The sequence below is a fragment of the Rhinatrema bivittatum genome, chromosome 2, assembly GCF_901001135.1.
Source record: "Rhinatrema bivittatum chromosome 2, aRhiBiv1.1, whole genome shotgun sequence".
Lineage (NCBI taxonomy): Eukaryota > Metazoa > Chordata > Amphibia > Gymnophiona > Rhinatrematidae > Rhinatrema > Rhinatrema bivittatum.
This window is the reverse complement of record NC_042616.1, coordinates 704,948,276-705,020,364: the sequence shown is the minus strand read 5'-3', so window position 1 is coordinate 705,020,364 and position 72,089 is coordinate 704,948,276.

Here is a 72,089-nt window from a genome sequence, read left to right as displayed (position 1 = left end):
TCTTGGATCTTGACCTTTGCTTTGCCTGACCATGCCGTTGACTCTCTCTAAGCCCGGACCTCTGCTTTGCCTGACCACGCCATTGAATCTCTCCAAGTCCGGACCTCTGCTTTGCCTGACCACACCATTGATTCTCCAGAACCAGACCCCTGCATCGCCTGACTACTCTGTTGCCTTTTTCCAGACCTAGACCTCTGCTTCGCCTGACCATTCTGTTGCCCCTCTCCAGACCCAGACCCCTGCATCGCCTGACTACTCCATTGCCTCTCTCCAGACCCAGACCTCTGCTTCACCTGACCATGGCGTTGCCTCTCTCCAGACCCAGACCTCTGCTTTTCCTGACTACGTTTGTCTATCTCTGTGCCCAGACCTCAGCCTTGCTTGTCACCACTTCCAGATTACCACCAGCCCTGTCTCAAGCTTGCTCTATGACGCCTCTTCAGCCTACATCCTGGACTTGGCCTATTCAGGCTTTGGCCTGCTCTTGCTCGGGCGCCCCCTGTCTGACTTTGTTCCTTTGGCTCCTGAGTCTCCGAGACTGTACCTCATCGAGTTCAAGACTGTACCATACTTCTACTGCTGTCTCAGGCTGACCTCGATCCCTCCATCAATGATGACATACGGAGGCCCACCTAAGTCTAGCTGGCCCTGGCACCCAAAGGTTCAACCCGTGGGGAACGAGGGCTGCTATTGGTAAAGCGCCAGCCAGCCTCCGTGCATCAGCCCACTTTGCCTGCCGACGGTGGGGACCCTTCCTATGGGTTGCATCAACCCCACCTCAGCCGAAGGGTCCACCTCCAGTGCAACATCCTGGCCCATGCCCACTGGCTTCTCCTCCTGGGGTTATTTCCCCCCAACCTCCTTTCACTTCTCCAGGATCCTCCACCGGGTATCCTTCTGACCCTGTGGAAGAACAGCCAGAGCCTGTATCTCTACCAGGGGAACTCTCATATTCCAAATTTGTAGAGAAAGTGAGGAAGCATTTAAATATTGAAACTCAGAAGATACCTGACCCAAGAGCAGAAGACCTGGGTATCCTTAAAATCTTTGAGTCATCTTCAGAACCCTTGGCCTTATCCTCCCATGCTGTCTTGGATGCAGTTATGACTAGAGCCTGGGAGTCTCCATTTGCTGGACCACTCACCTCCCGCAAAAAGGATTTAAAATTCCATATGAGGCAATCGCAGTTCTACTCTATGATACAGCTTCCACATGCCTCAGTGGTGGTGGAGTCAGCTATGCAGAAAGCCAAGAAATCATGTCTGCATTCAAACACTCCACCCAGAAAGGATTCCAAATACTTGGATGATTTCGGAAAGCGGGCTTTTCAATATGGGATGCTAAATGCAAAGATTCAGCAGCACCAATTTTATATTACACAATACTGTATGAGTGTCTGCAATCTCTAAAACCCCTACTTCAGGAGGCTTCCCCAGACCACCGACCTCCTGACCAATTCCATGACTTGCAGGAAGGACTGCAGCACCTCTTCCGAACTATTTATGAGGCTTTTGATACCTCAGCCAAGTGCACGCCATCACTGCCTGATGTTTAGCATGGCTTCGAGCGAGGACAATTCGCGAAGATGTGCATGAGAAACTGGTCAACCTCCCCTGTCTCCCAGACAATCTCTTTGGAGACAAATTAAGAGAGACTGTAGAACAGCTCAAGGAACAAAAGGTGGCTGTCATGTTGCTAACCACTCCTTCAGATTCAGCGGCCTCTAGAAGATATTACACATCATATAGGAAGCTACCACCCAGGAAAAAGATCTAGGCATCATAGTGGATAATACTTTAAAATTGTCGACTCAGTGTGCTGCAGCAGTTAAAAAAGCAAACAGAATGTTAGGAATTATTAGGAAGGAAATTGTTAATAAAACATAAATTGTCATAATGCCTCTATATTGCTCCATGGTGAGACCGCCCCTTGAATTCTGTGTACAATTCTGGTTGCCGCATCTCAAAAAAGATATAGTTGCGATGAAGAAGGTACAGAGAAGGGCAACCAAAATGATCATGAGAGGTCTTGAACAAGTAGATGTGAATCGGTTATTTACTCTTTCGAATAATAGAAGAACTAGGGGGCATCCCATGAAGTTAGCAAGTAGCACATTTAAGACTAATCGGAGAAAATTCTTTTTCACTCAACGCACAATAAAGCTCTGGAATTTGTTGCCAGAGGATGTGGTTAGTACAGTTAGTGTAGCTAGGTTCAAAAAAGGTTTGGATAAGTTCTTGGAGGAGAAGTCCATTAACCGCTATTAATCAAGTTTACTTAGGGAATATCAACTGCTATTAATTGCATTAATAGCATGGGAACTTCTTAGTGTTTGAGTAATTGCCAAGTTCTTATTGCCTGGTTTGACATCTGTTGGAAACAGGATGCTGGGCTTGATGGACCCTTGGTCTGACCCAGCATGTCAATTTCTTATGTTCTTATGTTCTTACCAACAACTTTTCCTACAGACCTTACCCATCCTGTCGGCTGCAACCATATACGCTAAATCACCCTTAGCCTCCTCAGCAGCAAGGAGCTCGACAGCGCCAATGCCTACTTTGACAGCCTCGTCCACCTCAAGACAAGAATTCCCCTAAGCCCCCACAGGGTTATTAGGAAATGTGAAGCCATCTCTACCGCTAGCAGTATGGGGCAGGCTCTCCCACTTTTTTCCAGCATGGAAGGTGATCACATCCGTCCATTGGGTCTTACGTATCATCAAGGATGGCTACTGCCTCAATTTTGCATCTATTCCATCTGTTCTGCACCTAGTGTGCCAAAAGACACCTGAATGCAAATTGCGGACACCTACAGCAGGAGATCAACAAATTACTTCACCAGAAGTGCATTCACAAATAACCCTTGGTGCAATTTCACCAAGGAATCTATTCCCAGTACTTCCTCATACCCAAGAAGTCGGGAGGTTTACAACCCATCCTAGATCTACATTCTTTCAACAAATACCTGAAGAGGGAGAAATTCAAAATGACATCACTCAAGTCAATCCTGCCCTTCCTTTGCCCCAATGACTGGATGTGATCACTCGACCTCAAGGATGCCTATTCTCACATCCCAATGCATCCCACGTCCTGGTAGTACTTGTGCTTCATGGCCAATGGCTGCCATTTCCAATACAAGGTGCTCTCTTCCGGCCTGTCCTCAGCCCCCATAGTCTTTACAAAATGCCTAGTGGTAGCGGTGGCTCATCTCCGAAGGCGGGGTATTCAACTATTCCCCAACCTGGACAACTGGTTACTGGTAGCCCTGAATCCATCACTCCTTCACATCCATATACTGTCTGGACAGCCTGAGGCTGCTTGCCAACTATGAGAAATCGAATTTACAACCCACTCAGATCTTACAATTCATCGACACCATCCAGGACAGAGTCTTCCATCCGGAATCCCTGGCCTTCTCCCTCACCTCGCTAGCCGGCTGCCTAAAAGACGCCACCATTGCCCCTGCCCATCAGATCCTGCCCATCCTCGGACACATGGCAGCATCCATATACATTGTTCCCCATACTCGCCTTCACATACGTCATTTACAATGGGGTCTGAAGTCCCAATGGAGCCAGTTCTGCAATCGTCTCTCCACTCCAGTCACCCTCATGTCCAGTATGAAATGGGATTTGGAGTGGTGGCTAACACCATCGGTGCTCACGTCGTGAGCACCACTATGGCCCCCAGCACATCATGCCATCCTCACCACTGATGCTTCCACCAAGGGGTGGGGCACTCACCTAGTCCATCTACAGACTCAAGGCCTGTGGACCACCTGGGAATGGTCACAACAAATCAACTTCCTGGAGCTCCATACCATTCGGAACGTGTTCAGGCTTTTGAACACTCACTTCAGGGGATGACAGTCATGGTCCACATGGACAACCAGGTCGCCATGTTTTACATAAACAAAGAAGGAGGGTCCAGTTCCTGGAACCTATTCAGAGAAGCTGTAAGGTTCCTGGAATGGGCGGAGAGCAAATCCATCACCCTACAGACCACATACCTTCCGGGCATCAACAACTCCAGAGACAATAGACTGAGCAGAATCTTTCACCCCCACCAGTGTGAGCTCCATCAGGATGTGGCGGAAAGACTCTTTCAAACCTGGGGTCTTCCATACGTCGATCTTTTTGCTACAGAACAAAATCAGAAGCTATAAGCCTTCTGCTCGATGTACTCCAGTTCCTGGCAATTAGTGCAGGATGCATTACTCATCGAATGAATGGAGGGTCAACTCTACACTTTCCCTCCTATACTCCTGATATCTCGCATGGTCCAGAAATTCATCGTGGACAATGCAGACCTGATACTCATTGCTCCAGTGTGGCGCAGACAATCATGCTATGTGTATCTCATTTGGCTATTGGTGGATCCACTGATTCCCCTGGGCAACAGTCGGATCTGCTTACCCCAGGAAGGAGGCTCCCTGCTTCACTCGCTTCACTCATCTCTGAATCTCACTGCGTGGAGATTGAAAGGTGGGTACGCCACTACCTGAACCTTTCCCCTCAGCTTCAGGATATTCTAGTTTCCTCCAGGAAACCCTCCAGACAGAATTATCAAAGAAAGTAGGTCCGCTACTCCTGCTGGTGCTCAGAAAACAGGATGGACCCATTCACCTATTCCCCTGAGCAACTGCTGGAATACCTCCATCTGTTCTATTGAAAAGGGCTAGTCACGGTGTCAGTCAGAGTCCATCTCAGTGCCATTGTGTCCTACCATTCCCTGCACAACGAGGCTTCAATTTCCTGCCACTCGCTCATCTCCAAATTCATGAATGGGGTTTTACACCTGAGGCCTCCGGTTCGGACACCTCCGATTCCATGGGATTTGAATGTAGTACTGGAGCAATTATTGCTACCTCCCTTTGAACCTCTGGATACTTGCCACTTGAAATTCCTGTCCTGGAAGGTACTATTCCTAGTCATCCTCACCTCAGCGAGACGTGTCAGTGAGTTGCAAGCACTGGTGCACTACTCATCCTACTTGGAATTCTACCATGATAAAGTAATGCTGCGTCCGCATTCTACCTTACTTCCTAAAGTAGTATCGGTTTTCCATCTCAACCAATCCACTGCCCTTCCGACTTTTTACCCAAAGCCGCACAGCAATGAGGGCAAACATACGCTACAAACATTGGATTGTAAGCGGGCACTTACTTACTATAAACGTCGGACTCACTCTGCACACACAGACTCCCAGCTTTTGTATCATTTAATCCCAATGCACCAGGACTTCCAGTTTCTAAGAGAACCCTTTCATCCTGGATCTCAAATTGCATACAGTTCTGCTATCAGAAATGTTTGGAAGCCTTAGCAGCCTCCCCTAAGGCTCACCAAGACTGTGCTACGGCAGCTTCCATTGCTCACTTTCATGAGGTATCCATTCTAGACATTTACAAAGATGCCACCTGGTCTTTGCTGCACATGTTCACAGCCCACTACTGCCTGAACAAGCAGACCGCAGCAGATGCAGACATAGGCAGAACTATCCTAAAATCGGGCACTTCTTGAGACTGGGAAGCCAATAGATAAGAACTGCTGCTTATCTTCTCTACTGTCTTGAGCGCCCTACCTGACCTCACTATCAGGACATAATCAGAGATTTTTGCCCTCCACATCAGTTGGGGACTCCCAGACAGCATGGCTAATTCATGCTGCTTATCTATGGGAAAATAGCAAGTTTGCTTAGTGTAAACGGTGTTTTCCATAGATAGCAGAATGAATTAGTCATGCTGACTCTCCCACCTCTCCAGACAGTTATTGTTCCACTTCCTCTTGCTTGGCTATGGACTGAGGGAGACTAGAGCCACGTGGGAAGATCTACACAGGTGAACTACACCTAAAGGACTCAGTATTCTAGGATAACTCTGCCACCTAGCTGCCCGGAGAATGTCCCAGACAGCATGGCTAATTCATTCTGCTATCTACGGAAAACACTTTTTACAGTAAGAAAACTTGCTCTTCTGTTTTTGATTTAATTTCTGCCTTTAAAATATTTTAAAGCTTCTCCTCTTACTTGGTCAGCATCCATCATGATGAATTTAAATAAACTGGGTTGGAATTGAGCTGACCCTTATGAGAACCCCATGCGGGCATCCCATTGATACTTGTACAACACGAATATAGCATGCATAATTGAAGAGTGGGTCCAAAAATGGACTTTTTTTTTTTAAACTGTGTAGCTTGCCAAATAAAAGGTAAAATAATGTGAAACTAACTTAGAACTATAAGAAATGCACTATGCTGTGCGATGGCAAATACAAGGAAGGACATCTAAGTATAAGACAAAAAGAGGATGCAATAAAACTAAGAAACAGGACAGTTTGTTATTTTGAGGAATCTAATTTCAGTAACATTGCTTCTTTAAGTCTACCAAATTGTAGTTATGGTCATAACATCTTCAAAATATTCAGTATCTGGTAAATTTTCATTACTTAAGCATAATAAAAAAAATACTTAAACTCACTACTGCAATCTATTTGTGTTCAACTTCCACAGTGCAATTGCCAGCTTTAAACCAAAGCCCTGCTTCATCAAGAATTCCATTATGATACTATTTTATACGGTTCCTGCACTGTAGCCTTCCTCCAACTGTTTTATGGTCTATAAAAATACTAATTATAAAGGCAACTGTTTTTTGCTCAGAATCGTAGATGCCAAAGTTCTGTGGGGAAGTTCAAAGAATGTATTTTTCTCTATAAGAAGCAAAGTGTTACTATTATTGCAAATGTATATAAATTTTATGTGGTGCCAACTGATTCAGAAGGATATCCACCATCTGACCTGTTTGTGTCAATCAAATTTCATAATTAGTTCTTCGATAGAAACTATTTTTGTAGAAGCTGACTCAAGAAAACATTGGCTTATTGTGTTTTTCAATGTAAACGTAACTTTTTGCAGAGTATGTTCTTGATCTACACCAGAAGATGTAAAGTGAGCCCCAGGACTGATACCTGTCAGTCTCAGACCCCTCACTAGGTACAAAATAATGAGGAAGCAATAAAGATTCAGGCAAGGTTTATTGACAAAGCTTTCAGCCTTTTTTGCTCTTATCCCTAGTGTGATCAGCTCTGTATTTCAAAACAAAAGTAGCAGTTGTTCTTAGGTATTATCTCACCCAAATCTTTGCTGCCTTGAGTCTTAGTGGTCAGCCACATCCTCAGCAGGGCGAGTCTCTCTCCAGTCATCACTGCTCACTCTCTCCAATGTCCTCCCCTCTCAGAGTCTCATATTGTCAATTTGTGATTTGCATTTCTCATAGTTCCGGAAACTTTATTTTTATGTCTTCAAGCAGGATAATCCCACTTTAGATTGTAAATGGTGTCAGGCACATGAAATCGGCTAGCACCACTCCGACTAAAGAAGATGCCCTTCTTTCATCATCGAGTCTATTATCACCTGCTTCTGAAAGGTCAAAGTTGTTTACTTACTCCTTGTCTGCTTTGTGCTTTTAGCCATCTGTACAGGTTCTCAGTTCTCACATCTGTGAGCATGTCTCACATTCCTTGTGACCACACAGATACCTTGCAGCTCTCCTCGCTAAACTAGCCATACTCAGTCTAAAAAAGGAAAAAAATGCCCCCCTCCCTCTTTGTCCATAAATTGCTTTGCAGAATGATATACAGTATGTGAAAGGTCAAGAAGCAGTAAGTAAGTTTTCATAGATAAGGATATAGCTTAACAAAAGAAAAGAGGAACTGGAATCTTAAGGTGAACTTGTAATAAAAATATGCTCTCTTATGTTCTGAAATGGATCAATCTTGTTTTTTTAAAAGAAAATGTAAATAAACTTTGTATACTTCCAAAATTGTACAAATTGCTTATTTAAAAATATAGTAGTGCAGATACCATAATGTATATGGATGAGCCACTAAAAGAACATTTTCTTTGTTTGCCTCACATGTTGACAGATGTGCCTTGCTTCTTATTCTCAGCTGTAAATGTTCTACCAAAGCAAATTCTATAACCTGGCAGAAGCCAAAGTTGGCTAAAAGCAAGGAAGGCAAGTTTGGTTGTAGAATCTGGAAGTTCATCTGAAATGATGCTAACTTATGGAAAGTATTATTGCAAGGGGTAGTTTAAAGCTGGCCATACAAATGCAAAGGCTGTGTGTTCTTTTTAGCTCTGCATTTTAAACTAATTTTCAAAGTGAAATTGAAAATTATCCCAGAAAAACTACCCACACACATTTATACTTACTAATTTGTGTGGGTGGTTTTTCTGACTAAAAATGCAAAAGCTGCATGAAAGTGCAAACCCTTCCCACCCTGGCCCCAGGAATACCTCCTTCTACTGTGGTTATAAGAATGCATGTAGAGGTGAATTGTCAAAGCTTGGCACGCTCATTAATTAGGGGCTGAGCGAAGAAGCCGGGTCCATGCATGCCAAGCCGATTTTAAAAGCCAGCGAGATAACGTGTGCTTTTCCCATAGCGCGCACATCTCAAAGGTTTTCAAAAAGGGGGGCTTCGGTGCGATCTGGCTGGCACCAAGGACCTCTGCTGTGTAATTTTACTTCTGCTGCGGATGACGAGTAAGTTGAAAAATAAAGAAAAATAGGAAGATCTGCGGGATTTTAAGGGTTGATTACAACTGTGGGGAGTGAAGGCTATTAAATAGGGGGTTTTGGAGAACCTATCCCTTAATTGGGCGAACTGGGGACAAACTGCTAAAACTGGGAATGGTTCAGCACGTGCCTCTTTTAAAATCCCCTGATTTACATGGTAGAAGTGGCATTTATGCGCTTAAAATTTGGCGCACACAAGCATGTGGCCAGGCGATTTTATAACATGCCCGCAAGTCAGTTTGAAAGTTACTGTCCCTACATATAAACAATCATATTTAGGGCTTATATGCTTGTTCTTTTACCCTCATGAGTAAATGTTCTAAGAGATTCAGTGAGAAAAAATAGCATACACATGCATAAGTAGTGTTAAGAGTAGTATTGCCACTCTAGGAACATTACCTCCATGCATTCCATTAAAGGTAGTAACTGCCGCTCCACGCACGTTACCTCCCATGCCTTCGGTTAAGGATAGTGACTGCTGCTCTGTGCACATTATTCCGTGTCTTCTGTTAAAGGTAGTAACTATCTAAATATAGGCAAGCTATAAATATTCTAAATAAATAATAAATAAATGCATTTAAATAAATAAATAACTGCCATTCCTTTTATAATTAATCTCCGTGCATCCTCTTCTGTCCATAAATGCTGTAGCACAAGTAGATTTGAAAGTTAGACTCCCTGTGAGGAGAGTTGTTTCTAGGAGTGGGGTTGGGGAAGGGATTGTGCTTAAACACATATGTTTGCATTTTCAAAAATATGCACCTATTTATCCTTAAAAAAACCCTAAAAACTATGGGCCGGATTTTCAAAAGGTTACGCATGCTGGGCCTATTTTCAAAAGGCCCAGCGATGCGCGTAAAGCCCCGGGATGCGTGTAAGTCCCGGAGTTTTACTAAAGGGGCGGGAAGGGGGTGTGGAAAGGGCAGGGCGGTGCAGGGGCAGGGCGGGATCAGAGGCTCCAGGCACAGCGGCCATTTGCTGCTGTGCTTGGGATCGCGCGCCGGCAGTCGGTCAGTGCACGCAACTTACTTCAGCCCCAGGGCTGAAGTAAGTTTTGTAATGAAAGACAGAAAAAGGAGAAGGTAGGGAGGAAAGGGTGGGGGAGATAGGGGAAGGGAAGGTGGGGTGGGGGGTAGGGAAGTTCCCTCCGAGGCGGAGTGGCCTGGGAGGGAATGAGGGAAGGAAGCGCAGCTCTGTGCGGGCTCGGCAATCGGGCATAGAAACATAGAAACATAGAAACATAGAAATGACGGCAGAAGAAGACCAAACGGCCCATCCAGTCTGCCCAGCAAGCTTCACACACTTTTTCTCTCATACTTATCTGTTTCTCTTAGCTCTTTGGTTCTATTTCCCTTCCACCCCCACCATTAATGTAGAAAGCAGTGATGGAGCTGCATCCAAGTGAAATATCTAGCTTGATTAGTTAGGGGTAGTAGGGGTAGTAACCGCCGCAATAAGCAAGCTACACCCATGCTTGTTCTACTCAGACTATGTTATACAGCCCTTATTGGTTGTTTTTCTTCTCCCTTGCCGTTGAAGCAGGGAGCTATGCTGGATATGCTTGAAGTATCAGTTTATTCTTCTCCCATGCTGTTGAAGCAGAGAGCCATGCTGGATATGCATCGAAAGTGAAGTATCAGGCACATTTGGTTTGGGGTAGTAACCGCCGTAACAAGCCAGCTACTCCCCGCTTTGTGAGTGTGAACCCTTTTTTCTTCTCCCCTGCCGTTGGAGCAGAGAGCTCTGCTGGATGTGTGTAGTATCAGTTTTTTCTTCTCCCCTGCCGTTGAAGCAGAGAACTATGCTGTATATGCATAGAAATTGAAGTAACAGGCTTATTTGGTTTAGGGTAGTAACCGCCGTAACAAGCCAGCTACTCCCCCCTTTGTGAGTGCAGATCCTTTATTCCACATTTCCTCTTGCTGTTGAAGCTAGAATGATGTTGGAGTCACAGTAAGCATGTGTACATTTATTGAATAAGGGTATTGTCTCCAGGCAGTAGCCATCATTCTGGCGAGTCACCCACTCTTCATTGGCGGCCTCTTGACTTTATGGATCCACAGTGTTTATCCCACGCCCCTTTGAAGTCCTTCACAGTTATGGTCTTCACCACATCCTCCGGAAGGGCATTCCAGGCATCCACCACCCTCTCCGTGAAGAAATACTTCCTAACATTGGTTCTGAATCTTCCTCCCTGGAGCTTCAAATCGTGACCCCTGGTTCTGCTGATTTTTTCCTACGGAAAAGGTTTGTCGTTGTCTTTGGATCATTAAAACCTTTCAAGTATCTGAAAGTCTGTATCATATCGCCTCTGCTCCTCCTTTCCTCCAGGGTGTACATATTTAGATTCTTCAATCTCTCCTCGTACGTCATCCGATGAAGATCCTCCACCTTCCTGGTCGCCCTTCTCTGTACCGCTTCCATCTTGTCTTTGTCTTTTTGTAGATACGGTCTCCAGAACTGAACACAGTACTCCAGGTGAGGCCTCACCAAGGACCTGTACAAGGGAATAATCACTTCCCTTTTCTTACTCGATATTCCTCTCTCTATGCAGCCCAGCATTCTTCTGGCTTTTGCTATCGCCTTGTCGCATTGTTTCGCAGACTTCATATCATTAGACACTATCACCCCAAGGTCCCTCTCCTGCTCCGTGCACATCAGCCTTTCCCCCCCCCATCGAATACAGTGCATTCGGGTTTCCACTCCCCATATGCATGACTTTGCACTTCTTGGCATTGAATCTCAGCTGCCATATCTTCGACCACTCTTCCAGTTTCCTTAGATCCCGTCTCATTCTCTCCACTCCTTCCGGCGTGTCCACTCTGTTGCAGATCTTAGTGTCATCCGCGAAAAGACAAACCTTGCCTTCTATCCCGTCCGCAATGTCGCTCACAAAGATATTGAACAGAACCGGTCCCAACACCGATCCTTGCGGTACACCACTTAAAACCGCTCTCTCTTCAGAGAAGGTTCCATTTACCATCACACATTGTCTTCTGTCCGTCAACCAATTTGCAATCCAGGTCACCACCTCGGCACTCACTCCCAAGCTTCTCGTTTTATTCACCAGTCTCCTGTGCGGAACCGTGTCAAAAGCTTTGCTGAAATCCAAGTATATGATATCGAGCGCTCTTCCTCGATCCAATTCCTTGGTTACCCAGTCAAAAAAGTCAATCAGATTTGTCTGACAGGATCTTCCCCTGGTGAATCCATGTTGCCTCTGGTCCATCAATTCTCCGGACTGTAGATAGTTCACTATTCTCTCTTTCAGCAGTGACTCCATTACTTTTCCCACCACCGAAGTGAGGCTGACCGGTCTGTAGTTGCCAGCCTCCTCCCTGTTCCCACTCTTGTGAAGCGGGACCACCACCGCTCTTCTCCAATCACTCGGCACCACTCCCGTTTCTAGGGATCTATTGAACAGGTCACACAGCGGAGCTGCCAGAACATCTCTGAGCTCCCTCAATATCCTTGGATGAATCCCATCAGGCCCCATGGCTTTGTCCACTTTCAGGTTCTTTAACTCTTCCCACACATTTTCTACTGTAAAAGGATTTTCATCTATTCCACTTCCCACCAGTTTTTTGTTGTGTAGAGATGGTCCTTCTCCAGGGTCTTCTTTAGTGAACACAGAGCTGAAGTATTCGTTTAATATTTCTGCCATTTCTTCGTCTCTCTCCACACATTGATCATTACCACCTTTCAATTTCACTATACCACTTTGGATCTTTCTCTTTTCGCTGATGTATCTGAAAAATGTTTTGTCACCATTTTTTATCTCCTTGGCAATCCTCTCTTCCGCTTGACTTTTTGCCAACTTGATTAATTTCTTTGTCTCCCTCAGTTGATACAAATATTCTTCTTTGTGTTCCTCCCTTTGGGATCTTTTATATGTCTTGAATGCTGTTCTTTTAGCTTTAATTTTGTCAGCCACCTCCTTTGAGAACCAGATAGGTTTCAATTTTCTTTTGCTTTTCTTTACATTTCTAACATATAGAGCAGTTGCCTTGGTGATTGCTCCTTTTAGATTGGTCCACTGCTGATCCACATCTCTCGCGTTCTCCCATCCTTTAAGTTCTTCCTCCAGGTACTTCCCCATTTCCTCAAAGTCTGTGTTTTTGAACTGTAAAACTCGGGTCTTTGTGGTTCTTTTCCCTATTCTTTTAGTGATATTAAACCATACCGTTTGATGATCACTGCTGCTGAGGTGGGCACCCACCTGGACATCTGAGACATTATCTGCATTAGTGAGCACTAAGTTGAGTATAGCTCCTTCTCTGGTGGGTTCCAACACCATTTGTTTGAACAAAGATACTTGCATGGCAACCACTATCGCTCTGCTATTTTTAGTTTCTGCAGATGGGATTTTCCAGTCTACATCTGGCATATTAAAGTCACCCACGATCACCACTTCTCCCTTCTTACCTATCTTATGGATGTCTTCAACATGTGTACACGCAGGGTAGTGGCCGCACATATACGCCGAGCGTGCTCCTTTTAAAATCTACCCCTATATGCATACATTAGCAGGTGTGAATGTTTGCAAGTAGTTTTGGTAGGATAATTTTCAAAAGGAAAATATTTGTGTGCTTTCCCTTTGAAAATTTATGTATCAATATAAAGTCCTTGGGTAAATTATTTGAAATCTATGTGGGCTGTTACAAAATTACCCCCTTAAAGGTGAATTTAAAACACATAGCGCGACAAAACCAGGAAATACGCGCACAAGTTGGGCTCATGTGCACCGAGTGGATTTTAAAAACTGCCTGGAAACGCACTTACTTGCCATTATGCACATACATGAAAAATTCAAAAAAAGGGGCGGAGTGGGGTCATAGTCTGGGCGGGACGTGAGTGTTCCTGAATTCAAACTGGAAATTTATGCGCAAATACTTATGCATACTGGCATGCGCCAGGGTTCCCTGCCGCATAACTTTACTTCTGCTATGGATGGCGTGTAAATTGTAAACAAAAAATTCTAGACAATTTAGTGGAGTTTAAAGATCATGGCTAACAGGGAAGAAGGGAGACTATTAAGTCAAGGAGGTTTGAAGACCAATCTCTTACCTGGGTGAACTGGGAAAGAACTGGGAAAACTGGTAATAGCATTGGCGCGCATGTCTTTTAAAATCCCCCCTCTTACACAGTAGAAGTGGCATTTGCACGCATAGGCACGTGTCCATTTAAAATTGCATGCACATGTGCATACGGTCAGGCTATTTTATAACATTCATGCATATACGTGTGTATGTAAATGCATATAATTGCCCAACCTATTGCCGATATCATAAACATCTCTATCACCTCTGGCTCAGTACCCAACCCCCTTAAACAAGCGATAGTTAAGCCTATATTAAAAAAACCTAAACTTGGCCCCTCTGATCCATCAAATTACCGACCGATCTCCAACTTACCCTTCATATCTAAAATCCTTGAAAAAGCAGTCAACCCCATCAAAAAGTGGCATGATGATACCAAGTTGAGAATACTTTACTATGCTTGTTTTCTACCTTTATGCCTGGCCTTCTCTAATCCATTTCTTCCATGCCCTCCCTTCCCCTGCTTTTTCCCCTGCCTTTCCCCCTCCCTTCTCCCTTCTGCCCTCTCCTCCCCCTTCCCAATTGAATTAAACAACTACAAACATTTCATTCATAACTTACTTAAATATAAGCCTTAGGAGTCATGTTCTACTTGTTGGGGACCCACTCCTTATTGCTCTCTAACTTCACATGAGAAGAGAAAAAAAAGGTCTCTGCATTTAATTTTCTTCTGCAGTGAAATCCTGGAGATATATCAGAGTGCAGATTTTTTCCCAAAATAAAATTTTTAGTTTAAATATCTGTGACAAACATGTAGTCTAAATTTAAGATAGAAACTTTCTCCATGGTATAAACCCGGTAATGGCCAAAGTAGGCTCAATTACCCTCATGCTGTCAGCCTCCATCCGCAACGTGCTTTCAGCCCTGTCCCTTTGCTCCATGCTTTGCCTCTAAAGAATCCAACTGTGTGCTAAAAAATTCTTGAGCTTCGTTGGGAGACTCAAAACAAATGGAAAGTATTCTGGTAAGTCAATTTTAATTTTGCTGGAAACTGGAGGGCAAAACATATTCGATTTTCAATCAATTTAGGACAAATTGGGGCAAAATCCTTGTGGCAGGCAGAAATAGCAGTGGGATAGTCTACAAAGAACAATACTGAAGTACCTTCCAATACTGCAAAACATTTCAGTAGTATCGCATAATTTCATTCTTGTGGGAAAAATTCAAGAACTTGGTGATCACGGACATAGGTTTGTCTTGGCCCACATTTCTCACTCCCAACCAGTGTGCACATTCAACAAACGGAACCCCCATCTCATCAGGCAGATTCAAGGGCTTTGGCAGCCAGGCTTCTACTATTTCTCTGAGATCACGGTCGGCAATACTCTCGGGTAACCCTATAAATCTCAGGTTACTCCTTTGCAAGCGATTCTCCAGATCCTCTACCTTTAATTTCATTTTAACCACTGCTGCCTTCACCACCTCCATCTCTTGATCTAAGGCCTTCACTTGCTCATCTACTCAGTAAAATGAGGCTCAACCTCCATGATTTGCTTTGTGTTATTGGCTAACAATTCATCAAATCGTGCATGGACTTTTTCTAATTTATCATCCATTGCCGTAAGACTTTTGATAGCAACATTACCAAGATCCCTGATACCTTCTTTCAGTGATGGAGGATTACTCATATTTTCAGTCATTTTGGATGGAACCAGTCTGCTTTTAGCTTTACATAACAATTTGGTCGCCATCCAGTCCCTGAATTCCTTATAAACTGGCTCACAAGAATGAGCTCACTTCTCCAACAGCAATTCTTATCTTTTTTCAGTTCATTTTATATTTTTAAAAGTAATTCCATGTGATTTCAGAAGTGGTGCCCTGAAGCAAAGGAAACCAATTCTCATGCTTACATCACATCACGTGACTCCGTGTGTTAATTCTTTATTGAATAATAGGGTTATCCTCATTTTCTAAGGACATCTATTATGCCAGTACTGTATATAAGAGACATCAGTAGGCTTAGATGAGATAGTCTGAGGATAACTATTGTTGTGATTCTGCCCTCATGGGCAGCCTCTTACCTTCTCTCTGCATGCCCCATGGTCTGGAGGCCGCAGTCCCTGGTCTTCCTTGCGGCTGGAGTTACTCCTCAGTCTGCCCTCTACGGCTTAAGAGCTGCTGACAACGCTGGGCCTGTTCCTCAGCCCCGCCCTGCTCTTCAGCGTTAGCAGCAGCATGGCCACTGTCCATGGTTCTGCTTCCTTTTTCCTGCTTGCTTCCTAGGGGGCGAGGCCGCATCCTCTTTGGTGATTTAAAGGGCCAGCATAGGAGTGGCCCACCGATGACCTCTTCTGCCTATATAAAGGTCTTGGATTCATTAATGCCTTGCCTTAGCAATGAGCCAGTCTTCTGAGGAGCTTCTCCTTCCTCTTGGACTCCATGTTCCTGCTCTTGCTTGGTGTTCCAGTATTTCAAGGGATCCCTCTTCGTTTCGTCTCTGCTGTTCTTGATCTCCATCTCTGATGTCCTGATGTTTCAGAGTCCTCCGTCTCTGATGTCCTAATGTTTCTGACGTCCTCCGTCTTTGCCATCCTGATGTTCCTGAAGGCCTGATGTTCTCGATGGCTAGAGGCCCTTACATTCCTGATCTTCCTGATGCCTGTTCCTGTGATGTTCCAGCTCCTCGAGTCCTCCAGATGTCCATCCCGAGGGTATCCATTTCGTCCAGTTCCTGTCTCGGACATTGAAGCCTTGGTCAGTTGGATTCCTTTCCTGAGCCTGCCCCGCTCCCGCATGGTCCGTGACCAGCCTCCAGGTTGTGTAGGGCATTCAGTGATACAGGCTGGTCAGTGACCAGCCCAGTGGGTCTGCCCATGTCGGTGGGCTGTGTAGGGTGCCCTGAGGAACAGTGCCCATCTGTCTTCATCCAAGTCATAAGAACAAAAGAACATAAGAAAATGCCATACTGGGTCAGACCAAGGGTCCATCAAGCCCAGCATCCTGTTTCCAACAGTGGCCAATCCAGGCCATAAGAACCTGGCAAGTACCCAAAAACTAAGTCTATTCCATGTTACCATTGTTAATGGCAGTGGCTATTCTCTAAGTGAACTTAATAGCAGGTAATGGACTTCTCCTCCAAGAACTTATCCAATCCTTTTTTAAACACAGCTAACTGTGTTTAAACTGCACTAACCACATCCTCTGGCAACAAATTCCAGAGTTTGTGCGTTGAGTAAAAAAGAACTTTCTCCGATTAGTTTTAAATGTGCCCCATGCTAACTTCATGGAGTGCCCCCTAGTCTTTCTACTATCCGAAAGAGTAAATAACCGATTCACATCTACCCGTTCTTGACCTCTCATGATTTTAAACATCTCTATCATATCCCCCCTCAGTCGTCTCTTCTCCAAGCTGAAAAGTCCTAACCTCTTTAGTCTTTCCTCATAGGGGAGTTGTTCCATTCCCCTTATCATTTTGGTAGCCCTTCTCTGTACCTTCTCCATCACAATTGTATCTTTTTTGATAAGCGGCGACCAGAATTGTACACAGTATTCAAGGTGTGGTCTCACCATGGAGCGATACAGAGGCATTATGACATTCCTCCTGTCTCGAATGGATTTCCCAAGGTCCGTAAGAGATATCCTTGCCTCAGACATTTCTGATGCCCTGAGCCTCCATCTACTCTAGTTCCAGAGGCCTTCTATGGGTGCGCTTCCATCGCTCGCCTTTCCGGATGTCCTGCTGTCTTTTGTTCCTGTTGTCGATGCCTTGTGTTCTACTCCTGAGTCCTGAAGTCTTCGTCTCAGCCTTCAAGCTTCAGTCCTTGTCCGACCTCGTCTCCTGTCCAGCCTGCCACCTCTGTCGCTACCCAGCAGCAAGTCTGAAAGGGCGTGGAGTAGTCGTAGGACCACTCAGAGACCAACCATGTTTGGTTGGTCTCACTAGGCAGGCAGGTTGGCAGGGGCATAGTCGTCTCCAACCCTAAACGAGGTCCATCTTACCATAAAGGGGCACACATCTTACCCCCTAGCAATCCCAGCCAGCGGAGCGTAACAGTTTGGAAAGGGCATGTGCCCGGTGGGACTGTCCTTGTTCCGGGTGTTTTCTTGGACTTGCATCTGATTTGCAGAAAAAAATAATTTTTGGGACTTCCTTTACGACCTGCTGGAGGTGCAAGTGGTCTGGATCCTACGACCTGCAGAAGGCGCCTGCATCCAGACCTTTTCATTTCCCTGACAATTCCAGGTTGGGGGTTCCACAACCTGCAGGAGGCACCTGCAACCCACCTGATATTTGTTACTTCAGCCTGATCCCACCCTGGATTCCCTCCCTGGTCTTCCTTTTTTGTTCCTTGTTCTCGTGCTTGTTTCCTTGCCTCCGTGTTTTCTTGTTTCCATGCTTGTTCTTTGTGTGCTGTTACACTTGTTCTTTTTGTGCTGTTCCGCTTGTTCAATGTGTGCTGCTCCGCTTGTTTGTCTTGTTTTCTTGTTGTGTTGCTTGTTTGTGCTGTTTTGTTTTCTTGTCGCTTGTTTGTGCTGTTTTGTTCTCTTGTTGCTTTTTGTTGCCTCTGTTGCCTCTGTGCTTTGTTTGCTTGTTGGTTTTTTGTTTTGCTTTTTGGGGCTTTTTTCCTTCTTGTGTTTTGTTCTCTTGTTATTTTGTTTGGCTTGTTGCAATGTTAAGAACATAAGAACATAAGAAATTGCCATGATGGGTCAGACCAAGGATCCATCAAGCCCAGCATCCTGTTTCCAACAGAGGCCAAAACCAGGCCACAAGAACCTGGCAATTACCCAAACACTAAGAAGATCCCATGCTACTGATGCAATTAATAGCAGTGGCTATTCCCTAAGTAAAATTGATTAATAGCCATTAATGGACTTCTCCTCCAAGAACTTATCCAAACCTTTTTTGAACCCAGCTACACTAACTGCACTAACCACATCCTCTGGCAACAAATTCCAGAGCTTTATTGTGCGTTGAGTGAAAAAGAATTTTCTCCGATTAGTCTTAAATGTGCTACTTGCTAACTTCATGGAATGCCCCCTAGTCTTTCTATTATTCGAAAGTGAAAATAACCGAGTCACATCTACTCGTTCAAGACCTCTCATGATCTTAAAGAACTGTATCATATCCCACCTCAGCCGTCTCTTCTCCAAACTGAACAGCCCTAACCTCTTCAGCCTTTCCTCATAGGGAAGCTGTTCCATCCCCTTTATCATTTTGGTTGCCCTTCTCTGTAGCTTCTCCATTGCAACTATATCTTTTTTGAGATGCGGCGACCAGAATTGTACACAATATTCAAGGTGTAGTCTCACCATGGAGCGATATAGACGCATTATAACATTTTCTGCTCTATTAACCATTCCCTTCCTAATAATTTCTAACATTCTATTTGCTTTTTTGACTGCTGCAGCACACTGAGCTGACGATTTTAAAGTATTATCCACTATGATGCCTAGATCTTTTTCCTGGGTGGTAGCTCCTAATATGGAACCTAACATCGTGTAACTACAGCAAGGGTTATTTTTCCCTATATGCAACACCTTGCACTTGTCCACATTAAATTTCATCTTCCAGGTTCACAGTGATTTTGTTCAGTTCGTCTGACTCATCACCCCTGAAAACCATCTCCGGAACTGGTATCTCCCCAACATCCTCATTAGTAAACACGGAGGCAAAGAATCCGTTTAGTCTTTCTGCAATGGCCTTATCTTCCCTAAGATCCCCTTTAACTCCTCTGTCATCTAATGGTCCAACCGACTCCCTCACAGGTTTCTTGCTTTGGATATATTTTTTAAAGTTTTTATTATGAGTTTTTGCCTCTATGGCCAATTTCATTTCAAATTCTCTCTTCGCCTGTCTTATCAATGTTTTACACTTAGCTTGACAATGCTTATGTTTTATCCTATTTTCTTCAGATGGATCCTTCTTCCAATTTTTGAAGGATTTTTTTTTGGCTAAAATAGCCTCTTTCACCCCACCTTTTAACCATGATGATAATCGTTTTGCCTTCCTTCCACCTTTCTTAATGCGCGGAATACATATGGACTGCACCTCTAGGATTGTATTTTTAAACAATGTCCATGCCTGTTGAACACTTTTAACCTTTGCAGCTGCACCTTTCAGTTATTTTCTAACTATTTTCCTCATTTTATCAAAGTTTTCCTTTTTAAAATTTAGTGTTAGAGCTGCAGATTTACTTATTGTCCCCCTTCCAGTGGCCCCACCACCATTACTTCTCTCACCAAATCTTGCATTCCAATAAGAAATACATCTAAAATAACTTCCTCTCTTGTTGGTTCCTGAACCAATTGCTCCATGAAGCAATCATTTATTACATCCAGGAACTTTATGTCTCTAGCAAGTCCTGATGTTACATTTACCCAGTCAATATTGGGGTAATTGAAATCTCCCATTATTATTGCATTGCCAAATTGGTTTGCTTCCCTGATTTCTCTTAGCATTTCATCATCTGTCTGACCATTTTGTCCAGGTGGACGGTAGTATACTCCTATCACTATACTCTTACCCAACACACATGGGATGTCTACCCATATGGATTCTACTGAGCATTTAGTCTCTTGTATGATCTTTATCCTGTTGGACTCTATACACTCCCGGACATAAAGTGCCACACCCCCAACAAGTTGATCCTCCCTATCATTGAGATATAATTTGTACCCTGATATAGCACTGTCCCATTGGTTATCCTCCTTCCACCAAGTCTCTGTGATGCCAATTATGTCAATCTCATCATTTGCTGCTATACACTCTAACTCTCCCATCTTACTTCTTAGACTTCTGGCATTGGCATACAGACATTTCAAAGTGTGGTTTTTGCTTGTTTTAACAACCTGCTTATCAGTTGTTTGGGATAATTCGGAACTCATTAGCTTTGGTGATTTTTTACATATAGGCATATGAACTATGTTTGCATTTAATGGAACCTCTTTGTTGGGATGCCCTAACTCTCCTGTTTCATTAGTATCCTTCAAGGATACATTTCTCTGAACCATGCACTGCTGAGTGACTGTCGGCTTTCCCCCTTGTTCTAGTTTAAAAGCTGCTCTATCTCCTTTTTGAAAGTTAGTGCCAGCAGCTTGGTCCACTCTGGTTAAGGTGGAGCCCATCCTTTCGGAAAAGTCTCCCCTTTCTCCAGTTCCTTACAAAGCTGAATCCCTCTTCCCTGCACCATTGTCTCATCCATGCATTGAAACTCTGGAGCTCTGCCTGCCTCTGGGGACCTGCACGTGGAACAGGAAGCATTTCAGAGAATGCCACCCTGGGGGTTCTGGATTTCAGCTTCCTACCTAGAATCCTAAATTTGGCTTCCAGAACCTCTCTCCCACATTTTCCTATGTCGTTGGTGCCTACATGTACCACGACAACCGGCTCCTCCCCAGCACTGTCTATAATCCTATTTAGGTGACGAGTGAGGTCTGCCACCTTCGCACCAGGCAGGCAAGTTACCAGGCGGTCTTCACGTCCACCAGCCACCCTGCTATCTACATTTCTAATAATCGAATCACCAACTATGATGGCGGGCCTAACCCTTCCCTCCTGGGCAGTAGCCCTGGGAGATTTGTCTTCAGTGAGAGAGGACAATGTATCACCTGGAGAGCAGGTCCTTGCTACAGGATCACTTCCTGCTACACCAGGGTGATGTTCTCCTATTGGGAGACCTTTCTGATCCAAGGCAGCACTGGGGCTGCCAGAATGGATTTGGGACTTGGCTAATATGTCCCTGAAGGTCTCGTCAATGTACCTCTCTGTCTCCCTCAGCTCCTCCAAGTCTGCTACTCTAGCCTCCAGAGATCGGACTTGCTCCTGGAGAGCCAGGAGCTCTTTGCACCAAATGCACACATACAATCTCTCACCGGCGGGTAAAAAATCATACATGTGACACTCAATGCAAAAGACTGGAAAGCCCTCCTCTTGCTGCTGGATTGCTGCTTTCATCTTAGTTTTATTGAGTTCCTAGTTAAGTTTAGGATACTAAGGGAGTTGGAATGAGAGTACTTTAAATTTACAAGTTAATTTAGTAATTAATTAGCTAGTGTCCTACAAGGGGATGATTAAACTTTCAATAAGGGCTGGTACAATATTATGTTTTAGATAATACCCTGATTGATTTTTAATGAGAAAGTGTCTTGTGCCTAAAAATCAAGGGTTGAGTGAGTGGGAACGTGTCTTGTGCCTAAAAATCAAGGGTGGGAAAGTGTCTTGTGCCTAAAAATCAAGGGTTGAGTGGTGGGAAAGACAGACACTAGAATTAACTATCTCTGGCTTGCTTTTTACCTCAGACACACACAAACTCTAAAGAATATATCCCTTAATTTCACTTTTCACCAAACTTTTATAAGCCCAAAAATTTCTGAAAACTATACTTACCAATCCTCTTAAACCACGGTTAAATTAATCTTCACTCAGTTAATGGAAGGATTTGAGATTCGCGCGCCGTTAGGCACACACTTCCGGTCCTCCTCTACTGCAAACCGTGCGGGGTTTCTGGAAGCTGGGCTGTGGAAGTCAATCCCTGGATCGCTTGTGGTGACCTCTGGACTCCTCTCCCGGGGGATGCTGGGAGCAGTATGCAGATGAGCCTTCCAGTATGCAGATGAGCCTTCTGGTCCTCCGTGTGTCTTGCAATGAGCCACTACCTTTGGACTTCCAAGAGGTCCTGTTTTTCTGGGTTCGTATGACCTGCAGGAGGCGCCTGCACCCATGGATGTTCAGCTCCAAAAGCCTTATCTGTTTTTGACTCCCGAAGGTGGGAGGGGACCCCTTGAGAGGGGGGTACTGTTGTGATTCTGCTCTCATGGGCACCCTCTTACCTTCTCTCTGCCTGCCCCACGGTCCGGAGGCCACAGTACCTGGACTTCCTTGTGGCTGGAGTTGCTCCTCAATCTGCCCCCTGCGGCTTGACAGCTGCCAACACTGGGCCTGTTCCTCGCCCTGCCCTGCTCTTCAGCATTAGCAGCAGCATGGCCACTGTCCATGGTTCTGCTTACTCTTTCCTGCTTCCTTCCTAGGGGGCGAGGCCGCATCCTCTTTGGTGATTTAAAGGCCCAGCATAGGAGTGGCCCACTGATGACCTCACTTCCTGGAAGCTCCCTCTTCTGCCTATATAAAGGTCTTGAATTCATTCATGCCTTGCCTTTGCAACGAGCCAGTCTTCTGAGGAGCTTCTCCTTCCTCTTGGACTCCATGTTCCTGCTCTTGCTTAGTGTTCCAGTATTTCAAGGGATCCCTCTTCGTTTGGTCTCTGCTGTTCTTGATCTCCACTCTGAAGTCCTGATGTTTCCGAGTCCTCCGTCTTTGATGTCCTAACGTTTCCGACATCCTCTGTCTCTGCCATCCTGATGTTCCGGAAGGCCTGATGTCCTCGATGTCTAGAGATCCTTATGTTCCTGATCTTCCTGATGTCTGTTCCTGTGATGTTTCAGCTCCTTGAGCCCTCCGGGATGTCCATCCCGAGGGTATCTGTTTCGTTCAGTTCCTGTCTCAGACATTGAAGCCTCGGTCAGTTGGATTCATTTCCTGAGCTTGCCCCGCTCCCGCGTGGTCCGTGACCAGCCTCCAGGTTGTGTAGGGCATGCAGTGGGACAGGGTGGTCCGTGACCAGCCCATTGGGTCTGCCCGTGTCGGTGGGCTGTGTAGGGCACCCTGAGGACAGTGCCCATCTATCTTCGTTAAAGTCATCCCAGTTCCTCCTGTCTCGTCTGGATTTCCCAAGGTCGTTAAGAGATATCCTTGCCTCGGATGTTTCTGATACCCTGAACCTCCATCTACTCTAGTTCCAGAGGCCTTCTGTGGGTGAGCTTCCATCCGCTCACCTTTCCAGATGTCCTGACCTCTTTCATTCCTGTTGTCAATGCCTTGTGTTCTACTCCTGAGTCCTGAAGTCTTTGTCTCAGCCTTCAAGCTTCAGTCCTTGTTCGACCTCGTCTCCTGTCTGGCCTGCCACCTCTTTCGCTACCCAGCAGCAAGTCTGAAAGGGTGTGCAGTAGTTGGAGGACCACTCAGAGACCAACCATGTTTGGTTGGTCTCACTAGGCAGGTAGGTTGGCAGGAGCCTGATCATCTCCAACCCTAGACGAGGGGCACACATCTTACTCCCTAGCACTCCCAGCCAGGGAAGCGTAAAAACTATAGTATCATACTCAAATAATCAGTCTGTATTTCTGTCCCTTAGGCAAATTTGCTTTGAATGATACAGTTTACAGATATCAGGTCATGGTATCCTTGGAAAGGTAAAGTGGACATTGAAGGTTTGTAGCTGAATAAAGAAGACAATTGTCCTTCTTGTTGTGTTATGCTGGTCATAAAGGAGTAAAGGCAAGATAAAGTATGTAATGGAGATAAGACTTTATTTCAGTGTATTTTTTTAAATGTGTGCTTATATATGAGCCATCATAAATAAATGCTGAATATCCTTTCCCAGATAAATAAAAACATTACAGTACTTTTTCCATAAACATTTGAAGGTTTTCATTGTTTTCTGTATGTGGGATTGCATAAATTTATGAAGGCTATCAGCATACAGTGCCTAATTTACTTAGATTACATAAAGGCCATAATGATTGTGAATAACTAAGCAGAAAGAGGTTTTAGCACATTCAAACAGTAATATCTCTCCAGGAATTAAATACAATTCAGAACACAAAGGATGGATCTTAATGATTTGTTTAGCTGATGATTCAGTCATTTAATGTTATTTTGTCAGTATTGCTGTTTTAAGTCCACTCATACAGACTTTGGTAGGTTTTCACAGTTTATAATCAGGGCATAGATATTTTTTTTAGATGTGTCTGGTGGAACTGATTTTAGCTTTTATTCTCAAAGGGCTTGATGTTTGGAATTCTGACCAATAGCACATTGGGGGACCATTACAAATGGTAATTTTTTTAAACTAATCTCCATTTTGATCACATTAGTGATATGAAGCAAACATCTAGCTCACAGGAGAGCTCTTTTCAAATCATACAATGTTATAGTGGAGGTAATTAATGGACAAACAGCAAAGTGTTTGGGTATTGTGAATTTATTAAGGGACATTGTTCTCAGCTGTTTATAGAGGAATATTACGTTCAGTCTAAAACAAGCACCTAGGCTGCACAAGAAATTACTAATGCAGTCTCCTATTTAAAGTGGTCTCATTTTAGGACTCTGGCATCTGCAGCAGATGAAAAAGGAACACCTATACCGGAGGTCTTTATTGGATGGAGCCTATGAAATAATATGGGGCTTTGTCTCGCATAATATTTAATGACTGTGGAAGAATAGCAGAATGGAGGAATGAAGGAAATAACAGGCAGGCTGGGGACAATAAAGCAAAGTGGAGGGAAAAAAGCAGATAGCTTGGGCAGAGGAGGGATCAAAGCTTCATCTACTTCTTCTGGCTTACAGACACAGGAGTGTAGAAAGGGAACAAAGTGGGACGAGAGAAGGGCACACAGGAACAGATAGGGCAACACAGAGAAGTCTGGAGGAGACACATGGACTGGAAGTAAAATCCAATGGAGTGGCTGATCCTTAGCAGAGAAAGGACCAGAGGAAGAAAGCCATTTCCAGAAAGCCTGCCAGAAAATCCCAGGGAAGTTGTTGAAGGGCTAGTTTGCATCAGACCCTTTCACAACGATATTATATACTGGATACTGCATGTTACAGATGAGAGCTGGTACCACCAGTAGTGATTTAATGCTAGGTCATTAACCTGAAATCTTTTGTTACCAACCTGGAATCTTTTTATCTTTCTTTCTTTTCCCCATTTTAGATGGAGCTGAAGGTGGAGACTGCTGTTAGCCCTGACCTGGTACATCTTTATTTATTTATTTTTTTAATTATCACTGGATCCCACACTTACAAATGAGCTCGTCTACATGGTCTATTGTTCTTTTCCAAATTAACCAGCCACAAAAATATTACTGGTCAAGTACTTCAAGGCTGAGCAAGAACAGGTGTAGAAGATGAAATATAAATGAAGAGTTATGGATGGTAATTTTCAACGTGTGCATACATTAGAGAGTAGCCTAATAGAGCAGTGGCCTATGAATCAAAGAAACCAGAGTTCAACTCCTTTTGACACTCCTTGTAAACTTGGGCAGATCTCTTTTTCCTCTGTTGTTACGGTCCCGGGTCGTGCCCCGGGACCTCCACCTACCTCGCAGCCCGGCCTGGCCCGGCCCGGCCGCAGGAGACCTTCGTTGGCCCAGTCCAGCTGCAGGGAAACTTAGACGGCTGGTCAGGCCTCAATCGCAGCCTACCGCGGCGCTCCCCATGAGAGGAAGACGCCGTCGACGGCTAGCGGCTAGCCGCGCCCCCTAGGCACGCGCTCGCGTCGGGGGCTCAGCCTTTAAAGGGGCCAGCATGGGAATCGCTGGACAGCTCCCCGGATGACATCAGATGCTGCCGGGTTATTTAAACCCGGCAGCTACAACAGGACTTCGCCTTGCAATGAGGTTCCACAGTTTCCTTGAGCATTTAGTTGCTGCAGTGTGTTCTGTTCGTCCTGTCATCTGGCTCCTGACCTGGCTTGCTCCTGACTATGTCTTTGGCTTCCACTGCTGGTTCTGGTATTGACTTCGGACTTCTGGCTTCTGACTCGGCTTCGTCTCCTGGTTTTGGTTCGTTCTCTGACTTCCGCTCCTGATTTTGGTTCATTCTCTGACTTCTGACTTTGACTCGGATCCGTCCCACTACTCCATCTTCTGCTTTCGTCCCCGGCTTTGGTTTGGAACAAAGTCAGCATGGCTTTACCCAAGGCAAGTCTTGCCTCACAAATCTGTTTCACTTTTTTGAAGGAGTTAATAAACATTTGGATAAAGGTGAACCGGTAGATGTAGTGTACTTGGATTTTCAGAAGGCATTTGACAAAGTTCCTCATGAGAGGCTTCTAGGAAAAGTAAAAAGTCATGGGATAGGTGGCGAAGTCCTTTTGTGGATTAAAAACTGGCTAAAAGACAGGAAACAGAGAGTAGGATTAAATGGACAATTTTCTCAGTTGAAGGGAGTGGGCAGTGGAATGCCTCAGGGATCTGTATTGGGACCCTTACTTTTCAATATATTTATAAAAGATCTGGAAAGAAATACGACGAGTGAGATAATCAAATTTGCGACCCGGCCTAGATTTAACACGCGACCACCCGGCCCCCCGGCTCCCGCCGATGCCCGTCTGAAACTAACGCGCGTCCACCCGCCCCCGCCGCCGCCGCCTGGAACAGGCGCTCACCCGCCCGCGGCCTAGATTTAACACGCGACCACCCGCCCCCCGGCTCCCGCCGCCGGCCGCCTGGACCCACGCGGCCCTCCGACAGGTATTTAAAATTTGTTTTTTTTCTGACAGGTTTTATGTGTCCCACAGCATTACATTTTCTCGATCATCTCTGTATCGCTTTTTTTTTAATTGTGTTTTATTGTGTTTGAGTATCTTAAGCGGTGTCGATGGATTTGTTACTAGACTCACAGTCCTAACACCTACTAGGGGGAGGCGGTAAACTAACACGTTAAGGCCGCAGCAAAACAGCGGGTTACTAAGGAGATAATATCAGCGCCCGTTACAGTATCGGAGGGGAATAGCTAATTCCTTCATTATACAGCTAATTCGTTCATTTACACATCATATACATGCTGCGTGCGGAAAGGGTTATGTGTCTATTTTACGAAGCGCTAAGGACGCGTGAAACTGGAGACTGTATCGCTGGATCGCCTTACTCGTCTGTATTGTGCGCTCCCAGCACGTTACAGACGGGGAATCTTTAACCGCACGTTACTGTATCGACCTGATTATGCAGTTGAGTGCTATTTCACTCATAATTGTGGAGAAGAGTCTTTTGTGATAGGAGAGGTTGGTGAGAGCCCTCTATAAATATTGTTATAAAAGTTTTTTCTCCAGTAGAAAAATGGCACCAGTCTTTCACTAATATTCTCTTGCTGAACTTAATGAAAATCATTAATTAATGTGAACAAAATTTACACTGAAGTAAAACTGGAGTGAGCTTTTCATACATCCATACCAAGGGGTTCATTTCAAACGTGTCCAGAGCTATTGCCTCTTTTATATATTGTAGCTTCAACAGTAAACATTTAATTGTTAAGTTTCTATTTTGTATTATGCACCAATTATGGGATTTACAGTGATTTTACCATAGAGGAAAACTAGAACAAAACTTTAATAAATGCCTATACAGTGATGCTTCCCCCAAAGAAAAAATCCATAGAATTTGAATAAGAAATCAGTCTAAATGCAGATCTATAATTTTCTTGCAGTTTTGATAAGTATTTCTACATTTTCTTTGTAGCACTACATTAGCAGCTGAACAGATTCAATCACCCTTCCTACCGACCCACACTTGCCCTCACCTTCAAGTCATGATGCAGCCTTTCATCTTGACAAGCAGCTATTCCCTGGCAAAAAAAAAAAAAAGAATGACTTAGCAACACTACAGGCCATGAAGGAAGCTGAGTTGGTACCAGCAGGCTACAAGTTGAGAAAAAGGATGAAGAAAAAAGGTAGTAGGTAGGTATGTCTAGAAGTCTATTATTATTTATTAGACTTTATATGGCATGTTTCTAAAATAATCAAGGTGGTTAACAATACTATAAATATATCATTAACAAACATCAATAAAACAACTCAATGTAAAATAGAGAAGCAACATTTATTTATTTTATTTAATTCTTTTTACTATACCGATATTCAACACACATGTCTTATCGTACTGGTTCACATCAAACAAGGGGAAACCATCGATATAGGAGAAAGTTACAAAAAACAGGGGTGAATAAAATAATTTTAAAAACAGACACACATATACTATGAAATAAGAGAGTAGATAAAACATCATACAATGACAGCCCCTTTCATAGCATCTTAGCATCAATGTTTTAACATTTTATTTTTTTATTTTATAATATTTATAAACTGCATATAACAATTGGAATTGGACTAGGCAGTGCATATAAAACATAAATCATCATAATACAGAACTAATAAGCAATAAAACATAAACTAAAACCAATGTCAGACATTCACATATATAAATTATAAAATTCAGTACCATTATTAATATCTTCTTAAACATTACCAAAAGCCTCTGTAAGTAGGTGAGCCTTCAGTTATTTGTGGAACATTTTAGGTAAAGCATTCCAAAATTGGGGAACGACTATGGAAAAAGTTCCGTCTCATGTTTCTGCATAGCGAATAGAGGTAGGGTCAGGTATGACTAGGAGAACATCATCATGGGAGGGTAAGGACCATTGAGGTTTATATACCGCTACAAGAGATGAAAGGTATACCAATCCACTTCCTTAAATAATTTAAAAAATGAATACTAACATTTTAAATGTAATTCTTTGCTCCACAGGTAACCAGTGAAGCTCAACCAACATTGGTGTTACATTTCTTCTAAACTTCATAAAATTAGACTCTAAGCAAATGTCCATTGGGAAACATTCCATTATAGAGATGTGAATCGGAACTGGAATTTGATCGGTTCCGGTTCCGATCCAAATCTTAAAATTTTTATCGCCCGGCCCGATTGGATTTTTTATTATTGGCTGCGCCCGATCCGATAATCAAAAAACCCCACCCTCCCAAACCCCCAAAAAAGGTTTTAAAATTACCTGGTGGTCCAGTGGGGGCGCGGGGAGTGATCTCCCGCTCTCGGGCCATCTTTACGATGGCGGTGGCCAGCCAGTGCTCCTACCATGTGACAGGGGCCGGCCAATGGCACGGATACCCTGTCACATGGTAAGGGCAAAGGGCCATCGGCGCCATCTTTAAGAGTGGCAGCCGACGGCCCGAGAATGGGAAATCGCTCCCGGGACCACCACTAGTCCACCAGGTAATTTTAAAATGTTTTGGGGGGATCGGGAGGGTGGGGGAAGCTAAGGGGTCATTTTTAAAGGGTCGGGTGGGTTTTTTTTTTATCGGGCCATCAGTGCTATTTTTGAGTGGCAGCCAAAATGGCGCCGATGGCCCGAGAGCGAGAGATCGGTCCCCGCGCCTCCACTGGACCACCAGGTACTCGTAAAAAGTTTTGGGGGGTTCGGGAGGGTGGGGGAAGGTAAGGGATTAGTTTTATAGGGTCGGGGTGGGTTTAGGGGTTGTTTTGGTGTGCCGGTTTTCCTGCCCTCCCCCCATATAACTCCCGTTAGTGGACACTAACAGGAGCAATGATTTTTCACGATAAATCGGGAAAATTTATATTGTATCGCGCACTCTAACGATTTTTGATGATTTAAAAAATATCGGATGATTTTTTAAATCGTCAAAAAACGATTCACATCCCTAGTGTTTAACGTTGCGTGCAATAGCATAACTCACACTATCATACGATTTAACACCAGAAATAGCTACACCTTTTTTCTTGGCATTGTGCTGTGTATCATGCTCAAAACGGGATTAGCCATACATATTGCAAATCCTGTTTCTGGCAGGGAGAGGGGAGGGGAGGGGAGGAGAGAGAGCCTCTGGGGATGCACACATATTAGTCAACTGCTATCAAGCTAGGTCGAGAGTACAATGTACAAATTTAATCTTTGTGTACCTGTCATCACTCCAAATCACATAAAATCTTCACTGATGTCTACTGTGCTATTCGTACTTCTGACTGTGCATGTAAAACTGCCCCACAAGACGTAGGCCACCACCAAACCCTTATCCCAAGTTACAGTGGTATAAATAGTTTACCTATATGAGAGCCATAAAGAGTTTCAGTCTCTCTTTCTTTCTTTTTCTCAGCATTGTGCTAAAATACCTATATGGTAAAATAGCATGGGTTGCACTATCTGGAAAATTATCCTAACCACACCCCTTTTTTATCGTGGGTGCTATTCTTGTGAAATTTACAGCAAAATGATGAATCTAGGCCTAAGTTAGCTAAATACACCTATCCATCTATCTTAACTGAGGTATTTAGTAGCATCGCAGCGCCGCTGAATATACCCAACTATTTTAAAGTTAGTGAGATAAGTATATCCAGCTAAATTTAGGGAAGCCCTTTGGCACAACCAGAGTTAGCCACATAAGTTAAGTGGCTAACTCCACTCCTCCCTAAAAAGCCTCCTGCCTGCCCACAATTTATGAGGCTAGAATGTAGCCACATATGGCAATGAATATCGCCATTTTGCCATTTAGACTGATAACTTTTCAGTTATCCATTTAAATGGCTTTTGAATATTTACCTCACAATGTGCAAAATTAATAATGTCAAACCAAAAGCATGGGGCCTAGACAACTATACTGTATATAGAAATGTAATATGGTATAGTGTATCAAGATATGATGATATACTGTATCAAGATATGATGATTATTATTGATGATAGTTACATTTTCAAATACATAAATACATAAATAAATTCCCCAGTGACTAGCTGCGTTGATGCTGCAGATTGGGAGCGGTCCCGATTCTGGGGAGAGTTGTATGCCCTTGGACCACGGTGCGACTGCAGAGAGTTCCACAGAAGCGCCAAGGCAGTTAAGACATGTCCAAGCACAGGCGGAGAGGCTGAAGACCAGGGACTCAGACCTCTGCCAAACGTGACCTATCAGAAGAGACCCAACAACATAATGCTGGTCTCTGGGCTAGCCCTCCGGCCAATCGATAGCCCTTTCGTATGGGATGGACGGAGGTCGAGGACAGGCGATGGTACTGGAACAAGACGAAGACTCTAAGACATGGTCAGACAAGGACACCTGAAGAGATGGTCACACAATACTTGAAGACAGATCAGACTAAGGTACTTGAAGACAAGGTCAGATGAGGATACTTGAAGACATGGTCAGATGAGGATGCTTGAAGACACGATCAGACGATACTTGAAAACATGGTAGGGCAAAGGTACTTGGAGACATGGTCGGGCGATACATGAGACAAGAAAGCAAGGTTGGGGCATGGTTACATCAAGGTTAAGGCATGGCTACGTCAAGGTTCAGACATGGCTACATCAAGGTTCAGGCATGGTTACTTCAAGGTTCAGGCATAACTACATCAAGGTTGAGGTAGGGTTGAGGCGAGACGAGGACTCTTGATGAATGGAAAGACGACAGTAAGGTAAAACTCAGGATGGAGTGGAATCCAGATAACACGCTAACTCTCACAGCCAGAGAGGAGGCTTCAGTGACCAGGACGGAACTCAGGTTATCCACTGACAGCACTATCTGCTGGAGGCTAGGCGAAGCCGGAGCCCAAGACATTGGAGGACAAGACCTCAAAGAGAAGAGCCATAAATAGTGGAAGCCGAAAGCCGGAATATCTGGAGACTAGATAACAAGGTCATCTGGAGACAAGGACATTGGAGATATGAAACACAAGACATCTGAAGGCAGATTCATCTGGGGCGTCCAAGACAAGGACATCAGGTCTTTGGACCCCCAAGGCACTCAGTGAAGAGCAACAAGTAGGCACTGGAAGACCAAACATCCGAACATCAGGCCTTCTGGACTTCGGAACTGCTGGGCACTCAATCAAGAGCATCACGAAGGCACCAAAGGACAGGACAGCTGGATGTCTACTGACAAGGACTACTTCAGAGGAAGACATCTGCGAACAGGGGCATCTGAAACAGAGATGTCAAGGGAGTCAGGACATAAGGAACCAAGGTCTTCTGAACATGGAGACATCTGTGGACGAAGACATCAGTCGGAGACATTGGTGGACAGGAACACGAGATCCGATGAGAGACCAGGGCATGGAACGAAGATGAAGACGAAAGATCAGCAACCTCAAAGGAAGACAAGGGAATTCCCACAAAGAACAGAGTGCCTTGAAGAAGTGGAGGTGGACATCGAAATCTCCTGGAATGAAGAGCTGGAATGGAGGATCCAGAAGCAGTCCAGCTCCATGACTGACTCCTTGCGAAGGCAACGAAGGACTGAAGGCTGAGCCCTTTTGTAGGGCTGAAGAGAAACACCCAGGATGACATCACTAGGAGGAGCCAGAAGTACTGGCCCTTTAAATCCAGAGAAGAGGTGTGGCCCCGCGCCTAAGGAGGCAACAGCCCACTGCAGAGAAAGAGTAGGCCTGAGGTGTTAGCGGCTCCCTGCCATGGAGACAGAAAGCTTCAGGGCGGCCTCCAGGCCGCGAAAGCAGAAAGGAGAATGTCAGCGGCCTCCGAGCCGCATGGGAAAAGCTGGGGGTGGTTCCAAGCCACGGAGGGTGGCACTGACATCAGTGGCTCCCCACCGCAAAGACCAAAGAGGAGCAGGAATGGCACCATACCGTGTGGGGTTCATCGTTGGCGGCCTCCTGGCCGCAAGGAAGCACGGCGGCAAAGCCCGCCGTGCAGGAGATAAACATGGGCGGCCTCCGGGCTGTGGAGGAGTGGCGTCGGCAGCCTCCTGGCTGCATGGTGGAGAAGAGAGGGCAGCTGGCCTGCCGCAGAACACGGCGGTGGCTCCTGCCGCGAGGGAGCATGGCAGCACAGCCCGCCGTGCAGAAGGAAGCTGTAAGCGGCCTCAGGAATGATGAGTGGGCTGATGGTAAGGATGAGAGGCTGCTCGCGGCTAGGCCCACGAGCAGAATCGTAACAGATTGATCATGACAGGGTACTATTCAGAAGGGTCTCAAAGCCCTATAGAGCTGGAAATTTGGGCAATGACCACACATTACAAAGCATTATAGTTAGTTAGATATTGGAAGGGAGCAGTGCTGAGGATGAAATAAATAGGAAACTTATAGGCTCATCTACCCAAAATGGTAGGGAATTCAGATGGGCAGTCTAAAACCTTTTGGCTTTTTTTCATTTTGGGGGGGAAAGGGGGTTTTCAGTTTGTTTAATGTATTCTTTTGGTTTGGTTTGTATCCCAAACTGAAAAATCCATTAAAATTCAAACCTGCCCAAAAAAAAAAAAAAAAAAGTTTACAAAACCAGACCTCCCCAAGGCCCTCCAACCTCCATCCCATGCTCCAAGATATCCCTGGGACTAGGCCTACCCAGCTGCGTTTAGCTGGTCCCAGACGAACTGGAGCTAGGCCACACCAACCTCCTCCTACCCCCTCAAGATAATCCCGGGGCCTGGGCCTACACACCTGGGCTATGGTACTTTATATGATTTATTTTGACTCTGCTTGTTGCTAGTGTGGATAGGTCCACAAAAAGAAACAGAAAACAAAAGAAAAAAGTGTGTTTACCTGCTTTGTGAGTGGTGTCATTGCAAGTGGGCATTCAGTCTTTCTGTTCTGTAATCAGCCGCCAGCAGGAAGGGAGGTAATATTCCAGAGCAGCATGAGGCTGATAACATTTAAGAACAGCATTTGCTGGGTCAAAAGCTCCTCCAATCAGCAATCAAAACTCTCTGGAATGCATTGGGGCATGCATAGGATTCTGGGAGGGCCCAGCAGTACTTGGGAAGATACTTGAAAGACTGCTGGGGGAAACATGGAAAATCTGCAATGGTGTAGCTCCTACGAAAGTATTGTAAACTATTTATTTCAGGCGGGAGTAGTAATGGGATGCTCTGCCTATGTCCCCTAACCTGTGCTAGGGTGGTTATTTGTGGTTTGGTGTCCAGAAAAGTCCCTGAGACAGCATTCTAGATTCAACAGGTATCCGGTCCAGGTTTTGCTATATAATGCACTGTGATCTATTATAGTCTTTCCAAACAGCACTGACTTTCTTCGTGTTGTTTTTAAGAGGTGAGAAAGCTAGTGGAGGGTTGCCATTAAGGAGGTAAGGTGACCAGCCCCTGGGATTTTTGGGCAGCACTGTTATTTTGAAAAGCAATGTTTATTTAATAGATGTGGCTTGCACCTGTGCTATGCTATGGGGAAGCTTGACAATGATAACATTTGAGAGGATGAACAGTTTTAAATCTGAGACTCTTTGCTATAATGTCCAAGGTATATTGATCTCTATAGAGAAAAAAAAACCTCTTGGACATATTTCTTCAGATGATGGGCTTACTGCTGACTAGCAAGGCTGCTGTTGGCCTGGTGAAGTTTGCAGCCACAGAGGGATCATTATGGGGCACTGATGTGTTGGGTGAGAGCTTGAAGAGAATGTTTAAAGATGTGGGATAAGCATAGGGAATAATTTTCTTTCTTCAGGAGAGGAACATCATCTGAGAATAGTGTGTTGCAAGGCTACCGAACACCAGAGGAAGCAAGAGGCAGTAGAGAAAATGATCATCAACAGAGTTCCAGCAGCACCAACTTCAACTGCTAGCCAATGGTATCCCCAAGTCACTTCTGTCTGCAACAAATAAATGGATACACTCACTAGGACACAAAAAAAACTAAGCATAGAGAAAGAGAGGAAAAGGACAGACATCAACAGAGGAAGCAAACATATAAATAAACCACAGAAAGAAAGAAGGGTAGAGAACAAATTACTTTATGTTTCTTGCTAATTGCAGTGAATATTTTCTTTTTATTGGTTGAAATTTGATAACCTTGATTTCATCTGGAGCCATCTGAGAAGCAAAATATAAAAGTATCAAATCCTTGAGTTTACCTGATAATTCACATACTCTTGTAAATACTGCAGTGAACTATAAGGAATGATATTAAGTGAACAATATAGATGTTAGATACTTATTTGAGAGAGTTTATTATACTGTTCAAGTTTGATGAAAAATGAAGGTCCTGAGATTTCTTGTATAACTGTTACATCGGTCGGCCACTCAGACCATGGTCGACCATACTTACTCGTCTCCGCAGCAAATCCATGGTGCAGGAGACGCCGCGAGGCCTTCTTCCGTGATGGGAGTGCTGCCGCCGCCGAGGCCACATCCCCTGACTGCTCCTGGATGTACGTGGCGACGTTCAGCCCTTTAATTAAAGGGCCAACGTGGGAGATACCCGGGAACAGCCCCAGAAGTGCCCCAATCCAATGGGGTATTTAAGCCTGCTCTTTCCAGATAGATTCGAGTTAGCAAGGACTCGAATCTGCTTCCTGTCTACGCTACTCTGTCGCTTCTCTGCTGTCTGCAGGAAGCTTTACCTCTGCCCTTCAGGGTTTACTTCTAACTTGGGTACCTGCTCCTCGGGGGCCCTCTGTTCTATTTCAGGTGCCATTCAGGGAACAGGTACTCACTTCTCGAGGGCCTTGCTCTCCCTGCCTCAGTGCCTGTACCGTCTACAACTATCTGATGGAATCGCTTCCATAACAGCTAACACCGAGTGAGTAATCTCTCATTTGTCTCATTCACAGTAACTCCTTGCTGGGTAACCTGCTGCGGAACCTCCTGATGTCACCTAGGAGAGAAGGGCTCCCTCTGCCAAGGCCCCTGAGACTACAACTCACCACTGCCACCTGGTGGCTACTTAAGCTGTATAATAAAGAGTTCACTCCGGTGTTTTGTGTCTCGAGTGTAGCCTAGTGCTGTGGCTCCTCACGGGGCTTGTCCCCGTGGACGTGGTCATCTTCACAGCACCCAAGGATCCACAAAAACACATGAAATAACATCAATAACTTGTGCAATACCTAGAAAACTTTTATGACTAGTTTTCACAAAATTGGTACTGGTAAATTGGGTTTTTTTTTGTTTCTGTTTTTTCTCATTTTCTTTTATTTCAAACAATAAATCTTGTTATTCACCAGCAGAAGCTATCCAACTATTTTATATTCCCTGATTCACCTCCCAACCTCCAGAAGCATCGCTGGCTGAATGGGTTTCCCAAACACAGAAAACTACCTTGTTGGGAAGACGGCAACATGTAGAACCCCTCTGGGTTGCAACTTTGACTCCAGTATCACCTGACTACCACAAAACCACTCAGAATACTTTAGCCACTGAAGTGGAGAGAGTCAACATTACACTGATTGCCTCAAGGGAGTGCTACATTCATTTCATGGAAAATCCCCTTGTTTTAATATTATTTGAAAGGGTAATTAATTCATATGTCCTGTTACAAAATGCAGAGTAAATGCATAACCAAGGCATGTATGTGCATACTATTCATAAGAAAACATATGAAATGACATACTGAGGTCCTTAAAGGTCCTTCAAGCCTATCATCCTGCGTCTGACAGTGGCCATTCCAGGCAGGATCCTAAAGAATAGATCCAATACTCCTTACTAATAACCAGGGATAAGCAGTGGCTTTCCCAAGTCTACAAGACTAATAATGGTTTATGGACTTTCTAAAACCCTTTTAAACTCAGGTATACTTACTATTTACACCACATCCTCTGGCAATAAAGTCCGCATGAATGTATGCACTCATATTCCCTACTTCTCGGTCTACAATATGCCATACATTTAGGGTGCCTGTTCTATTAAGATGGTCCAACTACATATCTTTAACAGTTTTAAAAGTGTGAATTCAAAGTCATGCATGCACTGCATATATTTCTATTTACACTGTCTGAAGCTTTCACTATTATTAGCTTAGGTTTAGTACCATACAAGTACATTAGATAGTTTTCTGTAATGTAATGACCCTTCCTTGTTGGTGTTGACATAGCTGGCGTTGGCTGCTCTGGGCTTAGTCCGACACAGGAGAAGCTGACTGAAGAGCTGCCTTCGCTCAAGGGAAGAGGCAGTTTGGACTTAGGCTGTAGGAAAGGACTATGGTGGTTTAAGTATCCCAGTGAGAAAGTCCGCTCATGGGGCTGGCACATTTGAGCTAATTTGGGACAGGCACATAGCCCGGCAGCTGTAAAAGGGCTATAGCAGTCCCAAGCTTGAGGAAGTGTGGCTTTCAGAAGTTAGGAAAGAGGCAGTGCAGTGTCGATGAGGCAGCAGCCAGCCACCACAGGAGTGCTGCTCACTGTCTTCCACATTGCTGCAAAGGAAGTTGGGGGGGGGGGGGGGGGGGAACAGAGCAAACAGGCTAAGTCTCTGCTGCTTCTCCTGTTGCAGCAGCAGAATGAAGGAAGTCTCTGCCATTGCTGCGTCTTGTGCCAGGAGGCTTCAGGGAAGCTGAAAGAGGTGGCTGAGGCCCATGGGAAAGCCCTTGCTACTGGAGTGGAGTGTGGCTAGACCTGGAAGTACATCAGATTATGACACTGCTGTGGGCAGATATTGACCCTGTTAGCACTGCTACATGAGGGGGAGGATTGAGAAAATATAAGTACAGGTACATGTGGAGTGGCTGGGGCCCCAGACAAGCCTCTCTTGCAAGTTTAATATACAGGCAGATCCAGAAGTTAAGTGTCAGCATTGCCACAAGAGTCACATTTAAGGTAAATAAATGGGGAAAAATAAGCATAAAGGTTCCCTGGGCAAGTCTTCACCATTCTACAAAAGCACCAATGGTGCATTTGTTTGGGCCAGGAGGACTACAGATAAACAGGCTCCATAAAAATACAAGGGTTCCATCCCAGGTTTTACCTCCAGCAGCCACCTGGTTGGAATGTTGCCATGGTAACAGAGACATGCTGAAAGCAGCAGTTTCAGCATAAAGGAGAGCCTCCTGGTTATAAAATGAAAACAAAATGTGAAAGGCTAGCAGAGGGGTACAAGGGGAGCACAGAAACCAGCACCCCTGGGGTTTTGGGGTCCAGTTCATCCAATCTTAAAAACATCAAATTAAGGGCCTGATTTACTAAGGCTTTTCTCCCATTCTGTGTCTATGAGGAAAATGCTTAATAAATGAGACTCTAAATTAGAAGCAGTAGCCACCTGTAACAGGTTGGTGGGATTGGTGGAAGAAGGCTGTATGCAAAATGTGAGCGTGTTTAAAGAGCACTGCTTTTCAAGTGAAATCAGCAGAGCCCTCAGCTAACGGTGCTTCTGCTCTGACAACCACAATGTCAGCCACAGTTTGTCTTCACAATCACAGGGGTACAAGGGTTCAATGGAAATTGTGGGATTGCCATTTGGCCCTATCCTATTCATTGTGTCATATCTGACAAATGTGTATCTCTAGAGGACATACTGCAGAACAACCAGGGACATGAACGATCCTACCACGAGATTGATGTCTTTCTGCAATGACATAGCCTCACATGGGCCAGCAAAGACACAGGTGTCAGCACTGTCTCATCAGTTTCTGAGCCAGTGTTGACATCAGAGTGCTCACAAAGCAGGCCTTCACGTAGAGCATTTTGGGAGGCACATGTCCAAAACTATGGCTAACATAAACTTCTCACAGGTCATTGCAAGCTAGCATATCTCATAGGGGTAGCACACGACCATGCACAGCTGGGCCCTGCTACACCTGTATAAGCAAACATTCAACTCTCATGTACGATGGTGAGGGCCCTGGCCCTTGGTCTGTCATGTTGATTATGTTAGCTGCACAGGGATGCTATTGAAGGATACTGATCTGACTATCTAAAGGTTGGATTGGGAATAGGATGGTGTCAAAGCTTCAAATAGTGTAGAAAGTAACGTCTGAATGTACAGGCCCTAGTTATTGAGTGATGGTAATAATATCACATACATGTGACATAACTAAAGGTTCACCTCACTGAACCCAAGGCAAAGCTGTGTGAGAAGCTATTAACCTACTCTGACTTGTCACAGGTAGCCATTGGGAAATATTGAGATGTCAGGGCACAGCAAGGCCTTTTGCCTGTCCAGCTCAAGGCTAATCATATTGTCTTGCTTTATTTAGGTACATAGAAAATCTGCACAGTAGTTTGTTCTGATTGCCAATAGCAGTTACAGTTCTTATTCTATGAGGCCACCCTTAAAGCACATAAGCTGAGACATGCTATCAGAATGGCCATTTTCCAAGCAGAGGTGCCACCTTTCAGGTCTTTTCAGATTTCAGGCCCTTGCTTGTCTGTATGGCTGCCATGACTTGTGGACAACATAACAGAGTTGAGGTCCTTTAGGATGGGTCCCCTGTGGTGGTTGTCCATTTTATACTTTGTAAATACGGAGACCAAGGCAGGGGTGCTGATAGACTGTCAGTCTTCTGCACTGTATATAGCATTAAGACAAGAAAATGTGTTGTCAGCTGATGACCTCATGAACCAAAAATAAGCCTCTTTCTGAAGCCTGCCACTGTGCAAATTGTATATACAAACTGTTTCCAGAGGTATCATGTGGTAGGCATGATGTCTTCTACATTTTTGCTGTTGTTTTGTAGAAAGACATGCCTTTTTGGGCTCCTGAGGCCTGGAGGTGCCCATATCTGTAGCAAAGATGAATCGGTCCATATATACTTCCAACAGATGTCTGGCAGGCTGCCTGACCTAGACAATGTTGTGTGAGTAGTAATGACTGTGACCTCATTAGCAGGTAGGGACAAGCTTGCATAGACATCACTGATGGTTTATGATGAACAGGGCAGGAACAGCAAATTTGAGCCTCAGTAGGTTAACAAAGTGCAGAAGGTAGTCTGTAAACAACAATGTGTTAACAGATGTGTGTGTCTGTGTGTATGTCTGAGTGAGTGATGTGCTGTGTTAGCCTCTGTCTACATCTGAGTCTGGGGATGATGTAGGGCTTGTAGTTTTTTTCCTTACCACACTAAAACATATACCAGAGAATGCACTGTATGTGCACCCAGTTTCCCCACACAGTCTTTAGCCACAAGCAATCCTGTGCTTCCAATCTTTAGGCAGGGAGAAAATGGCCTCATGCTTTGTAAGCTAATATTCCATCTTGGCCTGACACTGTTTATTCATTCAGCCAAGATGGTGTTGAAAACATTGGCAGTGTAAGAGCTCAGAAATCCAGTGCCACTTTGCCAGATGAGTTGATGTCTGGCTGTAGTTGGCACTATGTAGCCATATCTTGACATCTCCCACAATGTAGCTTGGCCACTGTGCCACACAGGCAGAGATGTACATTAGGGATGTGAATCGTTTTTGAACGATTAAAATTATCGTCAGATAATTTTAAAATTGACCTAAATCGTTAGAGTGCACGATACAATACAAATGCCCCCGATTTATCGTCAGGGGCATTTGTATTGTATCGTTAAATAGGGCACGGGAATTATTTGGGGGAGGGCGGGAAAACCGGCACACCAAAACAACCCCTAAACCCACCCCGACCCTTAAAACCAATTCCTTACCCTCCCCCACCCTCCCGAACCCCCCCAAAATGTTAAATTACCTGGTGGTCCAGTGGGGGGGGGGGACAATTTCTATCCTCATGGATAAATATTTTGGAAAGCTCATCTGCATACCATTCCCAGCAGCCGCCAGCAGAGGACTCCAGAGGTCACGACGAGTGATCCAGGCTTCAAACTCCACAGCCCCAGTTTACAGAGGCCCGGCACCCCTTGCAGCAGAAAAGGACCAGAAGGGCATGCCTTATCTGTTTTCTAGACCTTATCTGTTTTTATTTGGCTTTATATATTTTGATTTTACATGGTAATTGTGTTTGGTAGGAGTAATTTGCTATAGATTTTATACATAAGGAATTTAATTCAAAACAAGAGTCAATAAGTTGGATAACTAGGAAGATATAGGTAGATTAATTGAAGTGTTTTGAGGGTAATTGCCAGACAAATATAAAATACAACCATAGACTAAAAGCACTTTACGTTATCTTTACAACCCTGCTCCTGTAGAAATTTTAATCAATAACAAATCAACAAAATTATGATGTAAGAAGTAGTCCAGCAGTGAGAGTGAGGCTTTCCAGTCATTTGCACTGAGTGCCACATGTATGATTATCTGCTGGCTGGCGAGAGGTCATATGTGTGTGCTATGTGCAAAGACCTCCAAGCCCTCAGAGAATGAGGCTGAACTCTGGAGGCTAGAGTGACATGTGGAGGAACAAAGGGAGACAGACGTATATAGAGGAGACCTTCAGGGACATAGTAGAGAAGTCCCACCTCCAATCTGGTAGCTCCTGTGCTGCTTTGGAGGAGAAAGGTCACCTGGAAGGAAAGCATCAGCTTAATGAGGTAGGAAGCAATCCTGTAGCTAGGATTTGCCCTCAAGGTGATGCAGTATCCTCTTGCATGAGGATAGGTCTCTATGGGCTCGTGCTCAGGAGGGAAGGGTTAGGACGGATGTTATAGTTGGTGATTCAATTATTATGAAGGTTGATAGCTGGGTGGCTGGTGGATGTGAGGATCTTTTGGTAAGTTGCCTGCCTAGTGCGAAGATGGCAGACCTCATGCATCTCATAGATAGGATTTTATATAGTGCTGGGGAGGAGCCGGCTGTCTTGGTACATGTGGATACCAATGAAATAGGAAAGTGCAGGATGGAGGTTCTGTAAACCAAATTTAGCATTTTAGGTAGAAAGCTGAAATCCAGATCCTCCAAGGTAACATTCTCAAAAATGCTCCCCATTCCACATGCAGGACCCCAGAGGCAGAAAGAGCTCAAGAGTCTCAATGCGTGGAAGAGACAATGGTGCAGGGAAGAGGGTTTTTAGATTTGTTAGAACTGGGCTTCATTTTGTGGTGGGGGGCGCTTTTCTGAAAAGATGGGCTCCACCTTAAACAGAGTGGAACCAAGATGCTGGCACTAACCTTTATAAAGGAGACAGAACAGCTTTTAATCTAGATGATGGGAGAAAGCTAACAGTCACTCAGAAATGCATGTTTAGAAATGATGTATCCTTGAAGGATACTAACAGGAAGATTTTTGTAAGGTGTGCATGTGCATCCATGTGAGCGCGCTTCCCGGCGTGCACACATGGACGTGCCAATTTTATAACATGCAGACGCTGGCGTGAACATGTTATAAAATCGGCAGGCCATGCACACATGCACACCGGATTTTATAATCCATGCGCACATATGCACAAGGCATGCTCAAAGGGGGTAAAATTTAGCAAATTCGCACGGTGACGCATCACAGGCTTCCACAGTTCTCTCCCAGTTCTTAATTGGAACTTCCCTACCCCCTACCCTAATCTCCCTTCTCCACCCTCTAAACCCTTTCTCTTACCTGTAGATGTTTTTATTTTGTTGCTTACTGCTCCAACGTAGCAGTAACAACTTTTGTGTGCCTGGATGCCTTTCCCCGGTACAGCAGCAAATGGCCACTGTTCCGGCCACCTCCAGCCATGCCCCTCTCCACCTCCAGCCCCGCCCCTCCCCACCCCCTGGACCGCCCCTTTAACTCGCCCCGGAACTTCAGCGCGTAACGTAGGTTACGCATGTGGCCGAACCCCTTTGACGAAGTGCGCAGTGCACGCAAGGCCTGGCCATGCTCGTAACCCCCGTTTTTTGCGCACAGGGGGATTTTAAAATCAGGCCTTAAGAGAACAGGGAAAATAAGGCATCCCAATAAAGAGGTTGCAATAAATGCCAAAGTAGATCAGGTGCCTTTAAGTAAACTGCAGAAAGATTCAAAATTACCCCCTGCCAAATAATGAGCAGATTGTAGGGATGTGCAGAGCAAAATTTTATGTTCATATTTTTTATGTCCGAAAGGGGGTCCCACTTGCGGCCAATATGGACATAAAAAAAATCCAATGAGTTGGGTATATGTACATATGTGCAAAAAAAAAAATTAAACCCCCTCACCCTCCTTAATCCCCCCCCCAGACTTACCACAACTCCCTGGTGATCGAGCGAGGAGTGAGGACGTCATTTCTGCAATCCTTGGCGAGAAGCATGTGACGTCGGTGGCACGTCGAGTGACGCGGCGTCACGTGATTCCCGGCTCGTTCGCGCCGGACGGCTCGTTCGGCCCAAAAAGAACTTTTGGCCAGCTTGGGGGGGCCTCCTGACCCCCCCAAGCTGGCCAAAAGTTCTTTTTGGGCCGAACGAGCCGTCCGGCGCGAACGAGCCGGGAATCACGTGGCGCCGCGTCACTCAGACGCGACGTCACGTGATTCCCGGCAAGTTCGCGCCGGACGGCTCGTTCGGCCCAAAAAGAACTTTTGGCCAGCTTGGGGGGGCCTCCTGACCCCCTCAAGCTGGCCAAAAGTTCTTTTTGGGCCGAACGAGCCGTCCGGCGCGAACTTGCCGGGAATCACGTGACGTCGGCGTCACGTGATTCCCGGCTTGTTCGCGCCGAACGAGCTGTCCGGCGCGAACTTGCCGGGAATCATGTGACGTCGCGTCTGAGTGACGCGGCGCCACGTGATTCCCGGCTCGTTCGCGCCGGACGGCTCGTTCGGCCCAAAAAGAACTTTTGGCCAGCTTGGGGGGGTCAGGAGGCCCCCCCAAGCTGGCCAAAAGTTCTTTTTGGGCCGAACGAGCCGTCCGGCGCGAACGAGCCGGGAATCACGTGACGCCGGCGTCACTCGACGTGCCGCCGACGTCACATGCTTCTCGCCAAGGATTGCAGAAATGGCGTCCTCACTCCTCGCTCCATCACCAGGGAGTTGTGGTAAGTCGGGGGGGGGGGGGGGGGGGATTAAGGAGGGTGAGGGGGTTTATATTTTTATTTTGGCTCAACAATCGCGATTTCCCACATATCGAACATATCTATGTTCGATATGTGGGAAATCCGATCGTTTATGTCGAATCAATTTTTTAAGTAAAAAAAAAATATGAGTTGCGTTTTACTAATGCAGTCAATCCGAATGCACACCCCTAGCAGATTGTTAATACAAACAAAGAGCATACTTTGAAATGTAGGTATACAAATAGAAATTTACAAAATAAGATGGGAGAGTTAGCGTGTATAGCACTGGATGAAGAGATAGATATAACTGGCATCTCAGAGACCTGGAAGAAGGAGGATAACCAACGGGACACTGTGATACCAGGGTACAAATCATATCGAAATGATAGGATGGATCAAATGGGTTGAGACAAATAGGATAAAGTTCGCAGGAAACAAAATGCAATGTTGAGTCTTTATGGATAGAAATTACAGGTGAAACAGGGAATACATAGTAGTTGGGGGGAGGGTATTATCCTCCACCTGGCCAGAATGAACTAATAGACAATGAAATGCTAAAATAAATTAGGGAAGATAACAAAATCAGCAGCACAGCAATAATGGGTTATTTCAATTAACCCAGTACTGACTGGTGAATATCACATCAGGACATTCTAAAGAAGTAAATGGAACAGAGGTACTAGCTTGATAGACCTTTGGTCTGACCCAGTATGGCAAGTCTTATGTTCTAGTTAATGTATATTGGGACAATTTTCAGAAAACCCAGGTGTCTGTATAAACCATGGGTACTTTTCAGCTAATTTTCAAAGGGAAATTACATGGGTTGTTTTTCTTTAAAAAAAAAAAATTGCTTTTCTGGGCACAAAAATTTCCTGGAAAACAAAATGCATAGAATAAAAATCTAATTTATGCAGTTTACATTGTTTCCTTACCCTACCCTCACCTTGTCCTCAGAAATGCTTTCTCTCAATCTGAATAAATGTTTTCGTGTTGTAGAACTCTGAGCATACTTATGGCAGAAAGGAGGAAGGCCAGTTTACTCTGGAAAATCGCTATTTATCTGGATAAATGGCTTTGAAAATTGTTCTTCTTAGTGATGTGCAGGCAAAATATTTTTGTTGCAGCTCATTTTTCAGTGAAGGAGTATTTGCTTTTCTGTTTGCTTTAAAGTTATTTTGGTTTGAATAATTTTCCAAACTAAAATAAACATTTTTTTAAAAATCCAAATAAAAATTCCAAAAAACAGAGACCCTCCTGGGCCATGCAACTGCTTTCTTAGGTTTTGGGGTGTCTTGGACCGTCCCTGGGCCCTTCTGATTCCCCCCACCCCCACCAATAAGCTGGAATATGACCTAGATGACCAGGATGAGCCAAGCCCAGCCAGGGCCTCCCCAGACCCCAATGATCTCCGTTCCAATCTCTGCAAATGAGCCAGGGCTGTGGATCTCCCACTTACCCCTTCTGTAGGGGTCTTCCACAAAGAAAGGGGCAGGAGCAATCCCCAATCATTCCTGCCCTATTGGTATCCCTTTAAAAATAGTGCCTGTCAGCCCTGAGACTGGTGCCAAGTTGATGTCAATAAAATGGCACCAGACTCAGGGCTGGCCAACTCCATTTTGTTGTACATATGTACAAACATCTGACTTTACAATAAAATGGCTCTGATGCCCAGAGACTTGTGCCATTTTGTTGACAACAACTTGGTGCCGGTCTCTTGGTTAACTGTCACCCTTTATAAAGGGATGCAGGAAGGGCAAGAGTAACTGCAGATCACTCCTGCCCCTTTCTTTGCAGAAGACCACCATTGAAGGAGTAAGTAGGAGGTGGGACAGGGGGGTCATGTGAACCTGGGGATGTCCCGGCTGGACTTGGCTCAGCCCAGCTGTTTGTCCTGGTGCCAGCTTATTGGTGGGATGAAGGGGGTCAGAGGGGACTAGGGAGATCTCAGGAGACTCAAGAGATCCTAGGATCTGAGTAAGTAGTGGCAGGTGCTCAGGGAGGTCATTTTTTTTAAATGTTTTAAAAATGAACCGAAAATACCCCAAAGTTTTCAGGCATTTTCAATTTGTTCTATTCAGAATGATCCAAAAGTAGACATTCTTTTCAAACAAATGCACATCCTTAATTCTCCCTACTCATGCATCAGGTTCAATGTATGTTAAATTCCACCTCTTTTTCTGTGTAACCAATAGACTATGTTCTTTACTTCTGTTGTATCCATGTAATGCTGGTGCTGGAATAGACTGGAAAATAAGGGCTGATTTTCTTCAGCATCTTGTGGTTTCTGATGTTTTTGCATTTTGAACCTGAAGGAAATAATCCTTAAATCAAATTTTGTCACATTTTGATTTTAAGCAATCCTTAATGGTATCCATTGTTATATTCTTTTCTTTAGCTATTATCTAGATAATGAGATCATATCAAACCCTTTGGGAAAAGGTTGAGAGAAAACATGTTTATCACATCTTGAATTATTTATACAACATGCATGATGTATGAGAATACATTCTCCTGTGTAAGTTGGTTATTTTTATGTATGATGCACCCAACCATAAAACAGTACAGCTCTGTGTGGCTGAGTATTTAATAATGGAGACTAGAGGCTACATTTATCATAAAAGATGGCATTTGTATAGCATGTTGCATACTAAACAATAACAGTAGGACAGTTTTCACCAGGACTTAACACTAATAGAATTACATAGATCTCATCTAAATGCACTGAAAGTAAAGAATAATCAGGAAAAAAAATAGTCTTTTTGTAAATCCATATTTATTTATCTCTATACTGATACAAAAAAGAATAGAAAGATACAACAGGGCACTTGCTCTCTAAGTGCAGTTAGATGATTTTTTCAATTTTTAATAATCGATTTCAGGCTACAGACTGCAACTTGCATGTTAGCATGTGTGCTAAAATATTTTTAGCATGCTCGCTCTAAATATAGCATCTTTTGCATGCACAATTAATATGCTCACTATTATAAAAAGTATACTGTCAACATGCTACTCCCTCTGGATTGCTAAATACTGTGTAGAGTGGCTGAAATTCAAAATATTGCGCAGGCATTAAACTGAGCATGCTCAGTGTTCTCTTCCACTTAGGGTGTTATTCTCTAACGCTATCGCACGCATGTGATAGCTAGCTTGGGGCGGAGTCAGCCCCAGAAGAGAAGGAGTCGGGGCGGCACCGGGGCCGACGCTGCAGACACATCGCTGGCGGCGAAAGGTAAGATTCCTTATCGCCGCCAGTTTCACGCCAAATAACTACACCTTTTATGGTGTAGTTATTCGGCGTGAAAGCACCGCGGAGGTGCGATCGGTGCCGGCTATCGCAGGTCTGCCCCCCCGCTTCACCCCCCGCCCCCTGTTAATCGCCGGATTCTCTAAACTCTGCGACCTTAGAGAATCCAGGCCTTAGTTCTTTCTCAAAAACTGCATAAAAGAAAGTCTGGCACATGGCATTGGCTATGAGTGCAGAGGAAAGGAGCAGGAGAGCAATTGGACTCTAGGAAATGATGCTAAAAGAAAGTAGCGGAGTAGTGGACAGTCAAAAACTGACGTTAACATGGCTTGTATTGTGTCTTGTATTCCTTTTCTGTATTACCTTTACATGTTTTTTATCCATTGTTCTAGGTCTTTCGTTGAGAGAGTGAGTGCCTAGATGAGTTCATGATTCTGTCCATCAGTCTTCCATGTCAGTATGAGTCTTAAAAGAATAGAGTGAAAAGATAGGATTGGAGGGAGAATGGAGCACTGAAGAGGGCTGAGTGAAAATGTGTGGACATGGAAGGTGCGAGAGAGGTAAAAGTATGGGACATTGTATTGGGAAAGAGAGGGAAACAGGTGATAGTATCAGAAGAAGAATGAAGACTACTTTCATGGCAAATAGAGGCACAGGAAGGAAGTAATGATGAGACAGAGACAGATGCAAAGCATTTAGGTAAGTGGGATGCAGGAGGGACTCCACATAAACCAAGTTAGGAGTAATAGAAACTGGAAGAAGGAGCATAGAATGGAACAGCAGAGGGAAGAAGGGATGGGAGAAGGAAAATGGAAGAGACATGAAAGAAGAAGAGACTCCCAAAAACATGTGCCATCCATGTCTGTGCAGGAGGTCAAGAAAACAATATATGGTGCAAAATTTAAATACTTAATAAAACAATGTATAAAATGATTCAGTATGCACGTTCATTCAACAAGAAACCTACTAGTTTAAGAATATTTTCTATTTTCAATAGAAGAATAGGCAACAACATAACAGCTCAGTGTTTAACAGTCACCAGCAGCTTGAACTGACTCCTGACTAGCTTAATCCCAGAGTCAGAACAAGCTGCTGACCTCGCTCTCGAATGACATTTAGAACTGGTTGGGAGAACTTACAGATACTACTGCAGGTTATTGCTGAGCAAGAGAGAACTGACAGAGAGAATGCTAAGGGTTACTTCTATATGAGCAGGAACTGGCTGAGACACTGCAAAAATAATCAAAGTTCATTCATATCAGTGGTTTCTGCTGAGAGAGAGAGAACTGACAGCGAGACTGTTGCAGGTTACCGCTGAGCAAAAGAGAGGCGATGATTGAAGAAGATGGAAAGATGATGGGCCTGCACTATAGCCATGCCACCACAGGGTCTGCAGAAAAGCAGCAACACTTTACTTTACTAACATTTGTAATGATTCAAAACCCTGCAAAAATTATATTCAACCTATAGCAAATCTGCCATATGCTAACTGCCAGATTCAAAGAGTAAAAACTCTACCCATAAAAAGGCAACACTGTGAATATTAGATCAAGCCCTTAAATACAAATACACCTCCTGTTAGGGAAACAGAACAAGTCAGGCTGCTATAGATACCTACACAAAAACTATATGCCATCAGAACACCTCACTTTAGTCACATATGAAGAAATCAGACAGACCCTGACCAAATATATAATAAAGAGACTGAGGGGTACATTTTAAAAAACAGCGCGCATGCGTACTTTTGTTCACGCACCAGGCGCAAACAAAAGTACGCCGGATTTTATAAGTATTGTGTGCAGATCTGGTTATCACATCTCAAAAAAGATATAGCAGAATTAAAAGATGTACGGAGAAGGGTGATCAAAATGATAAAGGGGGTGGAACAATTCCACTATGAGGAGTGGCTAAAGAGGTTAGGACTCCTTAGCTTGGAGAAGAGACGGCTGAGGAGAGATGATAGAGGTTTATAAAATAATAAATGGAATGGAACGAGTAAACTTCAATCAGTTGTTTACTCTTTCAAAAAGTACGAAGACTAGGGGACACACAATGAAGTTACTAGGTGATACATTTAAAACTAATAATACAAAATATGTTTTTACTCAATGCATAATGAAGCTCTGAAATTTGTTGCCAAATGATATGGTGAAAATTTAGTGTAACTGCTTTTAAAAACAGTTTAGAGAATTTCCTTGAGAAAAATTCCATAAACCATTATTAAGAAGGAGTTGCAGATATCCACTACTTATTCTTGGAATAAGCGGCTTGGAATCTATCTATCCCTTGTGATCCTGCCAAGTAATGGTGACCTTGCTTGGCCACTGTTGGAAACAGGATACTGAGCTTGACTGACCCCTGATCTGACCCTGTATGGCAAGTCTTATGTTCTTATATGATATACCCGCATTCTGTAAAGATTGTAATTGAAGGTTAACAAAGACTATTGAATTCTAAAGTTCCTTTAAACAATTCCCATGTTCCATCAATTTGGGCCTAGATTCAGAAACAAAAATACTCAGCTGGGAGCAGTATGAGACAGCGTTTTTCCAGTTTAGCAACCATCCTCCAAATTGTAAAGGGTGGCATGGTGTGAGCCCTTTGTGCTGCAACGTTGTTGTCGCAGCCTCATAGGCGAACCTATCAGTTATACATTGGTACCTGGTGAATGGGCCCCTTTAGCAGGACAGTCACTGGCAGGTCTAGTATTGTGGCTGGAGCAAGAGTCCAATGGCACACCAGGTTGAGGGCAGGCAGCAGATTAATAGAGCTGGAGACAGGCCAAGGTCCTGGCAGGCGGCAGGCAATCATAGGTCCAGGCAAGAGGTCAGATCTGGAAGTCAGGCCAAGGATGGACGAGGACACGTGGAAGACATTGGACAAGATGGGCAATACAAGGCAAGACTGGACAAGGAAGGTTGGATGAGACAAGGCTGGAGAAAGAATTAGGAATGCAGGACACAGGAACCAGAAATTCAAAGGCAGCATGCACTGCTAAGGCAGAAGACCCATTCCTAGGGCAGGGCAATACTGCAAGGCTGTTGCTTAAGTAGGCTGGTCAAGCTGATGCCATCAGAGGGCGCTGCTTAGCATTTCCTGCTGCAGGGCCTCTATAATCTGTGAATATGCACACATGTCTAAGGAACGGTGCCGGGAGTGGTGGCTGGAGGCATCTCAGGCTGGTGCTGGGCGACATTTGGAGCAGGAGGCTGTGCGCTAACTGTGGGATGGGTCCTGTCATGCCAGATCTTGAAAAAATATGTGGATCTTCATCACTACTTTTTAAATCCCTGGTACTCAAAGGAGAGAGGCAACCCATAACTGAGGTTTTAACCTCATGAAATAGAGGCTTGTTGGCTGGGTGTGGGTGTGTGGAGGGGTTATGTAGTTTTCAGGGAAGGCACAGGATAGTGATCTCACAAGTCGATCCATCACAGGAATGAGGGAAGCATAGGAAAACTCACACTTACTCACACTTTCTCACTGCCAATAAGCTGGATTTGCCAATATTAGGGCTGTCAGTGCTGTTCTTGCTCCTGGTAAATCTCTCTTCCCCTTTGCTACTTTACCATCAAAGGGGGAGACTGCTTCCCTGAGAAGGAGCCTGCGGATCTTCAGTATTCAGAGGAGGGATGACTTACGGCCATCCAGAGGAGAAGAAGGAGAGAAGGGAGAAAGGAGTTGGGATGGAGCCCTCTATAGGCCCATGAATACCTAATGGAGATTTGGAGAAGAGGAGTAACAATTCAGGGAACCCTGCAGTTTGATATATTTTAACATTATGAGAAGTTTACTACCTGAAACTGTTGTGAGGTCCGGCCACGCTCACTCGCGGCCAGACCTCCCTACCTCTTTCTCTCAGGCCAATCCGGAGCCCTCTCGCGACGGTTGGTGGCGCAAGGGCCGCAGCGCGACGGCAGTGGAACGTCGGGGAGCAGCGTCAGAGAAGCCGCGGCTGGCTCCACCTCTTAAAGGGGGCGCGACGTGACGCTGAATCGAGTCCGGCCCCGGAAGATGACGTCATCGGTGAGGGAGATTTAAACTCCCTCAGTGAGGAGCAGGACGTCTTTGCAACAGGTTCCTGTGGTTTGGCTTTGTTCTGTGCTTCTCTGTGTTTCCTGGTTTGACTTCGGATTGCCTTGGACTTCACTGCTTGCCGCCTGCCTCGACCCCTGCTTGGAATTTGGACTGTGCTCGATTGCTGCCTGCTGACCTTTGCCTGGTATCTGACTGTGTTGCTTGCCGCCTGCCCTGACCTTTGCCTGGAATCTGGACTTTGTTGTTTGCCGCCTGCCCTGACCTTTTCCTGGAATCTGGACTTCGTTGTTTGCCGCCTGCCCTGACCTTTTGCCTGGAATCTGGACTTTGTTGTTTGCTGCCTGCCCGGACCTTTTGCCTGGAATCTGGACTTTGTTGATTGCCGCCTGCCTCCATCCTTGATTGGAACGTGGACTGCGTACCAGTCACCTCTCTGAGGACACTGTGTCAAGGCCGTTGCGGAACTTCCACCTTCCGGAGACGACTTCACCTGATTACTGCAGGTGGGTGTCATCTCTCGCTCTGGTTCAAGGGTCCACGAGCATAACAGAAACAGTGATTTGAGATATGGCCTCTGGTACCACTATCTGGGTACGACCAGCCCAGGGGTTAAACGGACATCATTGTCAGCTTTGTGGAGTCCATTGATACAGCTCAGTGATATATCAGCGCCAAGTTAGTGCATTGTTTCCATTACTAGAGCACAAATTAGGACACAAAGCAAAAGTCCACTAAAGTTCCTTTGCAAGGTTATAATACAGTCTCCAACCTGTCTAACAAACTTGTAGGAGGTTACAGACCTAGCAGATGGAAGAGGTTTTGGCTGGGTTGGAGACCAAAGTGTGGGAATATTTTGGAGTGGGGGAAAAACCTGGGCCAGGATCTTTTTGGAAGATTGAGGACTTGTTGGGGCATTAACACATTACAGGGAAGAGGCCTTGCAATAGATGAGTTTCGCCCCCACAATGGGGCTGCCTCAGGGACTAAAATACACAAATAACAAATATAACTCAACAAACAGGACATACAAAAAACTGAAATCAAAATACATATATAATGGTAATGTATAAGATAAACAGGCATTATTATAAACAAATATAATGACAAAAAACAAGAGAATTTTAGGCAGCAGGAAATGAGAATGAAGTCAATATAAGTCCATGATTTTACCTGTATGAAATAAATCTTTTATGTATATGAGTTGAATCTCATATCAATTAATCCTTGATATTCTGTAGAGGTGTGCAAAGAAAAATAAAAATAAATGTAAATAGAAAACATCAAATGGGTGTATGTTGTGTTCCAAAAACTAGGAAACAGCAGCAAAACACTAACAAGTCTGAGCAGCAGTGCACATATTCTTAAAACATACTGTGTAGGGGAGACCAAGATGGCTGCCGAGCAGTGAGGATGTGAAAGCAGCAGCTCCCGACTTGTCGAAGTTTCTTGCTTTTCGCAATAATTTCCTTGATTAAAATGCCGCACACCAAAAGAAAAGCTAGAGTAAGAGAAAACTTACCTATTGCTGAAGACAATCGACAGCCGAGTATCGTTGCAGCTTTCAATAAGACGCCATTAAGGAACCCTGAGGGCGAAGTCGCTGGAGCCGGTAAGGAGCAGTTACCAGGCTCCCAGACTTTAGAAACAACTTTGAGCTCCAACAACGCCCGAACCTCCTGCGGGTGGAGAAGAGTTTCTGTATAAAGATCTACAGACCCCTAGCTTGCAGAGAAGAGCAGAGGAATTATCTGTTTCTTCGGAGAATCTGGTTTTACCAGGCTCCAGCAAGCCAGGAGAGGAAATGGCACACCGCACAGACCACCGAGAAGAGGGCGCAGCAGCAGAGGTAGGAACTGAGAACGGATCATTTTCGCTTACTTGCTCTACTCCCACATTAGCACCTTCCCTGGGAGAAATTAGGAATATACTGTTTTCAATGCAGAAATCTATAAATGCACTAACTCTGTCAGTACAAGACGCAATATTGAAATCCCAGAAAACAGAAGAGCAAAATGAGAACTTGGCAAAACGTTTAACCCAGATGGAGGGAAAAGTGGATAATATGGGAAAGATACAAGTAAACTTAATAACGTCTGAGAAAACCCAAGAGAGCAAAATGAAGATACTTGAAAATCAGCTGAAAAGGGCAAACTTGAGAATATTAGACTTTCCGAAAACCAGGATGATGTCTGCAAAAGATTTATTTTCCAGTTATTTGCTAAATATATTAAAATACTCTCAAGAAAATTTACCAGTCCTATCTAGGATTTATTATCTGCCTCAATGTATTTCAACTGATAATAAAAGAAATCAACGTGTGAACTCAGATTTAAATCTTACTGAGTTCCTGGAGAAATCCTTTGAATCTGATATAAACACTAGAGCGACACTTTTGATTCAATTTGCAAGTGTAATTGATAGAGATAAAGTGCTAAGATCATATTTTAGATTTCAGATACTGAAGTTTTATGGTCATATAGTACAGATCTTTCCAGACATAGCAAAAAGTTCTCAATTGAAAAGAAAAAAGTTTCTTGCAATGAGGGAAGAAACTATTGTACGTGGAGCAAAGTATTTTTTTGCGGTTTCCCTGTAGATGCATAGTAACTTTTAGGGACTCAAAATATGTTTTCAATGAACCAGAGCAATTGCGTTTATATTTAGATTCTCATTCTCAATCCTAAGAAACTCTGCATAGTAGTTGGAATAAGAATGAATGGTGTTACCCACTGAACGGTTAGCTTTTGGTATAATTTGGAAAAATTATTTCTTAGTGGTATTGCTCTTGTTTCCCCTTGGTCTCCCCCAGATTTCTTTTGGGATAAACTCAATATGATCGCAGATATGTGAAAGATTTCCTTTGTATTTTTTTTAATTTCTTAATGATGAATATATGTAAGACAATTTCTTATCTGCAAGAATCATATTGTAAGCTTTGTTTTTCTTTGTAATAATGAAAAATTTAATAAAATATAAATTAAAAAAAAAAACCATAGGGGCGGATTTTAAAAGCCCTGCTCGCGTAAATCCGCCCGGATTTACGCGAGCAGGGCCTTGTGCGCCGGCGCGCCTATTTTCCATAGGCCTGCCGGCGCGCGCAGAGCCCTGGGACTCGCGTAAGCCCCGGGGTTTTTTGTTGGGGGCGTGTCGGGGGCGGGGCCGATCAACGCTGCATTTTGGGGGCGGGATGCGGCATTTCGGGGGCGGGCCCGGGGGCGTGGTTTTGGCCCGGGGCGGTCCAGGGGCGTGGTTTTGGCCCGGGGCAGTCCGGGGGCGTGGCTGCGCCCTCCGGAACCGCCCCCAGATCGCGTCTCGGCGCGCTAGCGGCCCGCTGACGCGCGGGGATTTACTTGTCCCTCCGGGAGGCGTAAATCCCTGGACAAAGGTAGGAGGGGGGGTTTAGATAGGGCCAGGGGGGTGGGTTAGATAGAGGAAGGGAGGGGAAGGTGAGGGGAGGGCGAAAGCGAGTTCCCTCCGAGGCCGCTCCGATTTCGGAGCGGCCTCAGAGGGAACGGAGGCAGGCTGCGCGGCTTGGCGCGTGCCGGCTGCACAAAATCGGCAGCCTTGCACGCGCTGATCCTGGATTTTAGCAGATACGCACGGCTACACGCGTATCTATTAAAATCCAGCGTACTTTTGTTTGCGACTGGTGCGCCAACAAAAGTACGCGAATGCGCATTTTTTGTAAATCTACCCCATACTGTGTAATTAAAAAGCCATAAATTAAAAAATAACTGTAAATCACCCCAAAAAAATTACTGGGTGTATGTTATGCTGAACAAGCATTACTATTAAAGGGTTGCACGAAATTTAAAACAACAAGCAGTATCAATAAAAAAGGGGGGAGGGGTGATGTGGCCATATATATTTAAAAAGTGGCTTAAGAACTGTCAAATAAGTCAAGAATGAACAAGCATTACTATTAAAAGGTTGCACGAAATTTAAAACAGGCAGTATCGATAAAAAAAAAGGGTGGGATGGCCATATATATTAAAAAAGTGGCTTAAGAACTGACAAATAAGTTAAGAATGAATTACTTTAAAAGCAGAGACACAGCGCATCACATCTCCCTTCTAATCGAAAAATAGACCGATGTATCTGAGTTTATTTAAATGCCAAAAAATGCGCCAAAAATGACATCAAACACAATGAAGGGGAGTGTCTCTAAAAAATACCCGTATCTGACAGCTCACAAGGAAACAACGCGGGAGTGCAGGAGCTCAGCACGATTGATTGAAAATTGTTGTTGGAATGAATGTAACATGGGGGTGCAGGAACTCACCGCGATCAATAAAATGAAATGAACTGGCTACCTGCTGTGCTAGATGTGCGCCAAGAAAGCCAAACAAATATACAAAAAAAGATATTCTAAGCTTAAATTAATATTAAATTAAAATGAATTAAAAGAGTTCCGTGGTAGACTTATAGATGGTGTATACAGAGTCTCCTACACTCGCTCAAAAACAAAGCTATAAAATTAAAAAAACCAAAATGTGAAATATTAAAAAGATTAAATTAAATTAAAGCACAATGTGGTCTGACACAAACAAAAAGGTAAAAATGGAAAATTAAAAATCTATAGACACTAAAAAAATATAGACATTAAAAAATAAATACAGGATACCAAGGGATAAAATAAGGCACAGTATAATCAAGCAAATAAAAGCTAATAAAAAATAAAAATGAACTAAGACTATGTAAAACATACTGAGTATCTAGCAACCTCAAAAAGATATCCAATAATGACTAAAAAAACATAATAAACAATATAAAAAATAAATGGAATATTGAAAATGCTGCTGGAATAAAAAATGCACACCAAATAAAGATTATCAGGTTAAAAAATACACAGCAAGTTAAAAATGTCAGATAAAATCATGTGTAAATCCAATGGGCTGGATTTTAAAAGGGTTACGCGCATAAGTTATGCGCGTAACCCTCTTAAAAGGCCCCTGTGTGCACCGAGCCTATTTTGCATAGGCTCGGCGGGGCGCGCAAGTCCCGGGATGCGCGTAAGTCCCGGGGATTTGCAAAGGGGGCGTGCCAGGGACGTGTCGGGTGGGCGGTGCGAATTTCGGGGCAGGACGGGAGGCATTTCGGGGGCGTAACGACAGCCCGGGGGCATGGTCGAGGCCTCTGGACCAGCCCCCGGGTCGGGTGATGGCACGCCAGCAGCCCACTGGCGCGCGCAGATTTACGCCTGCCTTTGGCAGGCGTAAATCTGCCAACAATGGTAGGGGGGGTTTAGATAGGGCAAGGGGGGGGGTGGGTTAGGTAGGGGAAGGGAGGGGGAAGGTGCGGGGGGGGGGGGGGGTGGAGAGATAGTTCCCTCCGAGGCCGCTCCGATTTCCGGAGCGGCCTCGGAGGGAACAGGCAGCGCGCGCCGGGTTCAGCTGTGCGCAGGTTGCACAAATGTGCACCCCCTTGCGCGCGCCCGACCCCGGATTTTTATAAGATACGCGCGGCTACGTACTTTTATAAATTGGACATTTTTGTTCTGTAAAATGTCTTTTAGTTACTACCTACTATTTATACCAGCTAATGCTATATGGTAAATAGCATTCAGTATTATTGAATATAGCAACTGAATTCATTGTAAAAAAAAAAAAAGTATATGACATCTAAGAAACATTGGTTTTTGAAAGTTTCCACTAGACGAGCAATTTTTATTGCCCTGTCAGCACCTTTAGCATTTTACACAAAGCAGCCTTCCCTCTGTGGCTATTGTAATCATACACCTAGCAATAGTAAAAAAAAAAAAATTGAATTCTATAGTCACTAAGAGGGAACTAAAGACACTTGCTGTAGCACTTTTGATGTACAGTATCTAGTTTGCAAATATTCTCTACAGAAAAACAGAAAGTTATGTACATGACTTAACACTGCATATATGTATATGTGTGTGTGTGTGTGTGTGTGTGTGTGTAAAATGTTTGCATTTATCTATACATATGTTTGCATTTTTAGCACAATGTAGGGTAAGAGCTCCATATACCAAGTTTGCCTAGCAGCACTGTATGTTTCATTTTATGGCATCACTTAGTACCTTGTTTTCCCATATAATAGTTTTATGTTTCCAAGATACTTTTTACTGCATGGATTTCCATAAGAATTACATTCTGCCTGCATGCACAGATCACAATAAAAGAGAGGTGTAGTTCAATTAAGTCCTCCAGATCCAAGGAGGTGTTTTCACTCTGTGCATATGGTGGACGTAAAGCTTATTGAAATGTCCAAATTAACTGCGAGCTCCTGTTCAGTTAGACAAACAGTATCATATGTGCCCTGGCAGAAGAAGCATCATTGTTTGCCTTGCAGTAGTACTGTTTTCTGAAGGCTGGAAGACAATTACTTCCTTGCAAACACAGGCAGATTAAATAAGCCATGTTTTGTCTTTTATCCATCTGCTTTTTGCTTACTTTATTTTAAGCTGCATATTAAACTTGCTATCTGATGTGTACAGGTGGTTACGGCTGTCAATCAGCTGAATTCTTTGAGGAACTGTAATGAATCTAAAGAAAAAGGACTGATCTGCAAAGAGGTGAGTCCGAAAACAGTAATTTATTATAATACTCCTTGTGTCAACATCTCAACTCAAATACCAGCTAAAGATTTTGCTCAGAGCAAGTTCCAATAAAAAAAAGTTTAAAACTATTTCACATGAAACAAGTAATTTTGTAGTGTTTCTGGGGTCAATGTTCAGCAAGCTGGTTAGTGGATCGCTTTCAAGATAATGTTAGGCAATGCAACTTTATCCAGATATTCAGTGGCACTTACCCATATAATTCTGCCATGAATATATACAGATAAAGGGTAATACATAAGAACTAAGAAAATTGCCATGCTGGTTCAGACCAAGAGTCCATCAAGCCCAGCATCCTTGTTCCAACAGGGGCCAAACCAGGCCACAAGACACCTGGCAATTAACCCAAACACTAAGAAGATCCCATGCTACTTATGAAATTAATAGCAGTGGCTATTCCCTCAGTAAACTTGATTAATAGCAGTTAATGGACTTCTCCAAGAACTTATCCAAACCTTTTTTGAACCCAGCTACACTAACTACACTAACCATCATCCTCTGGCAACAAATTCCAGAGCTTTATTGTGCATTGAAGTGAAAAAGATTTTCTCCGATTAGTCTTAAATGTGCTACTTGCTAACTTCATGAATGCCCCCTAGTCCTTCTATTATTGAAAGTGTAAATAACTGATTCACATCTACTCGTTTAAGACCTCTCATGATCTTAAACACCTCTATCATATCCACCCTCAGCGTCTTCTCCAAGCTGACAGCCCTAACCTCTTTATTCTTTCCTCCTAGAGGAGCAGTTTCATCCCCTTTATCATTTTGGTTTGCCCTTCTCTGTACCTTCTTCATCGCAAATATATCTTTCTTGAGATGCGGCGACCAGAGAATTGTACACAGTACTCAAGGTGCGGACTCACCATGGAGCGATACAGAGGAATTATGACATTTCCATTTTATTAACCATTCCCTTCCTAATAATTCCTAACATACTGTTTGCTTTTTGACTGCTGCAGTACACTGAGCAGATGAGTTTAAAGTATATCCACTATGATGCCTAGATCTTTTCCCTGGGTGGTAGCTCCTAATATGGGAACCTAACATCGTGTAACTACAGCAAGGGTATTTTCCCTATATGCAACACCTTGCCACTTGTCCACATTAAATTTCATCTGCCATTTGGATGCCCAATCTTCCAGTACTTGCAGGGTCCTCCTGTAATGTATCACAATCCGCTTGTGATTTAACTACTCTGAATAATTGTAGTCATCATCCGCAAATTTGATAACCTCACTCATCGTATTCCTTTCCAGATCATTTATATATATATTGAAAAGCACCAGTCCAAATACAGATCCCTGAGGCACTCCACTACTCTTTTCCACTGAATGAGAAAATTGACCATTTAATCCTACTCTTTGTTTCCTGTCTTTTAACCAGTTTGTAATCCACGAAAGGACATCGCCTCCTAGCCCATGACTTTTTAGTTTTCTTCGAAGCCTTCATGAGGGACTTTGTCAAACTCCTTCTCTGAAAATCCAAGACACTACATATACCAGTTCACCTTTATCCAAATGTTTATTAACCCCTTCAAAAAAATGAAGATTTGTTAGACAAGACTTACCTTGGGTAAATCCATGTTGACTGTGTTGCATTAAACCATGTCTTTCTATATGCCTACGATTTTGATCTTGAGAATATTTTCCACTATTTTTCCTGGCACTGAGGTCAGGCTCACTGGTCTATAGTTACCCAGATTGCCCCTGGAGCCTTTTTTTAAATATTGGGGTTACATTGGCCACCCTTTAGTCTTCAGGCACAAAGGATGATTTTTTAATGATAATTTACAAATTTTAACTAATAGATCAGAAATTTCATTTTTTAGTTCCTTCAGTACCCTAGGATGCATACCATCCAGTCCAGGTGATTTGCTACTCTTTAGTTTGTCAATCTGGCCTACTACATCTTCCAGGTTCATGGTGATTTCGTTTAGTTCATCTGACTCATCACCCTTGAAAACCATCTCCGGAACTGGTATCTCCCCAACATCCTCATTAGTAATCAGGGAAGCAAAGAATTAATTTAGTCTTTATGCAATGGCCTTATCTTCCCCAAGAGCCCCTTTAACCCATTGTCATATAATGGTCCAACCGACTCCCTCACAGGTTCTTGCTTGGATATATTTTAAAAAGTTTTTTATTATGAGTTTTTGCCTCTATGGCCAACTTCATTTCAAATTCTCTCTTCGCCTGTCTTATCAATGTTTTGCACCTTAACTTGACAATGCTTATGTTTTTATCCTATTTTCTTCCGATGGATCCTTCTTCAATTTTTGAAGGATTTATTTTTGGCTAAAAAAGCCTCTTCACCTCGCCTTTAACCATGACGGTAATCGTTTTGCCTTTTCTTCCACCTTTCTTAATGTGTGGAATACATATGGACTGCGCCTCTAAGATTGTATTTTTAAACAATGTCCATGCCTGTTGAAAACCGTTTAACCTTTGCAGCTGCACCTTTCAGTTTTTTCTATTTCCTCATTTTATCAAAGTTTCCCTTTTGAAAGTTTAGTGTTATAGCTGCAGATTTACATTATTGTCCCCCCTTCCAGTTATTATTTTAAATTTGATCATGTTATGATCACTGTTGCCAAGACGTACCTCCGCACAAACCGTTACCTCTGTCACAAAATCCTGCTTCCACTAAGAATATTAAATCTATAAATAACTCCCTCTCTTGTTGTTTTCTGAACCAATTGCTCCATGAAGCAGTCATTTATTATATCCAGGAACTTTATGTCTCTAGCAAGTCCTGATGTTACATTTACCCAGTCAATATTGGGGTAATTGAAATCTAGAAATATACAGAAGCAATCTTGCACATAAACAAGTCCACAAAGTCACTGGTGCAAGTGAAAGAATAAGGTTCCATTCAAAAGTATAAGAGTCTTTATTAAACCCAAAGTTTATAAATCTCTCATTTAGTACGGCAACTCCATACAGGTAGCAGCAAGAAGAATTAAAGTCCCCCGACACGGTCCCGTGTTTCGCGGAGGCTGCATCGGAAGGGACCAACAAAACGTTTATTCACATCTGTAAATATAATATGCAGTAGTAAGGAACGGAACAAAACTGCCATAAGGTTTATATAAAAAGATGTACATACCTCTTGAAGTTTCACAGGAGCGCAATCGCCCTCAGTGTTTTCAAACATTTAAAGGACAAAAAAGGCGCGAAAGGTAACTCTCGCGGGATGCTGTGATTAGTGAGCTGACACCTGGAGGACAGGCATCCGATCAAAATTTAATAAAACTGATACCATTCGATATCTTTATTTAGAAGGAGCAGCGATGGATATATACCCTTCACACAGTCGCCCCTTCTGGTCTAAATAAAGATATCGAATGGTATCAGTTTTATTAAATTTTGATCGGATGCCTGTCCTCCAGGTGTCAGCTCACTAATCACAGCATCCCGCGAGAGTTACCTTTCGCGCCTTTTTGTCCTTTAAATGTTTGAAACACTGAGGGCGATTGCGCTCCTGTGAAAATTCAAGAGGTATGTACATCTTTTTATATAAACCTTATGGCAGTTTTGTTCCGTTCCTTACTACTGCATATTATATTTACAGATGTGAATAAACGTTTTGTTGGTCCCTCCCGATGCAGCCTCCGCGAAACACGGGACCGTGTCGGGGGACTTTAATTCTTCTTGCTGCTACCTGTATGGAGTTGCCGTACTAAATGAGAGATTTATAAACTTTGGGTTTAATAAAGACTCTTATACTTTTGAATGGAACCTTATTCTTTCACTTTGCACCAGTGACTTTGTGGTAATTGAAATCTCCCATTATTATTGCACTGCCAAATTGGTTAGCTTCCCTGATTTATCTTAGCATTTCATCATCTGTCTGACCATTTTGTCCAGGTGGATGGTAGTATACTCCTATCGCTATACTCTTACCCAACACACATGGGATTTCTAGCCATATACATTCTACTGAGTATTTAGTCTCTTGTATGATCTTTATCCTTGTTGGACTCTATACCCTCCTGGACATAAAGTGCCACACCCCCCACCAAGTCGATCCTCCCTATCATTGGGATATAATTTGTTCCCTGATATAGCAATGTCCCCATTGGTTATCTTCCTTCCACCAAGTCTCTGTGATGCCAATTATGTCGATCTCATTATTTGCTGCTGTACACTCTAACTCTCCCATCTTACTTCTTAGACTTCTGGCATTGGCATACAGACATTTCAAAGTGTGTTTTTTTGTTTGTATTAACAACCTGCTTTTCAGTTGTTAGGGATAATTCGGAAATCATTAGCTTCAGTGTTTTTTTACATATAGGCACATGGACTATGTTTCCTTTTAATAGAACCTCTCTGTTGGGATGCCCTAACTCTCCTGTTTCATTAGTATCCTTGAAGGATACATTTCTCTGAACCATGCACTGCTGAGTGACTGTCGGCTTTCCCCTTTATTCTAGTTTAAAAGCTGCTCTATCTCCTTTTTGAAAGTCAGTGCCAGCAGCTTGGTTCCACTCTGGTTAAGGTGGAACCCATCCTTTTGGAAAAGTCTCCCCTTTCCCCAAACGTTTGCCCAGTTCCTTACAAACTGAATCCCTCTTCCCTGCACCATCGTCTCATCCATGCATTGAAACTCTGGAGCTCTGCCTGCCTCTGGGGACCTGCATGTGGAACAGGAAGCATTTCAGAGAATGCCATCCTGGAGGATCTGGATTTCAACTTCCTACCTAAAATCCTAAATTTGGCTTCCAGAACCTCTCTCCCATATTTTCCTATGTTTTTGGTGCCCACATGTACCATGACAGCCGGCTCCTCCCCAGCACTGTCTATAATCCTATCTAGGTGACGCGTGAGGTCTGCCACCTTCGCACCAGGCAGGCAAGTTACCAGGCTGTCCTCAAGTCCACCAGCCACCCTGCTATCTACATTTCTAATAATCGAATCACCATCTATGATGGCTGGCCTAACCCTTCCCTCCTGGGCAGTAGCCCTGGGAGACTTGTCTCAGTGCAAGAGGACAATACATCACCTGGAGAACAGGTCCTTGCTACAGGATCACTTCCTTGCTTCAATATCGGCTGCGCCCGAGCCGATAAACAAAAAACTCACCCCAACCCTTTAAAACTAAACCCTTTGCTTCCCCCATCCTCCCGACCCCCCCAAAAACATTTTACAGGTACCTGGTGGTCCAGTGGGGGTCCCGAGAGCGATCTCCCGCTCTCAGGCCGTCAGCTGCCACTAATCAAAATGGCGCCAATGGCCTTTGCCCTTACCATGTGACAGGGTATCCATGCCATTGGCCGGCCCCTGTCACATGGAGGGAGCACTGGATGGCCGGCGCTCCCTCTGAGTGCTGAATATCAGGAATAGTGCCTCCCTCTTGTTGGTGCAGGGCTAGACGATTGGATTCCCTCAAAGTTGCAGCTGGAGAGGCAAACTCCCTCTGGAGCAAGGCAGTGGTTGCAGGCTGTCCCTGAAGCTGGGTTGCTGGGCCAGAGTCTTTTGGCAGAAGCTGGCTGGATCGGCTGGAATGGACACCTTTCGGAGTGAGTCATCTGGGCAGTGCTGCATCTCTAAGAGTGGTTCAACAGGAGACAAAACCAGGGATGGAGATGAGACATTAATCTGACATGGAGTTAGTGCAGCTGGGCTGGAATTTATCTCAGAGCCTTGAGTATTCAGAAGGGATTGAAAGCAGGCAATCTTGAAAAATTTCAGTCTGCATAATCAAGCCTTCACCATTGGAAAGAAATTAGTAGAACTAGGGGTCACAAAATGAAACTCCAGGGAGGAAGACTCAGTACCAACATCAGGAAATATTTCTTTATGAAGAGGGTGGTGGATGCCTGGAATGCCCTTCTGGAGGAGGTAGTGAAGTCAAAAACAGTGAAAGATTTCAAAGGGGCATGGGATGAACACTGGATCCCTAGGGACTAAAGGATAGAAATAAAGAGAGAAGTGCATGGGGGTAACTTGCTGTGTGGAATTTGCTACCCTTAACCAATAGGCTTTCATGCTGTTGATGCAACTCCAATATTGCTCTCTGCTCCAATATTACTCTTTGCTTTAACAGTAGGGGGGAATAAAGGTGGGGGGGATAATTAGATTCAGACAGCAACCAATGAGGGCACTAAATTTTAAGGTCTGGGAAAACAAGTGGGAGTGGGGTAACTTGCTGATGTGGCTGTTACTACCCTTAACCAATAAGCTTGATACTACCACAAGCTTGCTGGGCAGACTGGATGGACTGTTTGGTCTTTTTCTGCCATTATTTTTCTGTTTCTGTTTTTCTACAAGACTTGACAGATTTCCTTATCAATGGTTTACTCAGTTCCTGCGTGAGTATTGGGGTTTGAGGTAGTTGTGGGTGGATCCTTGGGCCGGTGGCAGATGGCCATGCCCCCAGGGGAAGATTCCGAGAGGGACCACCGGTCAGGATCAGAGTATGGAGACAGACACACACTAGTTCTTTTATTAAACAGTATTTATTTATTTATTTATTTAAGGCTTTTATATACCGACTTTCTTGATACAGATCAAATCAACTCGGTTTACATCGAACTAAGCAGAACTATAACCAACCATACAACAAATGACATTTTGAAGGAGCATAAAAGTTACATTATAACAAGGTTGCCTTAACTGGGAGAAGGAAAAAAAGAGGGGGAGAACGAAGATAAATTACTATATACAATAAATTACTATATACAATGGAGTATGTGAGGGCGGCAGGGGGCCGAACCTCATGATGACTTGTGAGCATGAGTATATTGAACCACCAGAGGTGGCAGTAGTGAGCTGGAAGTGCCCGGCAGGGCTGTAGTCCCTCGGGTACTGAAACAGCGATCCTGGATAACTGAGCTGTAGAGAAACTGAATATAGTGAGTAGGCAGGGTATGCAGAGTTCAGGAACAGAGCCTTGATGGTAACACTTACACAATAGTCACTAGAAGTAGTCCAGGTGTTGGAATAGGTTAGACCCTCGAGGATCGAGTACCTGGTTCCAGGGAAAGCTCTGAGAGAGAGAAGATAACTCACTGGTGTAATAGGCAGCGATGACTTCCAGGCAGAAAGAGTATTCAGCAACCAGTCCGGGAACATGGGCCCTCGAGGAGTGAGTGCCGGTTCCTGACTGTGACCTGAAAACAAGGAGAGAGCGAGGCCCCCGAGGAGCGGGTACCCCTGGTTAATCCGAGGAGGCAGTAGCTTGGAGAGAGCAAAACTGGTCCGTAATCAACTCCTATTCAACTCCTTGCTAAATCGATTAGTTAGCGATTTCTAAGACCTTATATATCCGGTACTGATGACGTCAACTCAGGGGGACGCCCCTGAGGCTCGCGCCACTGCTGCTACATCAGTCAGGGCCGCGCCGCGCATGCGTGCCCTTAGGCCCTTGTGAATCATGGTGGATCGCAGCGTCACACCACTCCGGGGACGCCGGAGGAAGACGGCAGAGAGACGCTGCGGTGGCCAACCTTCCACTTGAGCAAGAGAGAGTCGCCAAAGAGGTGAGGAGGGTGGACTGGAGACGTCGAGCAGCGACGGTCGCAACAGTGAGCTTTGGCTGCAGGCTGGCTGGAATTAGCTGCTTTTTCCAGAGCACCTGGTGATAGATGAAATTCAAGGTCTGGCTTAATTAACTCCCTCTGAGCTAGAACCTCTGTAGATGGAGACAAAGCAGAAGAATTTAGTGCAGTTTTTGCCTGTGGTTATCTGAACTGGACTCAGGAGGAAATTCTGCCTTTCCAGGTAAGAGACTGAACGTAATTGTACAAGTTGTTTCAGTGTTAATTGTGTTGTTTAAATTGGTTTGGCAAGCTTAGACTTTCAAGGAATCTGTGATTTTCAAAATCTTTATACGGGGAGCTTCTTTAGCATCATGCAAGCAGGCAGATATCACTGTAATTGGCTTGAGAGAGGGCTTTAAAACTCCATGTTTAAGACTATTCTCTGTGGGATAAGGGTTATGACCCTGACATTCTGTGCTTCTTCCCTTTGCAGGGTTACTATGACCAGGACCCAAACTTGCCTTTGCTGGTAATATATCTGTTACAGTTGACAGGATGTGATTAAATTGTCTGTTATCTGCAGAGGCAGTATAGGGTATATAAACAGGAGTTGGGTTTGAAGCTGATTTACTAACTCATTTGATATACTAACTCATATGAAACTTGTAAACCGTTATGATGGCTTTATCATAATGTCCATACTAACTCATTTGAAATTTGTAAACCGTTGTGATGGCGAAACCAAATGATGGTATATAAAACTTGATAAATAAAATAAATAAATAAATAAATTTGACATTTGCAGAAATAGGGTTCAAATCAATGTGACAATTCATGATGGCATTTATCAAGGAAGCTATTCTGTTTGTTTTCTGAGAGGTGTTTGATTTAGGGGCCAAACAGAAAAACAACAGCAGATCTCTGCAGAACAGTTAATCGCTTTTGGAAATTGACTACACTCCCAGAAAGGAATTTCTAGATTTAGGAGTTTGCAAAATCTATATGCTGGTTCTCCATGTAAAGTCATGTGCTAGCAAGTTTCACATTTCCAATAGCATAAAACAGTTGCCTGACTGGAGCCCCATCTAATTGGTCTGGGTTCTGTAGGCAAATTCTTTTTAGATGGTACAGGATTTAAAATCCCTTGATTTAACTTCTTTAGGCAAACTGTGGTATTCAGTGAGGTAGTGCTGGATTTTTAAGAAATGTTGATTGTGTTCCCCCTTAGCAGCTTGGGTTCTATTTGGAAATGGTCTCTGTGGGTTGGGAGGAATTTGGAAGTCTCACAATACAGATGTCTAGCCAGTGAGGACTAGCACATTGGCATTTGTTGCACCTCTACTCAGCAGGGTTAAGAAGTGGTTGTGAATACATTCATCAAATGTAGGAGGGTTATGTAGCTGACAGACTGGGCACACATAGTAGAGTAGTATATTCAGTGTTGCTGCTAGAGCCAATTTGTCTCTTACAGGTGCAGGGTTCAAATTACTTTGACACACTATGGCTGTATTAGATATGGTATTCTGGGAGGCTGTGCTGATTTTTTTCTGAGATTTTCCTCCTTTCTTTTTAGCAGGCTCAAGGAAGAGACAAAGGGAGCATGTAGGAAGGGCTGGATCATTCCAAATCTGGAAGACAGAACATTGGTAGACGTCATTATCTAGGATGTAATTTGGCCGTGAGGAAGATTTATTTGTGCTAAAAAAAAATTGAAATTGGACTCCCCAACTAGGCTGAGGGTTCTGTACGCACTCCAGTGGGCTATAGTTGGCCTCTTCATTCTGTCATGATTGCTGTAGTGCTGTACAGGACTGCAAGGCTGGATACTGGGCAGGACTAGGGCCAGTCTTCTACCTATTCAGCCCCCTCTGCTGCAGGTTGAACCCTTGGGATCTGGGTTCCAGTAGATCTTGTGGCAGTAGTACATAATAGTGAGTCTAGGTAGGTAGGAGCAAGATGGATCAGGCTCCTACCTACCTAGACTCAAGGCATGGATAGGCTGGACTAGATACTGGGGTTGGACACAGAACAAGGGCTGGGGTGTGTGCAGACAGAGACAAGGCATGGTACTGAACACGGACAGGGAGAGAGATAGGCAAGGCAGGATACTGAACTGGGGCTGGAGCTAGATGCAGACCAGGGCAATACAAGATACCAATAAGACAGGGAAAGGATACCGGGAACAGAACTGGGCTGGGCATGGCAAGACCAGAGACAGGACTGGATAGGACAGACCAGGACAGGACTGAACAAGGCAAGGCAAGACAACAAAGAACAAGGAATACAGAAGTCTGAAGGTAATAAAACTGAGGCCCATAGGCCTCTAGGCTATAGAGAAAGACCTGGATAGGCCACAAGCAAGATATAAGAATAGAACAGGCCCAGAGGCTGCACAGCAAGGTAGAGCCTAGATAAGCCACAAGGCAAGGTACAGCCTAGGGTAGGCTATAAAGCAAGGCATAAGGAGCAAGAAGTCTAAAAGCTACAAGGTATAAGACAAGGAAACAGAAGCCAGTTCAGAGAGCCAAGGGTGACTCAATGAAGAGGCAAAGGTGTATGGGCAAGGCTGGATTACATAGGGCTGGAGCTTGAGTGTGGTTCAAGGAGTGAGGAGGAGCTTGGCAAGTCTGTAGATGAAGCTGGCTGAGGTGGAGAAGAGGTTGCACCATAGGCTAAGTCATATGTCCAGTGAGGAGATGGCTTGGATAGCTCTGAATGGAGCTCACTAGAGGCCTCTGCTGGTAAGGAGGTGTCACAGCTAGCAGACTCAGGGCATGGTAGGGCTGTAAAACAGGTAAAACTGTGACAAGGAAGGACATTTAGTGCATGACTAAAGAGATGATGCATAGAAGAGAGGTGTGGATATTTTGGGGAATGGTGATCTACCTGAGGGATATAAGGCTTGCTTTATTATAGTCATAGCCTTCACATGTCTAAAAAGGAGCACAATAGTCTTAAGTGAACAGTATATTGACAGGTGCTGGATGGGAGCTGGTTCAATCAAACTGTAATCCCCAAGAAAAAAAGAGATAAGTAGAGAAAAAACATTTGTAAAGAACAGGTAAGACAAAGAGGCTAAATAAAATATATAGAGAGGAGAAAATGTGCAAGTTAGAGTCTGGATAAAATATGCCAGACTTAGAGACCCTCATTATAAAGTTGAATAGTTAGTAAGGAGGGGCAGACTAAATAGACTGTAATCTTTTTCCATATTATGTTTCATGAAAGAGGGGGATTTGGAAATTGTTGCTGTCACAGAGATGCTGTGTAATTAGTTCTCTGATTGGGATATAGCATTTTCAGGTTATAATCATTACCCTCAAAGAATGCAGGGGGAGACTGCATCCAAGGGCTCTGTGGTTGCCAGGGAGCATTCTTTGCTGGCTGTAGCTGGCATGAAGGCATCCACTGAAGCATCTCCCTCCACACAGAAGTCATGGACTACAATTCCTTCAGCAGCATACGGCTAATACCCTGCATCTCCTGTTTTACACCCTGATGCTGTTCCTGTACCACTTCACTGAGGGCTTGTATGTCCTGCTTTATGCCTCCAAGCAGGTTTGCCACTCTCTCATTGTGACGTGACTCTTGGCTGGAATGCAAGGCACCTCATCATCAGCTCTTGGAGAAAATATGTCTTCTTCCCATTCTCTGCTTTCTTCCTCATCAACGTCTTGTCCTAAGATATCCCAAGTGGGAGGTTTTCTATAGGTTGACAAGGGCTCAGTCTATAACAAAGCCTGGGTGCATTCCTCATATCTTGCCTCATCCCATGCCTGCTCCTCTATGTCAGTTGCAGAATCTGCAGAACTCTCCTTTTTTGACTTGTTTGGTTTCTCTGGACTAAGTGGTAGCACTCATGCATACCTCCTTGGCTTTCCAATGCCACTGGGCTCCAGTGCAACAGAGTCTTTTTGTGTGGCATTACCTGCAAGAAGGTTTTGTACACACATCTGTCCTTTTCTCTTCTCAGTCATTAGACATACCTTATAGTCATATATAATAGCAAAATAGGACCCACATTGTGGCCTCCAGCTACTGAATAAGCTTCTAATCTAGCATTTCCTTGGATGTCAAAGCTACCATTATGAACAGAAAGAGGGCTGGCAGCAAGATGTTGCTTATGACTGCAGGCCCTAACTGCCTTTTGGACCAAAGTCTATCTGTATATATGTATCTATGTATAGTTAGAAACTTTATAATAGATACTATATGAAAAAACCTTACAGGCATTTCTTACAAAGATTGTTCACTTTATTGCTCTCGAGAACATTAGAGGTCCAGCTAATCAACCCCTTTCACAGCAGCCTATGATATAGTGCTCAGGAGTCAGGACCATCTGTTCAGCTTGGGTGAAGATTATTTAGATGGAGTGCCACTCTGCCCTCATTCTGGCCTGTTTCTCCTTGATCTCGTGTCTAAGGTTTTGCCATCTGTGAGTGAGGTTTTTCACACTTCTTTTATTGTGGAAGACAGCATTCAATTTATGACAGATTTTCTCCATTTGCTTCTACCCACACAGAATGTTCTGGACCTTCATTACCTCCCTGACAATAACAACATAAGAACATGCCATACTGGGTCAGACCAAGGGTCCATCAAGCTCAGCATCCTGTTTCCAACAGTGGCCAATCCAGGCCATAAGAACCTGGCAAGTACCCAAAAACTGTTACTGTTGCTAGTAAAAGCAGTGGCTATTTTCTAAGTCAACTTAATTAATAGCAGGTAATGGACTTCTCCTCCAAGAACTTATCCAATCCTTTTTTAAACACAGCTATATTAACTGCACTAACCACATCCTCTGGCAACACAAATTAATTGTGTGTTGAGTGAAAAAGAACTTTCTCCCATTAGTTTTAAATGTGCTACATGCTAACTTCATGGAGTGCCCCCTAGTCTTTCTATTATCTGAAAGAGTAAATAACCGATTAACATCTACCCATTCTAGACCTCTCATGATTTTAAACACCTCTATCATATCCCCCCTCAGCCGTCTCTTCTCCAAGCTGAAAAGTCCTAACCTCTTTAGTCTTTCCTCATAGGGGAGCTGTTCCATTCCCCTTATCATTTTGGTTGCCCTTGTCTGTACCTTCTCCATCGCAATTATATCTTTTTTGAGATGCGGTGACCAGAATTGTTCACAGTATTCAAGGTGCGGTCTCACCATGGAGTGATACAGAGGCATGATGACATTTTCCGTTTTATTCACCATTCCCTTTCTAATAATTCCCAACATTCTGTTTGCTTTTTTGACTGCCACAGCAGACTGAACTGACGATTTCAATGTGTTATCCACTATGACGCCAAGATCTCTTTCTTGGGTGGTAGCACCTAATATGGAACCTAAAATGGTTTCATATTAGCATGGATTATTTTTCCCTATATGCATCACTTGCAATTATCCACATTAAATTTCATCTGCCATTTCGATGCTCAGTTTTCATGTCTCACAAGGTCTTCCTGTAATTTATCACAATCTGCTTGTGATGTAACTACTCTGAACAATTTTGTGTTATCTGCAAATTTGATTACCTCACTCGTCGTATTTCTTTCCAGATCATTTATAAATATATTGAAAAGTAAGTGTCCCAATACAGATCCCCAAGGCACTCCACTGCCCACTCTCTTCCATTGAGAAAATTGTCCATTTAATCTTACTCTCTGTTTCCTGTCTTTTAGCCAGTTTGTAATCCACGAAAGGACATCGCCAACTATCCCATGACTTTCTACTTTTCCTAGAAGCCTCTCATGAGGAACTTTGTCAAACGCCTTATGAAAATCCAAGTACACCACATCTACCAGTTTACCTTTATCCACATGTTTATTAACTCCTTCACGATTTGTGAGGCAAGGCTTGCCTTGGGTAAAGCCATGCTGACTTTGTTCCATTAAACCATGTCTTTCTATATGTTCTGTGATTTTGATGTTTAGAACACTTTCCATTATTTTTCCTGGCACTGAAGTTAGGCTAACCGGTCTGTAGTTTCCCGGATCGCTCCTGGAGCCCTTTTTAAATATTGGGGTTACATTAACTATCCTCCAGTCTTCAGGTACAATGGGTGATTTTAATGATAGGTTACAAATTTTTACTAATAAGTCTGAAATTTCATTTTTTAGTTCCTTCCTTCAGAACTCTGGGGTATATACCATCTGGTCCAGGTGATTTACTACTCTTCAGTTTGTCAATCAGGCCTACCACAGCATCTAGGTTGACCATGATTTGGTTCAGTCCATCTGAATCAGTACCCATGAAATCCTTCTCCAGTATGGGTACCTCCCCAACATCCTCTTCAGTAAATACCAAAGCAAAGAAATAATTTAATCTTTCCGCGATGGCCTTATCTTCTCTAAGTGCCCCTTTAACCCCTTGATCATCTAACGGTCCAACTGACTCCCTCACAGGCTTTCTGCTTCGGATATATTTAAAAAAGGTGTTACTGTGAGTTTTGCCTCTATGGCCAACTTCTTTGAAATACTCTCTTAGCCTATCTTATCAATGTCTTACATTTAACTTGCCAATGCTTATATATTATCCTATTTTCTTCTGTTGGATCCTTCATCCAATTTTTGAATGAAGATCTTTTGGCTAAAATAGCTCCTTTCACCTCCCCTTTTAACCATGCCGGTAATCGTTTTGCCATCTTTCCACCTTTTTTAATGTGTGGTCTACTTCCAATGGCTGGACGTTAGGCTTCCTAAGCAAGGATTCCTTTCCTCTAGAAATGGTACAGTTAGGAAGATAGGCTATGAGACTTGCACTTATATACCACATTTGTACATAAAGGTATATAAAGGGGTAGATTTTACTCACATAAAACTTGCATGTGCAATTTATATTCTGACTTTGCTTCAGGTGATGTCCCTCAAATTCTGAAGGGTCGTTTTTTGTGAGTTCCTCTGGCTTATAAGGGTTGCAGATAGATGAAGGGAAGAGGTAATGGTTACATCTAAAAGTCTCGGATT